Source organism: Pinus tabuliformis, chromosome 6 (assembly GCF_031772625.1).
Source record: "Pinus tabuliformis cultivar Carrire ecotype Pingquan chromosome 6, CPIR1, whole genome shotgun sequence".
Lineage (NCBI taxonomy): Eukaryota > Viridiplantae > Streptophyta > Pinopsida > Pinales > Pinaceae > Pinus > Pinus tabuliformis.
In genome coordinates, this window is record NC_142292.1 from 1529278287 (window position 1) to 1529350375 (window position 72089).

The following is a 72089-nucleotide window of genomic DNA, read 5'->3' on the forward strand; positions in this document are numbered from 1 at the left end:
TAATCGTGGAGAATCATTGTTGAATTAATAAAGATTCCAATCCCTTGCCCCATGGATGTTTACTTGACACCCTGTCAAGGTTTTACCACGTAAATCCTGTGTGCTTATTTGTGTGTTTGAATTTAGTTTTCCAGATAGTTATGAGATTTTCTTGGTCAATGTATAACTAAATGTTTAATTTCTTTCCTCATTTCCCCTATTCGAACAACAAATTATTAGTAATGTATATGATAGAATACAAACCCAAAGAAGGATGAAAAATACACCGAGAAAGGATGATGTTGCCCTACTATCTATGGTAGAACCAAAAAATTTTGCTCAAGCCAATAAGGATCCTCATTTGGTGAAAGTTATGGAAGAAGAATGTACCAAATCAAAAAGAATGAGACATGGGAACTAGTACCTCGTCCAAAGGATAAAAATACTATTGGAACCAAGTGCGTGTTTAAAAAAAAATTGTATCAAGATTGACAAATCATTAGAAATAAGGCAAGGCTAGTTTGCAAAGGATACTCACAAATTGAAGGAATCAACTTTGAATAAACTTTTGCCTTTGTAGCTCGATTGGAAGATATAAGAATGTTTTTGACATTTGCTTGTTCAAAAGGTTTCAAAGTTTATCAAATGGATGTGAAATCAACATTTCTAAATGGTGATCTAAAGGAAGAATTTTACATGGAGCAACCATAAGGTTTCGATCTAGCAGAAGGAAAATATTTTGTTTGCAAATTAAAAAGGGTGTTATATGGATTAAAACAAGCTCCTAGAGCTTGGTACGTAAGATTGGATCACTATCTACAACAAGAAGGTTTCAAAAAGGGGGTGGTTGGAAGTAACCTCTACTTGAAGATATACAAGGATAGACTATTAATCACCCTTGTATATGTGATGACCTAATTTTTGCCAACAATAATGATGAGATGAGTCATGAATTTGCTCAAAACATGTCTAGGCAATTTTAAATGTCTATTATTGGTGAATTATCTTATTTCCTTGGACTAAAGGTAACTAAAACCAAAGCAGACATGTTCATATCCCAAAAAAAATATCCTAGAGACATGCTTAAAAGATATGGGATGGAAGAATGTGTTGTTGTGAGCACACCAATGACTACAGATTGCAAATCAAGCAAAGATGATGAATCCCCTTCGGTAGACGCAACTCTTTATAGATCAATAATTGGAGATCTTTTATACTTAACTGCTTCACTACCTGATATTATGCAAGAAGTAGGAATGGTGGTAAAATTCCATTCAGCTCCTAAGGAATCCCACTTGATGGCTATTAAAAGAATTCTCATATATTTGAAAGGTAATCCTAATTTTGGCCTATGGTATGCCAAAAGCGCAACCCTTACATTGATAGCATACACTAATGCCGATTGGGCTAAAAGCATAGAGAACTGAAAAAGTACTAGCATAAATGCATTCTTCATGGGAAAATGTCTTGTATCTTAGCTCAACAAAAAGCAATAATCTATATCTCTTTCCATAGTTGAAGCCGAATACATAGCTGTTACTGATTGTTGTACTCAATATTGTGGATGAAGGAAGCTCTGAAAGATGTCAACATAGAAATTAATCAACCAGACACTATCTATTGTGACAACACCAACGCCATCAGTCTTTCAAAGAATCTGGTAATGCATTCAAAGACAAAACATATCCCAATCAAATACCATTTCCTTGCAGAACAAGTTGCAGTGAAAAATGTTGGATTGGAATATGTCCATACAAAGGAACAAATTGCAAATATTTTCACAAAGCCCCTACCACAAGAAGCATTTGAATACGTTCAGCGAAAAATGGGGATCATTTCTCTTGCATCACATTAGAGCAGCGCATTGACAAGAAAAAGAAGCACCATGACAGGGGGAGAAGCACTATGATAGAGACAACATAATATGAAGAAGTTGCCATTGATGTCAAAGGGGGAGAGAACATCAAAAGACGAAGAGTATTGCCATCAATGATAAAGGGGGAGATTATTGAATAAAGTTGTCATTGATGTCAAAACTAATGCTAAAAATAATCTTTTCCCTAATGCTTTAATGAAATCCTAAACTTTAATCCTAAGATAACCCTACCCAAACCTATCCCTAATTCCTAAATCCTAAAACCTTTCCCAAAAAAATCTCAAAACTCTTAACTTTACATTATAACAAATTTATTAATTTAACTTTATATTAAAGCAAATAGTTTAATAAAAGTTTTAAATTTATATTAAAAAAAATCATACCCAGATCATACCTACGAATTATAAACTTTGAGAGACATGACTACACATTATAAACTTACCTCATATCCCATCGGATTCGGCTCCTTTAATGTTGGGTCAAACTACCAATGATATTCACGTGAACTATGCACTACATATTCATGGCTTCGATTCTCCAAAAGGACATATGTAGATTCGGAAAGAAAAAGGACAGCTCACATCTCGTGAACTTTGAAAAGAAGGATTCAAATCTTTTTATTCGGTGGACGTATCTCAGTTAGTGACACATTCAGTACTCGAAATTTTTTGACAACAATTCTGAACATGAATATCATCTCTAAGACAACAAAAATTGTTGATCATCTTTTAAATTTGAAGGGTTGGTCGTTGGGGGTTAATAGTCTTGGTTGATATGTGCATGGTTCTAAGATTGTTGTTACAGGTATTTTGAATACAATCTAAAAAAATGGAATGTAGAGGAATGTTGAAAAACTGAAATATGTTTGACTCCTGAACTAATTCTCATCGCTGGAAATAATCTGTGTAAGATTGGGATTCGTTAGCATTTGAGTTTGACTGAGTTGTTGAACTTTGTGAAAGTTGTGCAATAACAACACATGACTGAGAACCTCAGAAGCAAGTTGTATTGAATCGATTATTGTATATATTTTGAAGATTGTATTCCATACGTATTTCTGAAAAGGTGACCGGTTCATGTGGTTACATTTATGCATGAGCCTGATTGGAGTTGCTTAATTTCTGGTGCATGCTGGAGTATGATTTGTTGAACACAAACCTAGGCTTGTGTGACAAGGTTAAAGCAGTGGTTTAAGTACTTGCTCGAGAAGCCTCATTGTGTTGACTTAAGAACCTATAGTACAACCTTGTGGAGAATAATTTGTAGACCTTGGTTTAATGCACAATGTTGAAGTTGTTTTACTATGAAACTCTTGGAAGACATTTTTGCATACATTGGATGGAAGTTTGAAGAAGTGTTGAGCATAATTTTGAAGACATTTTGAGACCTTGTTACATTGGAGCATTTGAAGACTTCATATCTTTGGACATTGAAGATCATGAAGTTCTCATTAGTGAAGACAACGAGCAATGAAGTAAGTTTTTTTTTTCTTATGAAATTTGATTAAAGGATTGGGGTCCTTAGGGTTGGAGCCCTAAAACCACTTGTGAACAAGGATTGGAGTCCTTAGTGTTGGAGCCCTAAAACTATTTGAGAACAAGGATTGGTGTCCTTGGGGTTGAAGCCCTAAAAAATTAATCTTACAAGTTGGAACTTGTAACCATTGTAAAAAGGATTGGTGTCCTCATCTATTTTTAATAAAATTCTTTTTATTTACTTTCTGGTCTTTAATTGTGAAAAATAATCTTAGTTGGCATTTAAAATAACAATTGTAAAGAAATATTGATTCACCCCCGGCCCTCCTCCCCCCTTAGTATTTCCCACAATTCTTTCATTTACGAGCTAGTTTGGTGGGCTTGTCACCAAAAGTTGAATTATTAGAACATTATTTTATTTTTAGGCCTTATGTGGGCCAAGGAGGCTAATTCAAACTCCTAATTTGTGTATAAACACAAGTGAGATCTCTTTTCTCTCTTGAGAATTCTACACGTTTTCTAGAGGATGAACTGGAGCTTTATGCATGAATTTTGATGTGTGGATATTGGTCTACTTATCTTGGAGCTTCTCTTTTGTCAATTGTGGATGGTTGGATATACTCTATTACATGTAAGTACATGCTTTTAGTGTTATTCTTGTTTTACTTTGTCACATACATTACAATGGGATTTTCGTTATTTCTAGGGCTAATTGCTACATGCGTTCACTGTTTAAAATTGTGGAATTTTGTCTCTATTATAGCACCTCTCAATGTATGGGCCATGTAATGTGAACAAAATCTCCTAGGGGAAATTCACAAGGAGATAAGCCATCTCCTTTGCACATCAAAGTATAAAAGTCGCAAGATTGCTTCTCCTTGATCTAGAAGGATAGCGAAGTGGTCTTGAGGCCTCTTTGACTGAGAATCAAGAATCCTACTCATATTTCATCATAGACTCCATTCTTTGAAGACTAAGACGCTGATCTACCAAGAGGTGGTCACCAAAAATCACACCCTTTCACCTTCTTTCAAGTCTAGCTAAGTTGGGGCACCTAGGGCATCAATTTCCCGACAAGCTAGCCCTCCAAAAAGTTCAATCTCTGAGGGTCTCCTGTGTTGGTTTTTCCTCCATGTTTCCTCCAATTTTGAAGCCATTCTGACGGTGGAGTTGGGAGAAAACCCAAGCCCTAGCTTCGGGATCAAACTTTTCCTTAGCATCCCCATGGTTAGTGCCTCATAGGATCAAATCAACACCTTCAATTGAAAATTCTTTCTTTGATCCTTTCCCCACCTTGTCTAGGGTAAGAACATAACTGGTTTCCATACTCATTCCTCCTATCCTAGATTGGGTCCACTTGGTCCCATGTGGTCCCATTCCTTTGAAAAGACAATTCTTCAAGAACCATTCAGGATACCAATTACAATAAGGATTTTAGGGATTGGGAAGTTCCTTCATAAGTCATATCCCTGAAACCTAACCCTTAAATCCTCCCTTCCTTTCCCTATAATACATTGTGCCTTGCTTAGAAAGAAAGCAATCCTTATCTTTCTAACTCTTCCAGGAAAGGGATTGTTTGGGTTGCTCCACGTCATTTCATTGACTTATCCTTCATCGGTGAATCCATAATATATCGAGTCTCCTCCCATCGGTGAATGTTCGTAAAAAGTAAGGAGCCTTTGCTCAGGTGACAATGGGCTAAGTCTCGATTGTTTCTTTTGTCCTAACAGTTGCCCCTTTAGTATCCCTGCTAGTTTGAGCTGTAACATTTTGGTGTCGTTTCTGGGGAGGAAGCAAGTCTACCTCCCTACTGAATCATTGAGGAATTGATTCATTGAAAACATTTATAAAATATTCCTCTGACGACTCCACTCATTGTCCAATCCCCTAATTTACTTGAAGGCGACAACATTCCTCCTTTAACTAGGGTTGCTGCAAAGAGGGGAAAGCGAACTTCATCACTTGTTTGAACCGCTCTTCTGCCTAAAATTAAAAAGGTTAGTGATCCATCTCCCAAAATGCCATCTAGTTCTAACACTGACCCAAAACAAGATCTACCTAAGATGACCAAGAGTGAGAGACTTGGTTAATGCCCTTGCCCCTTTGAAGTTGAGTGATGATCCCAAACCACTACCTGAAAAATATAACCAATGGTTACCCAAATTCAAAGGGGATGCTACTTGGATTGCCCATGGTTTTATTGAAGAATTCTATTCGCAAATGTCCCCTAGAATGATCTTTGATGAAGATAGGCTCATGATGCTTTTTTGCTTCATCACTTGAGGGACAAGCAAGAGATTGGTACCTTGGCCTTCCCCCTACAAGCATACAAGAGTCCAATGAATTTGAAGACCTATTCATGAAAAGGTGGTCATGCAATGCCCAAGGGACCTTCAACATTGAAAAATTCTATCAAATAACCAAGGGAAGGGAAGATGTGCGAGAGTTCATTCAAAAAATTTGATAGGGTAGTCAAAGATATACCTGATTATTTGAATCCATCTGAAGCCAACATTCTTGAAAAATCTATAAAGGCAGTGGGTGGCCACCTCACCTATGTGGTGAGGGATAAGAAACCTTCCACTTTGGCCAAGGCTAAAGAAATGGCAATGGAAGTTGAAGAAAATATATGAATCTCAAAGGTTGATATCAATGACCACCCTAGAGGTAATGTTGAAATCAAGAAGGAGAAGTCCAAAGATCAACATGAGGAAACTCCCCTTGCCATTCTCAAGAGGATGGAAAAGTTCACTGAAAAATCCAATGCATGTGAAAGGGTTATCATGAACAAAATCACCGCCTTGGAAAGGGCCCAAAAATTGATTTATATCCCTAAAGGAAAACCTTTTTCCCAAAAATCAAAGTAAAGAAGATAGGCCATGCTCTTTGGCCCCAACTAATGTCGTTGAGCTAGATTCTTCATTTGAGGATGAGGAAAGTGAGGGTGAACAAACTGATGAACAAGCCAATCTTGTGCAATCTGACATCTTCAACATTTTGTTGGGGGGGTCATACACACATCCTCCCATTAGTGAGTTGATCCTTAAGGAAGAAAAGGAACAATCCATTCTTAACTTTGATAGTGGGGAAGATTCAAAGGAGTCCAATATTCCCCAAAATGAAAAGGGAAAAGACCCCTCACCTCCTAAGGAACCACCTAAGGAAGATCCATTACCTAAGCAAGCCCCTCCTATATAATCCATCCACAAAAGCCCTCCCAAAAAGCATCCCCCAACAAAATTCAATCCGAAAAAAGGATCCTCCTAGGAAAGAAACATAAAGAAGAAGGAAAAGGGTAAGGAAATTAAACTCGACATCAACATAGGGGCTGTCATAGGAAATATGACCATACTTGTTCTTTTAAAGGAGGTTGGTAAGCTTCCCGAGCAACAACAACAACAACAACTTAAGAAGTCCCAAGGAATTCAAGAGGAAGAACTACTTGAAGAATTACAAAACATTCATAATCCTAACCGAAACCCCAACATGAACCATTCTTGCTTTTCTTTGTCTATGAATGACAATTCTTACATAATTGCATGTTAGACTCGAGTGCTTCTGCTAATATCATGCCTTTAAATGTTATGAAGCAATTGGGCCTCAACGTCACTCAATCATATAAAAGGGTGTGTGGTTTTAATTCCAAGCATGTGGAAGTTGAAGGTATCATCAAAGACCTTAAGGCCTCTTTAGCCAGGAATCCCGATATATCCCTCTTCATGGATGTTATTGTTATTGATATTCCTTATGTGTGGGGGATTTTGTTATCCGAGAAATGGGGAGCTACCGTTGGGGGGAATGTTCAAATGGACCTATCATATGCAACCATCCTGCAATCTAATGGCACCCCTTTTATCCTTTATAGGGAACCTACTTACTTACCACATGTGATCAAGCCTGGACCATACTATGAGACATGCGAGATTAAAAAACATTTCCATATTCTCCCTACCCAAGAAATCTAAATCCTCAAGTGGCCAATCTCTCAAGCAAGCAAAAAGTGGAAGCCTAATAAAGAATATAAGGTTGGGGATTTAGTCTTGGTTGATAAAGATCTCACACCTGTCAAGATTCATGGAAGGGTTGGAGATGGCTATTATTACATTGCTAAACTTAACAATGAACTTTGGCCCGAACTAGTCAAATTAAGTTGTATCACCTCCTTCCTTGAGACTTGACATTATATCATATGCATGGTAGAGTAGGATGCATTGCATGTTGATTTCTGCATTAAAAATACCATCATATGATATTTCTCATGGTAACATACTTGCATATTTTATTTTTTGTTGATTTTATGGCTTAACATATAGCATGTGCGATCATGAGACATCACATGACCTCTTGTTCGAGTAGCTTCGCCCACTTCTTCGAGAGATCACGTCCCAGTTGGAGCCAAATGTTACCCACAATTTTTTTTTCTCCAAGATGGTCCTTAGTCGGAAGTCAGCAGCCACTTACAACCACCATCTAGCTCATTGTGCCATTTCCATGTGGTCCCTCGCCCATCTGCCATGATCATATGCTTGAAGGTGGGCCTCCCAAATCTAAAGGTATGCCTTGTCATTTGGCAATTGAGTATTGTAGTTTTCTTATCATGGACACTTCTGGGCATGGATTAAAGGGGGGATTTGACTGAAATAATGGGCTAGGTATGTGCTCTTGTCCCCTAGACCCCTTTTGGGTATTAACCTTGGATTCTAGTCCCATGGGATCTCTTTTATTGACCATTTGGCTCTAGGGATGGTATTTCATGGGAAACCCCGATTTGGGTTGCGTGGTCCCACTCCCTTATTTGCTTATATTGCCCTCTTTCCACTCACTATCACCCCATTCATCACTTCTCCCACCTGTGTCCACATAGGGTTATCTTTCCCATTCCCCTTGCCCACACCTTGGGTCTTGGCCTGGAATGAAGCCCGTAGGTTGATGCAGCTAAAAAGAAAGATAAAAGCATATCCACGGGGGATTCACTCAATGAACCTATGACATAGCACATGCATTCGTGGCAAACTAAACAATACCTTTTATTGGACTACATATTGGAAAATACCTATGAAAATCACATTATTTAAACCCCTACCAATACGAACCCAATACATGTTCCCAATTTAAAAAACCCCTGCTTCACTAGATATTGTAGGTATCCTTTTTTTCGTTAACATTTTTTATACCCCTTTATATTTTCTCATTAACTTTGAGTTCAATTTTTAATACTTGCCAATATAAAAAAACCTTAACCCCCTATTATATGCTCAATATATTATGTCATTTTTCCTCAATATATATTCCCCAATATGAATGCACATGGTATAATATTGCTACCCCAGTGAAGCCCTCGTGAGCATATTTGGCCACATTCAACAGGAAAATGTACCACAAAATGCAAAAGATGGTTGAGACAAACTCATTTAGCACGTGGGCAAAATCCAATACATGAGCTCTACCCCATCATCATGGCCATCACCCTAGTTCCTACAAGTTCCATAAACCTCCTCCATCATATAGGAAACCATGATTTTCGCAACCCCTGGTGGGCAATAAACCGCCCTACCCTTAAAAGGGGGTATTCAATGCTATATGTTATGCATCATGCTCTTACCCCTTGAGCCTCGAGCAATTAATCAAAGAAAATCATTAAAAGGAAAAAGGCATATAAAGAAGGGTGGAAAAAAGTCAAGGCCAAGGCACCTCATGTAGCATGATTGCTCCCTCATATACATTATAAACCTAAGTGTGGGCTTCCCTCTTATTAGCTATCCTTGTACCCCAGCATGTGACCTAGGGCTACGCCTTCTAATCCCCTACTTCATCACCTATCTGTCACGTGCCACCACCTTTTGAAGGATGTACCTTGACTATATTATCCCCTTTGGAAGTTGAAATCACCTAATAGAATTATTGGTTAACCCCATTTGGACTTTAGGAGACAATGGCACACCCCGAAGCCCATTATGGAAGAGCAGGCCATTATGAAGTCCCCATCTGTGGTCCATGACCGATAAGCTTATTTGCTCGATTTCTCTAATGACTTGTTGTACTGGAAGGCTAGGGAATGCATTGGACCTTATCCAGGATTGTAGATGGTTTCCTTCAGAGGGCTACATTGGCACATATAGGGTGTGTATTGAGAGCCATGGGCCTCCACAACAATAGATTGCACTCCATGGATCCCCACATCCATTCAGAGATTGCTCGTGGTTCACTTATTGGATGAGGAAGATGCACCTGAACCATCATGCGCAACTGGCCCCAGATTTGCACTATACACTTGGAAGATGATCGAGGACTTGCACGATGGCGTGGCACCACTTACACCATCATCCTAGCCCTTGCAAGCGATCTACATGCATCTTTGATTTGTTTGTAGACCCATAGGACACTTGTGTACCCCCACATCTCATATGGAGCACCATAGGTTATTATAAGGGCCCAACCCCTTGTCCACTGCTTTTTAGGGTCCTACTCTTCATTGTGGCACCCATGAACCTCATTAGGCCTCTTAGAGGGCCCAACGACATGCATAGATTATTATTTGACCACTTGAGAGGCTGATTCTTTCATATATTAGCTAGTTTGGCGGACATGTCACCAAAAGTTGAATTATTAGAACATTATTTTATTTTTGGGGCTTATGTAGGCCAACGAGGCTAATTCGAACTCCTAATTTGTGTACAAATACAAGTGAGATGATCGCATTTGCTCATCATCACTTTGGATTGGATCTCTTCTCTCTCTTGAGAATTTCTAACTTTTTCTAGAGGATGGATTGGAGTTTTATGGATGAATTTTGATGTGTGGATATTGGTCTATCTTATCTTGGAGCTTCTCTTTTGTCAATTGTGGATGGTTGGATATGCTTTGTTACATGTAAGTACATGCTTTTAACTTTATTCTTGTTTTACTTTGTCATATACATTGGACTGGGATTTTCGCTATTTTCTAGGGCTAATTGTTGCATGCTTTTATTGCTTAAAATTGTGGAATTTTGTCTCTATTATAACACCTCTCATTGTATGGGCCATGTAATGTGAACGAAATCTCCTAAGGGTAATTCTATCAAAGAATTTCACCTTGATAAGACATCTCCTTTGAAAATCAAAGTATAAAAGTTGCAAGATTGCTTCTCCTTGACCTAGAAGGCTAGTGAAGTGGTCTTGAGGCCTCCTCAACTGAGAATTAAGAATCCTACTCATATTTCATCATAGGCTCCATTCTCCCAAGACTAAGGCACTGTTCTACCAAGAGGTGGTCACCAAAAATCACATCCTTTCACCTTCTTTTAGGTCTAGCCAAGTTGGGGCACCTAGGGCATCAATTTCTTGACAAGCTAGCCCTCCAAAAAGTTCGATCTCCTAGGGTCTCCTGCGTTGGTGATTCCTAAAGCTCTACTCCAAGTTTGAAGCCATTCTGATGGTGGAGTCAGGAGAAAATCCAAGCCCTAGCTCCGGGATCAAACTTTAACATCCCCAAGGCTAGTGCCTCATAGGATCAAATCAACACCTTCAAGTGAAAATTCTTTCTTTGATCCTTTCCCCACCTTGTCTAGGGTAAGAACATCATTAGTTTCCATACTCATTCCTCCTATCCTAGACCGGGTCCAGTTGGTCCCATGTGGTCCCATTCCTTTGAAAATACAATTCTTCAAGAACCATCTCTGATAGCAATTACAATAAGGATTTTAGGGATTGGGAAGTTCCTTAATAAGTCATATCCCATAAACCTAACCCTTAAATCATCCCTTCCTTTCCCTAGAATAAATTGTACCTTGCTTAGAAAGAAAGCAAGCCTATCTTTCTAACTCTTCCAGGAAAGGGATTGTTTGGGTCACTCCACATCATTTCATTGACTTATCCTTCATCAGTGAATCCATAATATACTGGGCCTCCTCCCATTGGTGAAATTTTGTAAAGAGTAGGGAGCCTTAGCTGGGGTGATAGTGGGTTGCTAAGTCTCCATTGTTGCCCTTGTCCTAGCAATTGTCCCTTAAGATTCCCTTTAGGATCCCTACTAGTTTGAGTGGTAATAATACATATGCAATAAAGTGACAAAGCCAATTCAAGAATAGTTCATTTTTCATCCATGCATGGGGATGTGCAACCATGGATGCACCTGGTTCACAATTCTATATATAGTTTTTAGTTGAGTTTTACCTTTGAATAGATAAAATCCTGCCACTGAAGAACCAATTGCATTGACACAACAAAGAATAATGATCCACTCCCTGCTCTTAGGAAAATTTTTAGCCACATTTATGCTCCCTCTCTTGGCAATTACCCACATACCATAATTCCTTCCTGCCTGTAAGCCTGTTTCATCACAGTTCCATATATGGTATGGGGCATATGAGTGTTGCTCATATGCAATAGAAAGAGTGTTATAGAACTTGGGCATAATTGCAGGGTGTATATTTAAAGCCTTGTCTTTGTATGTAACACAAGGTTTGGATGCCTTTTTTAAAACCCAATCCACCAAGATTTACCAAGAAACTGGTGTCTAAAGGGGTTTGGCCTCCCCTGACAAATTTGAGCTACTGTGGATTTAAGTTGTATAAGCGATAACCCGTGTCCCAATTGGGCATCTGCTTACACCACTCAACCACTTTGTCGTCCTCTTCAAACATAACTGTAACAGGCCCTCTATGCTTTGTATTAGTCAATCCATTTATCCAACAATGTATGTTAGAGGCAACAATACCATGTTTTTTTGTAGAGGTACGGACTGAATATCCCTTAAACTCGATGTCATCAATTGCAACTACCATGTCTTACTTTGTCTAGACTCTTATGGCACTGATTTTCTTTATTAAAATTGAACCTTGCATCGTGGTTGAAGGTGGCTCTGTGGTTGATGGTGGGATAACATGATCTGCCGCCACAGTGTCATTTTCAACGACTTTGCTGGGAGCATTGATAGTATTCACATCACCCCTCTATCCTCATCCGATGAACTAGATCGCAGTTGGGCCCCCCTCGTCCCTCGCCTCGTCCTGTTCCTTGTATGATCTACAATAGAAACTATTGGCATGGCTGCAACAACCTGCAGATTTACCATGAAATTCTAATTTTAAAAAAATGTTGATTTTTCTCAGTAGATCACCAATCATTCATGCACTGGAATTTTCTCAGTGAAAATAAGGCTTATTGCATGGAATTTGATGTATATTTTCAAGGTATACAAGCATGAAATGCATGATCCAAAAACAAAAATTGTTGATCTTGACATTGATCCAACTAGACCTCCTACTATTTTAACCAAACAACTATCCCAACTCACTACTCATTATACCCTAATTGCTACAGGCCAAAAGAACCAAAACTCACTAAGCCTCTAGTCAATTATAGGTACAAAACTCTTGCAAATAAGTATAGAATCAATAATACCATGTCAATGTAGTATTAGTAAATAATGTAATTCATTGGCCTTTGTAATCACTGAGCAACAACAATGAGTGCTTTATTATATATTGTAACTTCAATATAACATTTCCTTAATGTGAGCCTTACGGGTGACTGAATACATCTCTGATCTGAAACTCATAATTGGAAGGGTTTTCACACATAAAATTTCATATTATAAGAGGCTTGGAATAATTAAATCAAATCATATATAACTCACAAAATCCTTAATCAATTTTCTAGCTTTCTCTTGCATGGTTGTGGGATTTATTTGATTGATTTGTCTAGGCCGTGAGGATCTTCTAAGGTCTGCTACATGTTATTGATGATTGGAGTGTATTTTTTCAATAACTTGTAAGCTTACTTCTCCTCAACAATGATCTAGTGTAGACTGTTGAAAAAGATCAGGTCTGAAGCATTGCATAGAAAGGATAATCACATAACAAGCCTAAAACAATTAAAATTTATTGCATATTAATCATAGAGGTTACTGAGTGTTCTATCCTTGAATCTTGCTTAACCAATATTGTTGACAATGGACTAATATCATTGTTATAGTAGCCTGATATTGAATTGCAAGGTTAGATTTGAGGTTACAGTGGCATTGAAATTGGTTACTAAACTTGGGTATGGTTATTTGCATCTTGAGAATGATTTAAGGGTTGATCTCATCATTTAATTGATTGATATATACTTGCTAGTAAGCTACAACAGTCCATGTTTCATTGACATTGGTACATTGAAGGACTAGTACTTTCTTGAGTTAGCATATTGGCATTATCGTTGGCTTTTCTCCCTAGCCTAGTCAAGGATAGGATAGCCTTCTTGGATACTAACTACCTCATTGCATCTCTCATCAGCGTCTTACTGCTCAGTGGTCCTCTAGAGTCTCTGGATGCTATCTTTTATAGATTTTTAATCCAGCCTTAAAGCAAGTTCATAAGTAATAGATACACTGACACAAGGTTATTAGACTCTGAATGCATTGGGGTTCAAACAAACTCATTGTATTGAGTAACAACCCTGAACGAATAATAGTTACATTGGGCCCACATCGTCGAGGAAGGGATAACTCGCTTGACATAAGGAGAGCGAGGTGGGTTCAAATACAAGATCTCGAGCCTTAAAGCACATCTTGAGGCAAAAACGAAATAAATGATTCTCTGTTGCATCTCATTTTGCATAGTTGCATTGTATAAGTATCTCTCTCTTGCAAATTGCATTGCATATCTTTTATTGCATTTGACCAACTAATCTCACTGTTAGCAAATTTGTCTAATTCCTTGTAGTTCTGCTCTTGCAATCTTGTAGTTTTCTCGTCTTAATTTGATAATCTAATAATTAAAAGAGAATTTCTAATAAGCATATACAAGTGATAAAGAGACATTGGTATCATTATTCATTTAAAAGTGCTTCTCTAATAAGATCTTGTGATCTGTTTAACAAGTGATATTGGCTATAATGGCTTTAATTTACCCTTGTTTCTCAACAAAAATGATGATAAAATAATCAATATGATAACATTATTCAACAAAATTAAACCTGTATGTCTCCAACAACTGATGAATAGAATGAATGTAACATTGTGCACACACTCTGATTGTATGTCTCGAGCTAATGAATAAAATGATGTAACATTATGCACACACTTTGATTGTATGTCTCCAACAACTGATGAGTAGAATGAATGTTTCAAATGAAAATCAGTAAGGGTTGATGTTTTATAGTTTTTTGATCTAGAATTTAATTGGTAGGGAAGATTGGCATGGATTGCCATCTCCCAAATTCAAATGTGTGTTCTCATTGATTTGTACATGATCCAATGGCTGATAAACTTTCATGGTTGATCCTTGTGCTTTCCTGTGTTTAATTCCTGAATTGAAAGCGTTGGTGTGTTTAATACCTAAATTGAAAAGGTGGTGTCATTTATTGCATCCTCTGAACTAATTCCTGAATTGAATGGTGTCATTTATTGTCTTCAATAAGTTGAATGGTTAAACACACATGTAGATATGATTGACACACATTTCACCTGTTCTTGTGCATGATATACCCAACAATGGGATTGTGGTTTCAGTGGAAAAGTGGAAATCAGTGGGTGACTCTTTGATGGGATATGTGTACTCCTCGATAGAGTTCAATGGAATGTTTTGTAGTGCATTTTGACTTAATTGGTAGTTCAAAGCTGGAGGTAGTTAAGACGATATGATTTGTCAACTTGTGATGTTAAGGCCTCGCGTTTGACAACTATTAGTCCAATCAATATATAGACCCATTTTAGATATAATTTAATAACTTATATAACTTCATATAAACTATTTATGTAATTTTTTTTTTAAATTTAAGACGATTTTTTGATAAATATGTGAAACTAGTACTATAACACCTTCTGATCCGTACACAACAATAAAAACGTATCGCCTCGATGATCTACTAAAAACGCAAAATAATATTAACAAACAAAAAGGACTTAAATAGCCTATCAAAACATACTTGCATAGGTTGGATTTATTCCTTTTTTTTTAACAAAAACAAGCAAAATAGGTTGGATTTATTCCCTTTTTTTTTTTTTAACACAAACAAGCCCAAACCTACAGGCGGAAAAATGTAAAGTTAACATATTTCAAAATTTCTTTTATAGACAGCGATGTTTACACGTTAATAGAACCGGATGTTTACACGTTAAGTTCCGATTAGGGAGCTGAGTGGCGCTACTAAGGAATGCATGGACCAGAACAATTTAATTAGGTCCAAACACGTTCGTTGCGAATGCATTGAACTTTGAAACCATAATGGAGAAAGATGAACAGCTGCATAGACAAGGGCAGCAGAAAGACAGGCTAGTAATTGTAGTTCTGTGATTAGGGTAAACAAGGAGAATTCTGGTTCCCCGTTGGCTGCCATATTTATGGAATCAACGCTGTTGCTATTTTTGTCTGTGGGGTTTTGCTTCAATGCTCACTTTGCAGACCAATTTTTTTAGGACGAAGTGATTGATAAGAGGAAGCTGACAGGGTCCTCCTCTGCTCTGCTCCATGAATTGGACAATGTGCATTTTAAGGTTAAATGGGTTGTGCAGGATGTTGGCTGATCAGCTCTAATTGGGAGATGGACGAATACTGAGATATGCTGAGGCCTTCTAGAAAGGGACGTTTCCACTTAAAATTTAGATTAAGGAGCTTCAGGAGAGACTTATTTCGAGCTGAGTGGCTGTCGTGGGTGTTTTCAAGCATGCTAGGAATTAGAAAGTATATGTTTTGTTCTGTATTCAAAAAGCATTGAGAGGGACATTGAGTTAGTGACTTTGGGGTTTGACATTGTCATTAGGGCTTTCACTCTTATGTAGCTTTTAGTCTTAGTGTGTCTGAATTTGAGCTCCTTCATCACCTCCTCCATGGAGAGTTTCCAATGCTTTTACACAAAGTGTTTGTTTTTTGGCATTTCTCTTTGGACGTGTTCTGCAACCCACAAGGCTCGAATATAGGCACTTGTGAAGGCCAGTGTCTGTGAAACATGGGGCACATGATATTCTCCGTTGAAATGGTTTGGATCTGGAGGTGTATAAATGGGGGTTCAAATAGCAGAGATGGTGTCATATTCTACTTCTTGGATTGGTGACTGAGGAACTGAAGTGCTTCAAGCTCAACAACACGAATGCTGATGTTCATTATCAAGTTATCAGGACCCGTTGAGGGATAATTGTAATATGTTCAAGAGGAAATGAGCCCTTAGCTTTCTGTTTTTTTGTGATTACTTTCGGCCTAAAGTCAGCTACTGCTACACTCTTCTATGTGCATAACCTGAAGCGAGCGGAGCAGACTGTTCGCGGGTCTCTGTTCTTACTGTGGCTCTCGCAAAATAAGCTGTTTCCATTCATGCACTATTACAATGCTGTAATTTCACGGTACCATGGAAATCTGAAAATCAATCTAAAATTTTTAGTTATTGTATCCTACCACCATTTGAATATTTTTTTATCCAACTGCGCTGAATCGATTTCCTAGTTCGTATTGTTCAGGTTTATCTTGGATGTATACTGCAGGTTTCTTCTCATGTGATTATTCAACTGCTATTTGAGAGCAAGTGTCAGTATCTTTGCTGAGGACAGGTCCTCCTGGTATCTGCAGCCAAGCAGGAACTTCAGGTCATTCTTTCAAACTGCACTATTAAATGGTATTAGGAATTTTTTTAATTAATGACATGTGATGTTGTGATCCGACTGAAATCGTCTGTTTTGAGATGAGGTCACATTGCTTCCGTTGTTTTGAAATATGGAAACAATGTGCATGCTGATAATTTTGAGACGGATTCTTTTGAATTGTGCGGACAATGTAATTACTTGAAGCAGGATTGTTCACAAAACTGAAAACTGTTATTAGAATTGACTGGTCATGACACAACTCCTTATCATTTTGTTGGTGATTACAACCTAGGAATTTTGAATAATTGTTTGTGACCTTTTGTTTTAATATATTAAGATAGCACGGCAAGTCTTTTAGTGAGAGTGGATTTTTCCTCCATGCCGAAGAACTAATTGTTTGATGGTCTTTCTAGCATATCGGTGCCAACGAAGTGAGAATTTAAACATAGCAAGGCATGCTTGAATGTGGTTATTTCTAGTAATCTCCAAAATTTTAGAAAACTATCTAATTTGTTTCCTTAGTTCTGAACAAATACACATTTGTCATTAATTGTAAGAAAACTGAGAAACATTAATATTTTTTGGAATAGCTTGGAATGAATGACAAGATACGTTTATGATTAAGAAAAATTCAATGACATTTGAGGATACAAGAAGTCATTAATTGACTATGGGAGGGTTTCTTAAAAGCTAAATGATGAGAAGGAAAGGACACTCCTAAAAGCTGAAACGCTGGCAAAATCAGGAAAAAATACACAACAATAAAAGGGACTAGTAGGATCCAAATACAGTAGAGAACCCTAAGAGATGCAAGGTCCTAGTGCAACTTTAACATCAGTGTTGGAAATAATAGTTGAGGAAGAGGAAGAAGAACCATTGTCTCTTTCTATCATTGTTAAAGCGTCAATGTGGAACTTGATGATGTCCTCTAGAGGGTACCTAAAGCATAAGGGAGGCGTCTGTACAACTACAATCCTAGCTGAACTATAGAGTGAAAAGTATTCTCTCTCCTAATATATAAGGCTGAGGGGAAAAACCCTTTTGACCCTTCAATCACTACGAAGGGACTAATGTTGACCTTGATGATGTCCTCTATAGAGTACCTAGAGTGGAAGGGGCATGTTTGTGATCTTTGGTTGCTTAAGCTAATCTAGTGGGTAGTCCTTTGTATAGTACAATGCCTCTGAGATCTCGTAGAGACATGGTGTTTGGCGGCCTATGGGAGGAAGTCCATTGTCTCACTTATTTGTCACCAAGAGGGTTAAGAAGTGGATTTCAATTGACATTTATTGCATCTAGTAGTGAGTTTGTGTTGAAAGAAGTGATGAGCTTGAGGGCATAGATTGATGTTTTTACGAGTGACTCCATGGTTACTCTCAAATCTCAAAAATTTGTTCAACTAGTATTGTGAGTTTGTGCCATAGGGCACCTACCGAATTACCCTAATGACATGTAGACTATAGTTTCACACATAGGAGTGCATAAATGGACAGGACACACAAACATTTTTGTTTGACGCGTGCATGTGCCCTAAAACACTCTGATTAAAACACACCACTTCTTACCACTTCTTTGATTAACACAAACTTGGATTCACTAAGTGAAGTATCCTGTGGTCTCTCTATGGTCCTGCTACCCTAATCATTATAGTCTTGTTACTTTAAGAAAGAAAGAACAAAGATAGAACTCTTCGGATTGATTGCTTTGCTACTTACCCATTGCTTACTAGTAACACAAAGAATATCTATCTCTCTCCAGACACCAAATAGGTGTATGAGATCCCCTTGTTTGTGGGACAAGGGACCCACCTCCGCGCAACGATTTGACTGCTAAATCTACGAAGGCATACATACTCTACCCCCCTCTGGTTTTGAACCTATGACCTCTTAGGAGAAAACACATGCTCTTAACCGCTAGGCCCACTCAAGCTGTATGTATGTATATCGAAATCACAAATGAATAAGACTAGTGAGCCACAAAGGAAAAGAACAACACTGAGTGGCACATTTCTTGCCACATAAGCTTCTTTGTAGGGATAGTCGCTGTAATCAAATGGGTTGGTTCCATCCGTCCATTATAATGTATATATAGGGAGCTTCATATAATAGGTGTTAAAATTGGCAACTAGGGCCAAACTCCACGTGGGTCATCTTATTTATGACAACTAATATTTTTCTTGGATTCCTCTCTTCGAGAGGTGTAAGGTTGATCCAAAGATCATCTGATTCCGAAATGTATTTATGGAGATATGAATTTATTTGTATTATTTGACAATTTGTCAAGGTCGGCCAGCAAGCAAATTGCCCCAACTCAACCTCAACGTGGGGCATTATAAATAGAGGAGGCCTCAAGTCATTTGTTACACACATCTCACTTGATCTCTCTCTCCACATGTTTTGGGTTTGTCTTCTCTCAAGGAAGACTTTGTGGAAAGAGCCATCAAAGAGAGTCCTAGCTGCTGCTCGGTTGTGCCCTGGACGCAGTCAAGGAAGGTCTAATGCTGCCCTAGATGCAGTCAAGGAAGGTCTAATGCTGCCCTAGCCGCAGTCAAAAAGAAGGCTCCTATACGCTGTCTAGAGGAAGCCTATATCCGCGGTTGAAGAAGGCTCTAATACGTTAACAAAAAGTGCCCTAATCCGCTGTCAAAGAGGAGACCTATACGCAACTCAAAGAGGAGACCTATACGCAGTCTAAACAGGCTCCTATACCCTGTCAAGAAAAGGCCTAATATGCAGCTTAGAATGAAGCCCTAGTCGTAGTTTTGTGAAGCCCTTATTTTGCAGCAAAGGAGACACTTATTCACAGTTGATGGAGAGTCTTAGCATCTGTTAACAAAGCCTAGATTTGGTCACAGTCAAGGAGGCATCATACGAAGGCCTAATCTGCAGCTAGTAAGGGACGTTAGGGTCACTATCCATAACCAACAAGGGAACCCTAGCCGCAGCAAAGGAGGGACCTTAGCCGCAGCCAAAAGAAACCCCAACACAACAGGAAGTAGCGTAAAAGCATCATGGTCAGATTGTTGTAGGTGACAACACAATGATAGAGGTTGTTCCAGGTATGGGTTAAAGTCTGCCTTCAAGGAATGAGAGCCACAGTCATAAGTGAGGCTGTGTGTTGAAGAATGCCCTCAGACTTAGATTAGATCTATGCAGGGCTAATTTCATACGCAGATTGGGTGCTAGCATTAAGTCAAGTTCTTGCAGTCCCACAATAATACTTTGATGATGTTTGTGTAACTGTTTTGAGGACATTTACTACAGTGTTGCTATGTGCTTGGCCACATGCCATAGCACCATAGCAAGGATTTATTAGGGCTACTCTCTTAGGGCTGTTTGGAATGAAGGAAGTTTAAGTCAACTTCAGGTGCCCTTATCAGATCAACAATTCATCACAATCAAGGGAATTTAGGGCTGCATATTGTGCCCTAACTAGAATTGCTGAAGCAGCTAGCAGTCGAAGGAATGTTGCATCAAGATATGCTACAACACTCTTAATGATTGAAGGCTGTCATAATGATGTACTTTCTAATGCTTTCATAAAATCTCAGATTTGTATATTTGTACTATCTCTCTCTGCTAAACTATTGAAGAATATAAGAAGATCTGATCAAGGGTTTCCCCACATTGGGGTATGTCCCTGGCTGGTGCCACATCTTGTGTCCTCTTGTCTTGGCTTGTCTTCTACTATTTATGCTTTTGTTTTATCCGCACTTTACTATCATCCTGATGTGATTGCTAATTTGAATATTGGCATTGGGCTAATATGAAAAATTGAAGTACATTGCTCTTAGCATAGAACATACCAAAAATTAACATGGTATCAGAGTTGAGGTGAAGACAAAGCCTAAGCAAGAGTGAAATAGCAATCGCCGAAGACAGTTGGACAAGGTCAAAGGCTCAATGGGTTCCTCATCCCACTTCCCGGCTGAAGACAAGCTCCGTGAAAAGTCTGACTATCATGGATGGAAGATGTCTCTTGATATTAGAACAAGAAGTGCTGGATTATGTGAAGGGTAAAATCCCTGAGCCTCCATCAAATGCACCAGCTGCTACAAAGAACAAGTACACCAAGGGTGAAGTCAAAGCGAAGAAGATTATCAGAGATTCCATTGACAAGCGTCTGGTGGCCTACATCTTCGATCTAAACATCTCCAAGGAGATCTACGACAGATTGGTAAGCATGTTCAAGGTTAGTGATGTGTAGAAATTTCTCATTTCCCACCCCGGTATTCAGTTTCTTCTTATTTCTCCTATGTAGTTAAATGCCCTTTCCCATAACCATACATTTAACAAGCTGGAAAAAAAATAAATTTGCTGAAAACACAAATTCTGGAAATTTTACAGAATGCTAGAAATTGCAGAAATAAAAATCAGCAGTAATAAACAGCCATTAAAACACATTTAAACACTGAGATTTTTGGTCAATGTGACCCTGGAAAAACCCCCTACAACTCTTGGGGAAAAATAGTTTTAGATCTCTTCTTTATTTCTGGAAAATGCCTTTTTACAGTAAGAGAAATATTCAGCAAAAATCAGCAAGCAAACTTTTACAGCTTATCTCAGCTTTGCTGAAACTCAGCCTTGCTGAAACTCCGCCTTGCTGAAACTCCGCCCTTCTGAAACTCCACTGTACAGACTTGCTGAAACTCCGCTCTGCTGAAACTCCGCTGCTGAAATTCCGCAGCTCACTGTCCAGAAATCTCCCTTGCTCTCTTGCTCTCCTCTCAATCTGCTCATGAAAGAATGAATGACCTTTTCCTCCTTTAATATAACCCCAAGTGACTTTTGGGTGATCCCTAAATCCAATGGCTGAAATAGATTGAGATCTAAGGCTGAGATTAAATGCTCATTTAAATCTCACGTTTTATTTTTTAATTCACCCCACTTTAATAAAGACCCACTTAGTCATTTATTTCCAAAGTCACTTTTCCTTTCTAATTTTTCATTGACTTTATAAAAGTCACTTTAAAATTAGACTTAGTAACTTTATCACTTAAAGTCACTTTTAAATTAGATTTAACTTTATAAAATTATAAAGTCACTTTAGGAGAAAAATTAAATTCTTTTGGACACTTTTCCCTAGCCCAAAGATTAAAGCCTAAGGGAACCACCTGTCCTCCGGTACCAAATTTAAACACTCCCTCTTACCGAGGAAGGTGTTCCTCACCACACCCATCTTGTCTCTGAAGTAGACATGCTTGCCCCGTGGTAAGGCTTTGGTAAGAATATCTGCAACCTGCTCATCAGTGGAAATATACTCAAGCTTCACAGCTCCCTTCTGAACATAGTCTCTGATGAAATGATATCTGATCCCGATATGCTTTGAACTTTCATGAAATACTGGATTCTCCGTGAGTTTAATGCAACTCTGATTATCACAGTAAATCACTGAAGGTCTCAACGGCAGACCAAATAAGCCAAACAACATCTTGCGAAGCCAGATAGCCTCACAACTAGCTAGACTGGCTGCCATATACTCTGCTTCCGCTGAACTCAATGCTACTGACTGCTGCTTCCGGCTGAACCATGACACTACTGCTGAACCCAACCCAAAACAACGCCCCGAAGTGCTCTTCCTATCAGAAGCACAACCTGCCCAATCAGAATCAGTGTATCCTGCCAATCTCACTCCATCTCCCTGCCTGTAGTGCAGACCATAATCCACTGTCCCCTGCAAGTACCGCAAAATGTGTTTTGCAGCCACCCATTGAACCTTCCTAGGCTCACACATAAACTGATTCATCGTGTTGATTGCAAAACAGATATCTGGTCTATTGTTGACCAAATACATCAAGGAAACAATCAGCTGCCTGTACAATGTGGGATCCACCAACTCGGAATCCGAAGCATGAAGCTTCTTCCAGTTGGTGATCATCGGTGTCGACATGCGTCTACAATCCTCCATGTGGAATCTGCTAAGGATGTCCACAATATACTTCCCCTGCCCTAGGAAGAAATGCCCCTCCTCCTGCCACACCTCCAAGCCCAAAAAGTAATGCATCAAGCCGATGTCCTTCATCTCAAACTACGTCGCAAGATCTCTCTTGCAGTGCTCTATGAGTCTCTTTGCACCTGTAATGACCAAGTCATTAACATACAACACCAGAATGAGAGGCTCCTCACCAATCACAATAAAGTAAAGGTTCGGATCTGCCTCACTCTTTGTGGAACCCATCCCCTGCAAATATGTATCTATCCTGGAGTACCAAGCTCTGGGAGGTTGCTTCAGGCCATAAAGGGCCTTCTTCAGTCTGCACACATGGGACTCCTTCCCATGCACCTCAAAGCCCTGTGGCTGCTCAATGTACACCTCCTCCTGTATGAAGCCATTGAGAAATGCAGTCTTCACATCCATCTAGTGGATCTTCCAACCCATCTCTGCTGCTATCGATATAATGGAGCGGATCAAAGTATATCGAGCCACGGGAGCGAAGGTCTCCTCATAATCAACTCCCTCTACCTGGGAGAACCCTCTAGCCACAAACCTTGCTTTGAATTTCTCAATGCTGCCATCTGCAGCATGCTTTACCTTGTAAAGCCATCTGGAAGTAACCACAGATTTGCCCTCAGGCCTCGGCACCACCTCCCAAACATCATTCTTCATGATAGAAGAATATTCCTCCTGCATGGCCTCTCTCCAGACCTGCTGGCTAGCTGCCTCCTCATAGCTAGAAGGCTTAGAGTCAAGGATGCTGGTAACCATCGCCATATAGCTACAAAACCTCTCAGGTGGTCTACTCTCTCTGACCGACCTCTTCGGCTTAGCAACAGATGAGGCATCTCTCAAGGTGTCCTGAAGCCACTTGGGCCTCCTCTTCCCTGAGCGCACTTCTCCCACTGGAGAATGAAACTCCTCCTCATCATCATCAGGAGCCTGAACTCCTGACTGTCTGTCTGCTGTCCTCCTGCCTGCACCTGAACCTGTACAAGCTGAGGTACCGTGTGAACTGTCCATCAGTGGACTCCCAAGTGAACTGCTCTGCATGCTGCCCGGAGCACCACCCCTCTGGCTCGGTGAGCCACTGCTCATTGACGGACTTGACATCCTCATAGATGTACCTCATGATCCTCCTGATCCTCTTGATCCCTGCCCACTGGATCCCTGTGACTGACTCAATTGCTGCTGAGGGTCTGGCTGATCTAGATACTCTAACTCCCGTGACCTCCTAAAGGCCCTGTCCTCCTCGAACTTCACATCCCGTCTGACAACAACTCTCCTCTGTGCAGGAATGTAAATCTGAAAGGCCTTTGAGGTCTCACTGTAGCCCACAAAGACTGTGTTTAAAAACCACTCTAGGGCAGCCTGGAAAAGAGGTAGGGGGAATCCACTTTCAGCTAGTGCCACCTTCTCCAAACATGAGTTTACAAATTAGATGGAAGACCTTAAAAGTGAGGTGAGACAGACCATTGCCATGCAATTGGATACTTTTCGAATCCAACAGAAGAAAGAGGAAGCCCACTCTACAAACCAGTGCCCAACCTTACCCGGACTTAAAGCTGTGTACCAAGGGGCTGAAGGAGCCACTGAACCACTCTACTTCCTCAACCAAAGGAGGCCACATGGATCCAGACCTTACCAACAGGGGATGTAAGGGACATCCCAAACGTATTACAACCCCAACCAATCCATTCACATACCTTCTTGGGGTCCCCCTGCTCATCCTTCTTGGTCCGCACCCCCTCCTTGGTCATATCCACCTCAATACCATACTCAACCTGCTGCTCATTCGTTTCGTTCTCATGTTCAGCCACAACCTCACTGGAATACACCGCAAAAAGGGTGGAGGCCCTAGTACAACTCTCCTCCCGCCATTTTGCCTCCACCACCTGCTCAACCACAACCATTACCTCCTGCTCCTCCAAGACAACCCGAGATGCCTGCTCAACCGAACCCAAACCCCAATAACAGACAGGCCTGGCAGGTATATACTAGAGAGACAACATGCCCTACCTATGCAGTGGAGATTCAGGAGATCAACCTACGATCTGGGAAGCTCCTCTCAGATAGCCAACCTCCTCCTAAGTAGGATGAAGCAAAGGAATAGGAAAGTGAACCCAAAGCCATTCCACCCTTTCCTGAGAGACTAACTGGAAACACACAACCAAACCCAAAAGAGACTGAAATTTTGGGAGAACTTAAACAACTGTGTGTAAAAATACCACTTCTCCAGGCCAACAAAGATGTACCAATCTACAACAAATTGATCAAAGATAAGTGTTTCAGGCACCCAGGCAGGCGCAAGAGAGATGCCCCAACTATCAATGTCATAGGACAATTGTCCGACCTAATGTTGGGACAAGTAATCTGTCCAAAATATTTGGACCCTGGGAGTCTTGTAGTGGATGTCCACATCAATGGCACCATAATCCCCCACACCCTGATTGATCTAGGGGCTGCCATTAATGTGATGACCAGGGACACTATGCTCAAACTTAACCTTCAGGGTTCCCTGAGAAAGACCTCGACAGTACTGCAGTTAGCAGACTCCAACATGACTCCCGAAGGGATTGTGGAAGATGTCCTGGTCTCTGTTGATTCTTGGGAGTACCCTACGGACTTTTTGGTCCTTCAGCCAAAGGAAAAACTCACTGGATACCCCCTCATTTTGGGAAGGCCTTGGTTAGCTACTGCAGATGCTTACATCAGTTGTCGAGCTGGGAGCATGACCATTAAGAATGGGCCAATGTCCAAATAGCTAGTCCTATATCCTCTTGCCCAACCTTTGCTCGAACATGTCTTACCTCTCTGGTTGGAGGAGGAAGATGAGGATGAAGTCTACTCTGCACCAGTGTGCACCGTGGAAGCCACCAGGGGAGGTCCTCAAACCAAGGATGACTTTATTGAGAATTTAATTCAAAATCCACCTCCCAGTGTGCTGCCCTTAGAAGAGTTGGTAGGAGACACCCAAGCTAATACTTTAGTGGATCTCTGTGTAGCTGATCCGACCTCTTCTTGAGTGAAGAATGTGGAATTTGGCCCTGAAAGAACCTTGAAGATCAACTCATCCCTATCTCCCTCTCAAGAGAAGGAGCTGTGTAGCTTATTGAACTGCCATTTGGATGCTTTTGCTTGGAGCTATAAGGAGATGAAGGGAGTCCACCCTTCAGTCCGTACCCATCACATTTACATTAAAGAGGATTGTAAACCAGTCAGGCAGCCGCATAGGAGAATGAATCCAGCCCTTAAGGACATTGTCAAAGAAGAATTGCAAAAGTTGTTGGATGCAGGGTTCATCTACCCCATCACTGATAGCGAGTGGGTTTTTCCTCTGGTGCTTGTGCCCAAGAAAAACGGGAAGTGGAGAATCTGTGTATATTATCGAGAACTTAACAAAGCTATCAAGAAGGACCATTTCCCTTTGCCTTTCATAGATCAAGTGTTAGATGGCCTGGCAGGGAAGAAGTTCTTTTCCTTCCTAGATGGGTTTAGCGGGTATAATCAGATCCAAATCAGCCCAGAAGACCAAGATAAGACCAATTTCACTTGTCCATGGGGTACCTTTGCCTACCGGGTCCTTCCCTTTGGGTTATGCAACACCCCTGCCACTTTCCAGAGAGCAGTGCTGAGCATATTTGCTGAGTTGGTTCATGATTCAGTGGAAATCTATATGGATGACTTTATTCCTTATGGGTCCAATTTCCAAGAAGCAGTGACTAACCTGGGAAAAGTTTTAACCAAGTGTGTTGAAATGAACATGTCCCTCAGTCCTGAAAAATGTGAATTCCTGATGACTGAAGGGACCGTGCCAGGTCATACAATTTCTCAGCAAGGATTACAGGTGGATCCTAACAAGATTGCTATCATCCAAAGGGTTCCACCTCCTCAAAAGGTAAGGGATGTTCGGAGTTTTTTAGGCTTAGCGGGATATTATAGAAGGTTCATTAAAGATTTCAGTAAGCTAGCCTCTCCATTGTTTGGTCTTTTGGGGAAAGATGTTGAGTTTATATGGACTGACAGCTGTCAAGAGGCTCTGGATGTGTTGAAGAATAAGTTGGTAACTGCCCCAATCTTGAGAGGTCCAAACTGGGCCCTACCTTTCAACATTCACACGGATGCCTTGAACAAAGCCATAGGAGCAGCATTAGGACAAGTTGAAGAGAAGCTACCGTATGCCATATATTTTGTCAGTAAAAACCTGTCCAAGGCAAAATTAAACTATACTGTAACCGAGAAGGAGCTCCTAGCTGTAGTCCATTCCCTAAACAAGTTCAGATTTCAGTTGAATTTATTTTTATCTTTTTTTTAGAGGACAACGACTATGCTAGATGTATGTAAGCTTTTTAGGGTCGTCGAGGCCATGTTGGTCTCGCCTCTGGTTCCTTTAGATATAAATTAGAATAGGGTTGTGAGAACCCTGCCGAAATATGATGAATGTATAAATTGAGTTATCTTAAAGTTATGGAAATTTGGTTTAGTTGTCTGCCTTTCATTTGACATGACTTATGTGATGTTGGTGGTAAATTGATGTGTGAAATCTAAACATTATGTTTTTTATTTATTATTTCCACTCAAGCCACAATGAGAGGGAAAAGGTTTTAGTAAAAATAGTTCTGGAATTAAACAACACATGATTGTACATAGAGAGACTGTGTCATGGCATGGAATTTTATACTGTAATAGGTGCCAACCTCAACACATGCTATGATCTTCGCAAGAAAATGGGTATTGCTAAGTCTGCAAACTACATTAAGAATCGGTTCAATGTGGGACCTTTTGCTCAAAACAATCATCTTTGTAGAAATGAATGATGAAATCAATGTGATATATCGATGCCACAGGCTTTGGTTTCAATGGCGGCCAAAACAGGAGCGAAGAGACACATAAGGAAATGAATTTAATTAACGTGTATAACAAAAAGAAACAAAATGAAGAAGAAACCGCATGTAAAAGATTACGTGTTATTTTTGTAAATATGGTTGTTGTTGGAATTGTTTTGGAAAATTCTGTTGTTTCTGTTTATAGTTGTTTCCCAAATTAGAAGTGGATATACAAAAAGGTCGAAACCTTAAACGCTCTAGTTTCTTGTCATGGATATTTCAAGGAAACTGACCTATAAATATTCTTATATACCAGTGAGATTAAGCGCCCAACAATTAGAAAAATCAGATTCGTATAATCATGATTATTTTCTCTCTCTAATAATGGAATAAGATAATAGCAAGAGGTGGCATTCAACAGACCTCCATACAACTTTTGCTCTGGTTATCATTGACAATAGCACACCCAACACTTAATGCGGTGCTATAAAGTGTTTTAATGCTATTCTCCAGGACTTTGAAATCTGAGTATGCTCATCTTAAATTATCTTTACACTCTGTTTCAAAGGTGATAACATAAAATAAGTTAGTGGTACTGAGTAGTACCCCAATCTACCAATCAGCTTCATGAGTTGGGTGTTGTGCTTCCATGTGGTGGCAGCACAAGAACGTAAATAATAATACAAACAATTAACCTATTTATTAATATCAATAAGTTATGAATATTATCGAGTTGCTTGAGGGTTGTATCCTATATGACTTAACATGTGCTTATGATAAGCAACAAGGGAGTGCATGACCAAATTATGAGCATTTTCTCATGTCAAAAACCATAGATTTAAGACGTCGTGGAAGGGATATAGTAAAACTTGATGAATAATCGAATAGGTATTAATCCCTACAGTTATATGAAAAAATCTTACAACTAAGTTATTATTGCATGCTTAAGAGCACACAAAAACTATATGCCATAACGACAAGTGGCTTAAAATGATGATGATAGAATTTATTTAAATAAGTATGGTTATGCTATACAAATATGGCATGAAGAATTGATGATATGCTATGTTGCATATGGCTGTTAGAATTTGTTCGTGATTGGCTAAATAAAATTGTTGCCTTGATAATGATGAGATGATGCTCAAATGGTTACCAACAACTTGTATGTTTATTATTTGTGTCATGATTAGATCCCTTTAATGATTGTCAAGACATCATAGTTTAATCTTGGATTTCTTATCCAAAATCAATTACACCCCAGGTTCTCCCACATACAAGGTAATTTATTCTTTGATTTTATCATAGTTTAATTGTAAAATTTTGTAATTATTGCACATATTAAGGCACATCCATGCAACTCATTGTATCCCACAATGAGTCCTACATGCACTCGCACTTTCCAATGTACAATTCATATTCTTCTACTATGTGCATTACTTGTTAAACAGATTAATATTGTCTTAATCTGATGACCATGCTTTGCCATGACTGTCAATTATGTAATTATCTTGTTACAAGCATCTCATTTCAATCATGTCATTGTATCCACATAAGAGTGTTTATCCATAGTTTAAATTTTGTAATTTTTACCATCTATAATAACTTTTTTAATATTAATAACCATGTTATTTTCCCACCTTAGCACTGCTTCATGTAACATACCGAAGTAATTTCTAGTAACCCTATACCATATATGCTCCCCCAGAGCAACATCTTATCATCAATATAAAACCACAACCAATTTGGGGATTGGTCTATATGATGGCAGCATTAGCTTAAACAATATCTATGTTTATCATGACCACATCATGACTTCATCACATATCATCGTCATTCTCAATATCAAGGCCACAATATTATTCAGCTAACCTCGAACAAATTCTAATAGCCATATGCAATATAACATAACATCAATTCTTCATGTCATGTGTGTATATTATAACCATACTTGACCAAAATCTAACGTCATCATTTTAAGCCACTTGTTCATTATGGCATATAGCATGCAATAACAACCAACTTATAAGATTTTTTCACGTGACAACAATGATTAATATCCTTCAGTTTTCTTATCCAACCCGACTCTATCTTTTTCAAAATAACTCAATTCTATTGTTTTAAACATCATAAACATACTCATAAGTTGTTCATGCATACTTTGCCTGCTTATCATTAGCACTTTATATATATATTATATGCACACAAAGGTTAGGGTACCGGCGCTCAACCAACTCGAGAATGTTCATAACTTGTTGACAATGATAAATAGGTTAATTGTTTGTATTATTCTTCACGTTTTGCTGCCACCACATGGCAGTGCAACACCCTCCTTATGCAGTATAAGCCTCAGTTAATTAATTTGCATTAACATAGCAATATGTGCAAGGGGTATTTGTGAGGAAATGTTCTACTTTTTATTTTGAGAGTTGAGTTATCTAAATTCATCCCAATATAAGGTGATGTTTACCATGGCGGTTCGATACTTATTTGCATCACCCAAAAGAAAGGATACATCAAACACGCGATTCGCATGTATCAATGTACTAAAATGGGCACTCTGTCAAATTCATGGACTTGTTTTATCCCTCTAAAATACTTAGTTGAATCCTACTATGAGGAGTAATTTGGAGATTAACAAGGCACACAAAATATCTGTGGTAACTTATTCATATGAGTAGCTTTTATTGCAATCAAATGCTTGCCTATTATAGTCTCAAAATTGGAAAAGCTACATAAAGTCCAAACTCATCTCTATATTGACTTTAATGAATTAAAACAATTTATTGAGTCTTGGCAGCATCTGGTCAACCCGGGAGAAAAAATCAATGCATGAAGTGATATGTGCACGGAGTACGTATTAACTTGGAGCTGTCTAACTAAATTTGCAGACTTAAACAATATCCGTGTCCTTGCGAAGATTGTTAACATGTTTTGAGTATCAGCCATTTCTAATCGACATATGATTTCATTATTAACGACATTATTCATTGTGAAACAACCGGGGTGACTGAGAGGTCAAACACAAATTTTGATTTCATAGATTTTTCTCTACAAGTAACAACATGTCGTCTTGCCAAAGGAAGCTTACAATAAACTGTATATGAGAAATTTTTAGAGCAACGTGTTCTTGTATTTATAAAGATCTCGGTATTCCTGAATGTTGCATACAACAAATAATATTCTTTAGTTACATAGTCTCAAAACTATTATTTAGTTTCATAGTCTCAAATCAAGGTTACTAACTACATGATCTTTCTCTGGTGCTTTCCACCAGTTACAATAACAGAAATCATTAGTTTTTTCAAATTTATTTTACACAGATTATTCCAAAGTCACAGATGATTTCACTTAATGAAACCTTCGAATTTCATAAATTAAACATAGAAAGACTCTTCTGGGTAACACAAAACCCCCTTTTCATTTGAGATTTGCGATCTCATGGGCATTTATCTAAATTCGAAACAATAATGTTCACGCGTAATACCATCAATAGAAAAGAGGGAATATATATTCATCTGATTTAGATTCTAATAAAACATCATAATGAAATGAATAACCACCCACACACTCTATGTATTTGTCACAACCATTATCAAAAACAAATCATGGGACATCGATATCAACACCTCGATTCCCTTATCACAAACATTTGTTTTCTGCAAACTAACTAGTACAACTGTGAGGTTTCATAGTGGATTAATTCTATGAATTATGAGTGATGTCTCATCTTATCTCGCGTCAAACACAATTATTCAACGGGTAATACAGTCAACAGGAAAAATACATATATTTCCAATTTCGATACTAATAAAATTATCAGAAAAATAAAGGAAAGAATACTCATGCCATCTTCGACTCTACAAAACTGATGGAATGATCCTCCTTCTTTTACACTTACGGTTGAGGGTAAGCAGTTTCCTGCTTATAGCCTCTTAAATTCCTACAATAATTAGGCTCGACTCTCACAGCTTGAGAACAAGATAGCTCAACCAAGGATCGATTTGGCTTATTTAATGATGTGTAGCTTCTACGCATTGGAGGATAAGGCTCACGATAGAAGGTGAGGATAAACATTATCCTTTTCCTGACGATGTTTATCGCTTTGAATAAGATGGTGATTTTCCTAATTTGACTAGGGTGTGGATAATCATTATCCCAACACCTTTAACTCACCATAAACAACAGGCACAACTGAGTTTTTCATCTTTTCTTCAATCTTTCCATAGAACCCGTATTGTTGGCTTTTTTTGGCCAACTCACATACCTCCGACTCTATGATACATCAGAGACGTACAAAGGAAACCGCAGTGTTGCGGCCTTTTCTTCAGCATCTAAAAGAAAAAAAAAGGGATCGTGCCTTCCCTTCTCTTTTACTTTGGTACACACGATTGCTTTACCACAAAGCATGGGTCGAGAATCACCCAAACCGATGTGCACGTTATTTGAAAAACCTTTTAATGTCAGTCGAAGGTTAAAAAAAAATGTTGCTTTATCCCTTCAAACTTGTGATAAACGTCTATAAGGCAACATTCAAAAAAGAAGGAACAACAATATTATCCAATACTACTTTTTACCAACGTTTTAATGGATACCGTTATTATATATGTAAGCATGGAGTTGACTTTTGGGACAATACCTCTTCAGATCATTGGATGAGGTCGAGTTTTCATGGGTGTTTCGAAAGCCGTGGATAAGGTCGAACATATCTAAATCTAGATGGGTAATGGAATGAACCCCTTTCGGCGGTGTCGCCTTCTAATTTTTGCACAAGGGGTTAGCGATTACTATCATCATTGGAAAGCATATGTATGATCAACAAACAAAGGGACCACTTTTCGGTGATTCCATCCAGAAAGTAACGCTTTCAAAAAATATGACAGCGCATGAGGAACAAGAATCACACCCATGCCTCCAGCGCCAAGCCATCAGAAAAGAAGTGCCATATGTCGAGTCGCACGCCTACTCTCCTCTAGCAACGCATGAGGAACGAAAGCAGTACAACCAACTCATCAAGCAAGCAATACCTTGACAATCACACGTCTTTCTGTTGATTATAACATTTAACTCTCACGTAACCTATCCTCTTCTTCTGTCAACGGGTCGAGGAGTTTCCCATCCATCCAACATTGCATACTGAACCATTTGTAAACCGAATCGTAAATGCAAATGTAGAACATTTGTCCTCTTGTTTTGAGAGTTGAACAACTTGACCTAATTCTCGATCTAAATTGTCTACATGCAACCCTATGGCATCAACATCGCCGGGTGGAGACCTCTATTATATACAATCTCCATATGTGATTTTCGTAGATTATGGCTTCCAAGGAAACTTCGAAGAACATGGTTCAAAAGTGTTGATAAACTTCCAAAAAATGTTGGGGACAAGCACTATGATGGCCTCTTTCCCTTCGGTTTTGGATTGACCACAACAGTGGCTGGAAATCTGTGGTTATTTAAGAATTTTGACTCTTTTTAATAAAGAATAGCTCTCTTTCAATATAATGTCGTTCATATACAGTGAATTAGCAATCTTTGATTGCAATGGCATGGGTTTAAAATTGTTTTATGTTTCAAAAGTCAATGGCATACAACATCGTCATATGATATGAAATTCTTCGTGTAAAATGGTGGATATTTCTTGAGGTTAAATAATACACAAAACCTTAAGACATCTTTAATTTATACTGGTAATGAGCCAAATGGAAAAGTAAATGTTGATTCATAGTCAAATTTCAACCTTGGCCACATGCAAAGTGAAATCTCATACTACACGATGTAGTAGAACTTGAGTTCTTCCAGTGGTCCATCTCGGCAAGATGTATGAGAAAATTATACAGTCATCCAATCATACGATTTAGTAATAAAGCCATTGTCATTCGCGGAGGCATGGCTCAAATGACTCATTTTACGAGTTTGTTATCAGTGAAGGCGCACTGCTTATAGTCGAGGCTTGAAAAGATAGCAGTTAAGTTAGACCTTTAATTCTTAGGTCTTAGATTGATTTTTCTTCTAGGTCATGAGTCACTTAATGGACGAGTACTGAGACATGGGACCTTAGTGAAGACTCTGTTCACATCTTAACATGCGCATTTAATGTCTTTATATGAACCGTATGCATGAAAACCCTCATTAGTTTTAAATGCTTTAAAATACTAACATGTTATATATATTGATAATAACCATGTTAATATTTGAATTCCTCATTTAGGAATCCTATTTTCTGGGATGACAAGAACATATTCTACGTTTCAAACTTCACTTTTTGAAACTTCACATTTTGGGTTATTTTTATTATTTAGTTTTTCTTTTTGAAACATTTCCTTTCGAATGATTATGACGAGTTTGGAGGGATCGAAGAAAATCTGGGGCACTGGGTGCGTTGGTCATGTTGCTTTATTCCTCCTGCGCTACTAGAGAAAGAAGTGTTTTTCTTTCGATTGAGATTAGAAGGTTTCTCAAATAGCATGTACACCGGGTTGAGTGGTTCTGGACCCAAGAATTATGGATAAAAGCAATGATGCATGCCGATCGGGTGGCTGAACTGTCATAGCTCGTTGTTTCCTTTGTCAATTATTCACTGACATGGAAGGCGTCGGGTTGGGATAATGATTATCCTTAGTCGGATTAAGTAAAAACATCCTCATGATCAGATAAAATCTAGAACCTAGGATAACATATATCCCCACTATGTGCCTTATCCTCTAATGCGTAGAGGCTACGCATCATTAAATAAACCAACTCGATCCTGAATGAATTACCTTGCTCTATACTGTGAGTGTCGAGCCTAATTTATGCATGAGTTTAAGAGGTTATAAGCAAGAGACTTCTCATAAATGAGTGAGCAAGATCGGTCTCTATATACCTCGTTATGCTCTGCCGACAGCATGGGTAAGTATTATTTCCTTCAGTCGATTTGGTTATGGTTGAATGAGTTGACAATATTTTAAAAACTATTCTCAAAATCGTCTTTTTTTTTGTGGACATTGCTAGCTCTTCACGCTAGGAAAATTTTGGCAATGTGTGATTGATACACAAAGGTGGAATGCGTGCTAATTAGAAAACTACACGACAGTAGAATGTGTGTTAGTTGGAAACTGTACAACGTTCTCTGGTAGGGTAAGGAAGCTCGATGTCTACACCCACTTTAATGAGGCTTGGTATTTACCATTTTCATGTCAAAATTGTTGTATTGTATCTTAAGGGGATGGGCTTAGGAAGGGTAAGTAGCTTATATGGAGGTCGTCAATTAATGGTGAGGTAGGGCAATGAGAGGCAAAGGTGGTATAAAGAGATTAAAGCATGGATTAGATGGGTCTTAACCTTTATTCGAGGACGAGTAAAGCTTTGTGGTACTAATCATGATGAGTGCCTACGTGCTACATGCATGGCTTCTAAAACGTTTTCTTGGCTATATCCTCACACTGGTAAAGTAATTACATTATGTTGGTGAGGAAAAGAGAGGGTGATATCTCGAATAATTCTGATTATGCATGCTTTAGGGAAATCCAAGCTAGGGATTTTCCTGTCTAAGAATATAGCATATCCATTGTAAGGATAGATATTCCTCTGGATGTGTCTGCATATAAATATTCTGGATATGTCCCATTTAGGTATGAGGTGAGTATATCTGGATCATCTGTCCTTAGTAAATCTTTGCTTGGGCAGGTAATAGAGGCAAGAGAATTTTGCATTCTAATCAATAAGAGAGTGAAGATCCCTAGTATGGAAACCTTTAACTATCTCTTCACCCTTAAGGATCTCAGCATGCCACCGTTGTATGATTTCTTGACCTTACCAAAGTAAGGGAGATAGAGAACCTTGGCCTCCGGAGGAGACACATTTATTGCCCTAACTATCTAATGATTGCTGCAGTATAAGTAAAAGTAAGTGTTTTATGGCATGTTTGATAAGGCAAATAGGGATCGCCACTCAAAGTGAATTCAATAATATTCTTATCTCATAATTAGGGAATATATGTCGACAATAACTTGGTGGTGGGGTCTTGCTCAAGCATCTTACTTCTGTCAAATTCCTGAGAGGGATAATTTTCTTGGTGGTAGGTCTTGCTTAAGGCTCTAGCTTTTTTGATTTATAAGAAGAGGGGAAAGCTCCGTAGGACAAATCATGGTAAGGTGTACCCCTTTTGGTCATAATTTAAAAGACTAGATAGGTACATTAGGCTTTTCCCTGGGGGATCAATACAATGATAGAACTAGATTGCTTAAGTAGGAAAAGGAGGAACCGATTTGGTGAGTTCAAATAGCATAAGTTTATCAAGGATAATAAACTTCTGGATATTTAATCAATGATTTCGTTTTCAAATCCGACTATTCAATTCAATATGATTTGGGGCGAGATGATGTTGTGAAACTTGATCGTGTAGTTTTTAAACGCATTTACGAAAAACTAGGGAAACTCCCTAGAAGATCTTAGATATGATTGCTAATCACGCATTTACCAGTCTAGCTTGCAATGTTTCTCTTATGCGCAAGCATAGGCTATAGCAGTTGACCAAGATTCATAAGCAAGATCCAAAGCTAGTTGTTTAACTTGAACCAAAAGGATAAGAAGCATGAGAGGAAGAGATCGAAGCAAGAGTTTAAGGTCCCTATTCCTTTGCAAGTGACCTTGTTTACCCCAAATCCATTGTTCCACCCACTGCAGAGAAAAGGGTGGCTTGCGCTTTTCCGGTTTGTTGAAGTACGTGGTAGGCCCGAAGCCATTAGGGAACAAGCATAGAACCAAGCTAAGTCACCATGTTCATGTTCGTGTTCGTGTTCGAATTCGGCGACCTTGAAATTCGAATAAAGTTCGGCACCTAAAATTTTGCAAATAAAGTTCGACATATAGAAATTTGGAAAAAAATGTATATATATATATATAATCAATTTAAAGTCAAATTTCAAATTCCATAATGCACATTGCAAACACATTGGATTATTGCTCAAACATTTAAATCATTTCCACATATAATTTTATAAACGATGAATGCGAGTGCCAATAAAGAACCAACTTCCATACATAGTAAACAAGGTGAGAAATTCATAATAGACATTGGCACCCATATCAAATTGAACAAAACCATGGGCCATATCAGATTTCATATATTGAAAAACAATCTGATAAAAAAGTATTCAAAATATATAAACTCGAAAGTTTAAAGTAGTTGGTAGTTTTAGATATTTGTTCATGCAAAAAGTAAACTAGAAGTCTAAAACGAGAACACAAGTTTTATTCTTGATGTTCTCGTGGCCCACTTGTTATATCAAAAAGTTCTATATCGTCAAGAGCAATAGTAGCTATGAATCTGCTAGTTGCTTCAGCGTTAGATTCATCACTCAATTCCCTGCCAATGTCAATATCAATGTAAAAATCAGCTTCATCCCTTGATGCATTTGGAACAGGATTGATCCATGGAGTAGAGGAATTGGATGACTCTTTAGCCACATTTTTCAAAGCCAACTACAAGTTACTACGAACATAAATAAGATCTTCTAATCTTCCAGATAACAATCTATTTCTGTGAAAATTCCTAGATCTAACAATCTCAAGAATCCTACCACAACCAGTTGAATCTACTTCACCTAGATTGTAAATTACATTACAAACTTATTTTAGATTTCTTCTTGAAATTTTGAAGTAAATTACTGAAGCCGTCTACACCAAATTAAATATGGTTCTGAAACATAGAAATTGAGAAAGGAAATACAAACAAATAGGACACCGTTATTTTTGGACAAATGTCCCCGGAAAAACCGAATGTGGGAAAATCGGTGCAACAATTATGAGGGTTTATTATTATTATGCAGTAGCAAATTCTGAATACATCGTTGAATACCTAACAGGGTTATTCAGTGATAGAGAGAAACACTAGCAGAAGCTTAGTGAGATTACCTCACATAATCACTGAGAAAAAGTCCTTGCTGTTCCGGCTGCTGGATAAGGTGCCTCTACGCTGTCCCAACTTCAACCCTCTTAGGCGCAACGTCACCCAACTGGGAATCGATTAGTAGCCCAGAGTCACCGCACTCAGCCTCCCGGTCTCACACCTCGACTTCCGACTGCTAAAACTGACTCTCTGCTCTGATTTTCGACTTCCTCTCTCTCCCTCTACGCTTCTTCTACGTGGCCCTTCTGACCTTCTGCGTCAAGGCTACTAGATCACTCTCTGCCTCTCTCCGCTGATGATTCTCCGGCTGAGAATCCCTCTCTTCGGAAACTGCTATCCCTGCCCCTCAACTGTAAGAAATCTCCTCAATCAAATTTTCGTCCTGAGAACTTCTCACTTTAGAAATTCAACGACCTAGATTAACTCCTAATCAAAGGCTCAGATTGTTTTGGCTTGATCTCCGTCTTCTTCTGGAAGTTAAACCCATAATTAGATTAATACCCATTAATATTTTAATTTTCCTAAGTTTAGACTTATGAATCCCATTAAAAATATTAATTATTTTAATATAATCGTCTTTGGGTGGAATTTTCCAAAATGGTTTCTAGGTTCTTTGGAATGCATGTGCCCAAGCCTCCTTGCAAAATTTGAGGCTTAGAGCGCATCTGATGCTACCCCAAATCAACACTTCCTCTTAACGAGGAATGTGCTCTAGCAATATACTGTTGCTGCATACTGCTCTGACTCTGAAGCATTGTCCTCTACGCTGCTGATGTTTGACATGCTGTCCACCAACTACTGCGTTGTTGCTGTAACTTTATTGCTGCTTTTGACACTGCCACTACCAATGCTACATCTGTACTACAACTCCCTCTCAAATGCTGCATCTGCTATGCTGCTAGCATTGCCACTGCTAACACTGCATCCGTACTACAACTCAGTTGTTGAGAGAAGCAACTGAAAACATCCAAAATTACTGAACCAACTGTGTTCAGTATGATACCATGTGAATGTTGGAACTGACTGCTTCTAGTCTTTGTGTTGACCCTCTGAATCTATTGTGCTGCTACTGACCTCTACTCTGTGCCATCTGCATTGTTGCCAACTCTGCTCTGCGCTGTTCAGTCTTTGGCGCTCCTAGTCACTGCAACTGTCTCCCCGACAGTCATCGGCACCAACCGACACTAGTCCATCCTCCTACTGCAAAACTGGGCTCCCATAGCAAGGTATTGATCCAAGAGGTGGACTCCTCAAGGATCTTGCCCATTTGTAGCTCTTTCGAACTACAACTCCAAATCAACCCACCTCCCTCTTGGAGGTATCTTGACTGTCATGTAGAACTCCTCTTCTTTGATCTTCGCGGCTGCAACCTTAGGATCGTGCTTCTCATCCTTGTCCTTTTTCTTCAAAGGACACTGGGATGCATAATGGCCCATCGTGCCACAGCTGAAACACTTCAGCTTGGAGACGTCCTTCTTTCCTCAATGTTGCCCCTACTGCCCCTTTGATGCAAGGGCTACATTCTCCTCCTCCTCCTTGGGCTTCGACCCACTGCTGTTTTTGCTTCCGTCAAGTTTGAATTTGACCAGGTCTCTCCTTAGCGCTTCTTGTTTCAGAGCTACCCACATCTCATCCCAATTAGGCAATGTTGCTCTGCCTAGGATACTCTGGACAAAGACTTGCCATTCATCTGAGACAAAAGTTAGGGTCAGTCTCACTAACTCTGAATCCTGAGGTGGTTTCCCTACAGTCGACAACTCATCACGGGTCTCTTTTAGCTTTGTGAGGAATGGATTCACACGTTCTCCCTTCTGCATTTGCGCAGATCTCAACTTTTGCTTTAAGTACATCTTCTGCTGCTCGGAAGATCCCCGATACAACGTGGCCAAGGCATCCCGCATCTCCTTAGCAGTTGCTCTGCTAGCAACGTGGCATACCACATGATCCTTGACTCCAGCCAAGATCATCCTCTTGGCCATTGACATCTCAGCGTTGTACTTCTTTAGCAGATCTGCATCCGCAGGTTCAGCTACCACACTATCAACATATGTCTTGAGGGCATGCTCATTTAAAAGGAAAGACATTCTAGCCTTCCAGATGACATAGTTGGAAGCTCCGTCCAACCTATCTTGATCCCTCAAGCCACTGGTTGCCATATCCTTTGAAAACTGTCGAACAACTCCCTCTTTCTCCCTACTGCGTAGGTTCTAGGTTGGCTTACACACTCTTACGCACTCCTTGATGGAGTTGGTAAGTTTGCTGCTCCTTTGCTTCCTAACAAATGAGAAATATTGATTTCCTAGGCAAGAAATCATTGAGGAACCCTCACTATGTGATCTGCTTCCTTCTTTCGATAGATTTTCTGCCCAACACTCAGCTTGCAGAAAACTGCGTCCCTCTAGCTCTGCGCTGAGGCTCTGCGTGACTCCCTCTGCCTTGGCAAATTCTCGATCCGACAGTCTTACCTCTATGTCAACTCACTCAGAGAGAGACAACCTCGAAAATATAGCACTCCTAGCTAGAACTGCGCAATCCCTCAGGGGATTCGAACTGTTGCTTGCTGCAACAAGTTGGCCGCTTGCTTTAGTGCTAGATCTGCTCTTCCTGTGAAAATTCCTAGATCTAATAATCTCAGGAATCCTACTACAACCAGCTGAATCTACTTCACCTAGATCGTAAATTACATTACAAACTTATTTCAAATTTCTTCTTGAAATATTGAAGTAAATTACTGAAGTAACCTACACCAAATTAACTATGATCATGAAACATAGCAATTGAGCAAGGAAATACAAACACATAGGACATCGTTATTTTTTGGACAAAAGTCCTTGGAAAAACCCAATGCGGGAAAACTAGTGTAGCAATTATGAGGGTTTATTATTATTATGCAGTAGCAAATTCTAAATACATTGCTAAATACATCACAAGTTTATTCAGTTACAAAGAGAAATACTAGCAGAAGCTTAGTGAGATTACCTCACACAATCGCTGAGAAAAAGTCCCGACTGCTGGATGAAGTGCCCCTGGCAGGCTCTACGTTGCCTCTGCGCTGCCTCTACGTTGTCCCAGCGTCAACCCTCTCAGGCACAACGTCACCCAATTGGGGAATCGATTAGTAGCCCATAGTCGCTACTCTCAGCCTCCCGGTCTCACACCCCAACTTCCGACGGCTGAAACTGACTCTTTGCTCTAATTTTCAACTCTCTCTCTTCCTCCGTGCTGCTTCTACGTAGCCCTTCTGGCCCTGCGTCAGTCTTTGTGTCAAGGCTATTGGATCACTCTCTGCCTCTCTCTGCTGATGATTCTCCGGCTAAGGATCTCTCTCTTTGGAAGCTGCTATCCCTGCCCCTCAACTGCAAGAAATATCCTCAATCAAATTTTCCTCTTGAGAACTTCTCACTTCAGAAAATTGGTTTCTTGATCTGTCGATGTGTTTTCCAAATGACCCTCAAATCTCTTCTTATATCTTCCTGTTGGACAACCAACGGCCTAGATTAACTCCTAATCAAAGGCTCAGATTGTTTTGGCTTGATCTCCGGCTTCTTGTAGAAGTTATACCCGCAATTAGATTAATAACCATTAATATTCTAATTTTCCTAAGTTTAGACTTAAGAACCCCATTAAAAATATTAATTATTTTAATATAATCGTCTCTGGGTGGAATTTCCAAAAACGGTTTCTGGGTTCTTTGGAATGCATGTGCCCAAGCCTCCTTGCAAAATTTGAGGGTTCTTTCGATAGATTTTCTGCCCAACACTTAGCATGTGATTGATGCACTTGATCCTTGGCTTAAGATACGAATTGCAAAATTTTGCAATTCTGGTGCCCTTGATCTATAAAATTCCCACCATACTGCTGGATCACTTATGCTCCTATCATACTTCGCTGATTGTGTTCCAAATAACCCTTCTTCTAACCTATATGCAATTATTGGATCTGACCAAACCTGCAATTATTGGATCTGGTTTAGCTTCTCTATAACCTAGATAAGTCCATTCATGTCCAAATAACATGCTACTACATGTAATGGACTATGCATCATCTTCCATCTTTGATCAATTAAATCCCATATCTCCTGGTAATCAGCTTCCACATTATTAAAAGCATTTGCAATGGCCACTTTGCAACGATCAATGCTTTCATAAACAAAACCCATACAAGGTTTGTCACCATCAACCATGCGGAGCACATTAACAATTGGGCCATATATTTTTAAAACCTTCTTTGCATTTTCTCAAAAGCCATTATTGAGCACACTATTTGTTCCACATGTTTCATAGTTTCTTTTGAAAGGGTAGATCTCTCCCACTCAATATTGCAAAAAACAGCTCTTAGGCTTGCTTTTTTCTCAACAACTCTTTTCAAAGTAATATAAAAAGCAGCAAACCTTGTATCACAAGGCATCAACAACTCTTTTGATGCATTCTTCCTATATATGCTCAAAGTGAGACGATGGTTGATGATGAAGTTTGCAATTGTTTTGACTCTTCAAATTGTATTATTGTCTCATTAACCCAAGGAAATGTGGCTAAATCACGCAACATTAAATCCAAGCAGTGAGCTGCACAAGGGGTCCAATAAATGTGATTATACCTTTGCATAATCAGCTTCCCTGTGCCAACACAATTAGATGCATTATCTAGTAATAACATGGACCACATTTTTCTCCCCAGCCTTTTGAATTGCTTCACTTCTGATGTCTTCACTCGATCCATTGCATTTAATGCCTTCAAGAAAAGTACCCCTTCAGGACTATAAACAAGCACATTGATCAATGGGCAATGACACAAAGACCAACCATGACTCAAAATTGTGCATCCTTTATGCTTCCAAGAATCTTTAATTTGAACCAACTTTTCTGTCACCCTGTCACTTGTTTTCTTTAGCAAAGTTGTCCTTAAAGCTTCAAATCCGGGAGGAACATAGCCCTTCACAAAATCAATGGCCTTTTTAATTACATTTTTAAAATATGGACTCCTCGCCACATTAAAGGGAATTGCACATGCATAAAAGAATTCTGCAACAACATCATCAACTTCTTGTCTCTCCACAGGTTTCCAAAATTGATTTAATGTTTTGGTACCACCTGTTTTTACTTGAGTAAAACTTGATCCACCAGTGGTTGAGATTGAATTAATGGTGTTTGAGGAAGACATAGCAATCTCCCTCCCAATTTGCTGCCTCTTATTTTCCCTTTTCTCCTTTTCCATCTTTGAAGTGAAAGTCTTTCTCCACTGTGGTTTTTTGGTCGTCAGAGATCTTAGTGCAGCCTTCAACATCGCCTCCACTTCCGCTGCTAATACTGAGAAGGTGATTCACTGCTCTAGTTAAAGAGCCAGTGAAATTATGTCCATACAACTGACATAAGATTTTTCCCCTCTTTTTTGACAAAATCCATGCTACAACAGTTGATTTTGGGGGTGCTGTTGAAATTTTAAGGTTCTGATTGTTGAAGACTAAGGTGAAACCTAAAATATCTGCAGTTTTTTTTTAATTTATATTTTAATTAGTTTTATATTTTTTTGCAGAATGAAACTATAGTTTATAAAATAAATTTAAACAGTCTAGATCTCTCAAGCTGAAGCCTAAGAGTGCATACACTATTAAAAGAAACCTAAATTTTAGCTACTAAATTGTATATATTAAGTTTTAATTAATAAATAAAAAATGTGCATTTTGACTACCTAGACTGCTCACTGTCGTCCCCTGTCTAGGTCAGATTTGGCTCCTGAGTTTGTGACAGTGTCACTGTGTGGAGGAAGACTGTCTGCGGGTTGCAGTTTGCTATGACGCACTGATGCCAAGAAACAAGAGGCAACAGAGTTGCAGCTCACTGTCACGCTGAGGTTTGAGCAGGAGTCCAGTTGGTTGAAGCCTGAAGGTTCCACAGTCCACTGTGCTGAGCGAGAGGTAGAGAGACTAGTGAGAGGTAGTCCGCAGAGGGTTGGGCATAGCGGTGACGAGCGAGAGAGTGAGGCTGAGGGTCGAGGCTTGGTTTACACGGCGTCACCGATCGGACGGGAGACTGGAGACTGGACAGTGGTCGACGCCACAAGAGGAGACAGGCACAGCCGCACAGCGTAGGGAGTTGGAACTTGGTTACACGAGTGACGGGCCAACGATGTAGGCATTGGGAGTTGGGTCACGAGTGTCTGTGATTTGTGAATGGGTTGTGGGCAAAAATATAAACAAAAGGAAGCCTGGCCGCGACGAAACATAAACGACGATCGGGCGCTGATATATCTATATATATATATATATTAATTGTTAAAATTTATAAAAATGACGGCAAGCCTAACCCTAAGTTCCCAAATTCGAATTTTTTAGACCGAATCAAAGCGAAGGTAAAAAAAAATTTCGGCAAATTAAGTCGATTTTTTTTTCTTCCTGAGTTCGAGTTCAGCATTTGGGTTCGTGTTCGAGGTTGGGTTCGACGTTCATGTTCGGTGAAGAAAATCAAATTTGTTTGAATTTGCTTGAGGTTTGGCGAATTTCGAATCCCAAGGATTAAATTCACTGAACCCGGTGACTTAGAAACCAAGCCTATAACTAGATTGGAATCCCATATACATGCATATACACCTATACCCTCACCATTTACTCTATCAGAACAATAGAACCCAAAACTACTATATACCTTATAGGGAATCCACTTAAAGGTCCATTTCGAAAGCCAACATTCTTCCAGTGATAGCTTATTTAGTCCACCTTTTACAACATCTGCTATGGGCTATGGAAGCATCCAACTGGCATTGTGCTTTTGATGGATATGGCCCATGCTGTGTTTTCTCAAGATAGTCCATTAAGCAAGGGCTGTCTCCTGCTGTCTTATTACTGTCTTACAGTAGTCCATCCTCGGGTTGTCTGTCTCATAGTGTTGTTTTTCATAATTGATGTTCCAGAATGTTCTTTTGTAATTGGCTAGAGTTAGGTTGCTAGAGTTAGGTCAAATTAGAATGTAGAATGACAGAGGGTGCAGGGTTAGCCTAGCTTGATACATAGTGGTTGGAAAGACTGATACAAGTCCACTACCTACTGGATGGGCACAAAAGGAAGGAGCATAGAGATCTAGATTATCTGTGGCTGGGTCCAGATCTTTCTATGGTGCCTATGGTTCCTTATCTCGATGTGTTGCGGTTGAGGCTGGATCTAGAATGTATGCTACCTTTGTTACTTACTTTGTTATTGCCTCTGTGGGTGAGGCTTGCCAAAATGCTTTTCTTGGATGGTGAAAATGTGGGAAAAAGCTAGGAACCAGATTTACAGGTCTGTGATTTGGTAGGAGGTCTAGGTACACATATATCTTCATCATGGTGGGTAAAGATATTATCTATATTAATTACCCATCAGTTGCACTAAAATCTATATGTCATCGAGCACATCCCTAGGTAGCAAGAGTAGTTAAAATGAAGATAGATGTACGAGAAACTTCTTCTATGGTATTGGGCTTTTGAACTGTAATTACTGGTTTGAAATCTTTAACTGTAGCTCAAACTTCAACCCAAGAATATGGAAGTTTATGTGGAATAACACCTCGATTGCAGCTTTAGAATCATAAATTATATACAGGAAACTGATTGCAGCTTTAGGATCATAAACTATATATAGGGAACTGGATCAAGAACCACCACGCAAAGGAATGGCTTTTCCTCTGCTGGTGGTTAACATGCGGGTTATGCCTTTACCCTTGGTGCCTATGCTAGTAGATCAACAACAATTGGGTTTGGAGCAGAATGTAGCTACACCCAATTCATGTGCACGATCAACATGTGTTTCCTTATATGTAAACATAAATAAAGTCAATGCGGTTGCCCTGGTAACTAGCTTTTATGCTTCCATCTATGCCTCTCTATATGCTTGTTATGCTTTTTCTACTAGATCAAATGGAACTGGATCTACACATGCCCTTATTTCTGCTATCTCTACGTTCATTGTCTGTGCTACTTAAACTGATGGTAGTGCACTTGGGTCTTGATCTCAAAATGGAACTGGAAGCTATGCAACTAAATTTGTTGGCATGGGATCTAGATCTATAACTAATGGTTTAGGATCTGTCTCTAATTCTGATCTTATCTTATGCTTCCATTGGCTTTGCCTCTTCTGTTGAAGAAGCTTGTGCCCTCATTTCTATTGCCATCTTTTACTTGGGCTTTGTCTTTGGATTTCAAGTCTCGGGATCTACAATGAATGGACTTCAATCTCCTATGAATGGGGCTAGATCTCGACTACTGAATCTGGATGTGAAGCTCAATCTGTGACTACCTCCATCTCTGTTCCTTCTATCCCCTTTATAGTAGTTGTTGCCCCTAGTATGGGGAGTTCCAGTTTCCCCATCGCTACCTTGCCTAGCATCCTTTCTTGTTTGGGAGTTATTGTCTGCTGATCCAATTCCAGGTAGGGATCCATAAGCCACATTCCATAACTCCCTATTCATCACACCATTATTAATATAAGATTTAGGACATCACCATTATTAATATAAGATTTAGTTTACCATGTATCATCGTTTTTCATTTTCCCATTGAACAAAGGGTCACCGCCAACAGTAAAGGCCATCGCCATAAAATGCAAATATAACTAGTTAGAACCCACCCCAAACACATTTACATAATCCACATAGCCTAAAGACAGTAGTACAACCCACTCTGAAAGTACTCACGGTCCAGAGGCCATGGGATAAGGGGAATAAGTGTCATCCTTTAGTGGCATATAGAGATTGAGCAGATTTAGGCATGGAGACAGATCCAAATACGGATAACGATGCATAAACTAGTTGATTGCTCTATAGGTGTGTATTCATAGAATCTTTATCTATGAAGCTGGTGTACGGATGGTAATTTATCCTCCATTAAGCTGACATATTATACGGGAATTTTCTCTACACAAACCTGGAGTGGGTACTTATAGATTATCCTATAGTGATACTGGTAAATCTTACCACTCTTAGAGCCTGCCATCGAATATTACTCCGTGAATCTGGCATAGATACTGTCAAACCCTACTTTATTAATCAGGCATGGGTACTTTTCAATCTGACTCTTATAACTAGCGTATGTTATCTGGAAAATCTCTTTTATAACAAGGTGTGAGGGCATGGGAATTGACATGAACCTGGCCTACGTATTGGGATGCCTTTCTCTTAGAACCTGGCATATAGAGGCTAAAGACTATTTTGTAAAATCTTACTACTCTTAGAGGCCTGCCATCAAATATTACTCCGTGAATCTGGCATAGATACTGTCAAACCCTACTTTATTAATCAGGCTTGGGTACTTTTCAATCTGACTCTTATAACTAGCGTATGTTATCTGGAAAATCTCTTTTATAACAAGGTGTGAGGGCATGGGAATTGACATGAACCTGGCCTAGGTATTGGGATGCCTTAACTCTTAGAACCTGGCATATAGAGGCTAACGACTATTTTGTAAACCTGACGTATGTACGTGGGAATTTAGATTCTATGAACTTGGTCTTCGAGGGATAGTAATTTCTACGGCGTGAACCTTGTCTGGGTATCAGTTTGGCTTAGATGTTGAGAAATGTTTAAGCCATAGTTAATTGGAATAACAAGCATGCAACTGTCTTCAGTTTGGTGCTCTCCAGGAAAACTTAGCTTGTTTTTTCGCTCTACATTCCGTGTTGTAAAGTAGACTTTTGGTGCTAGCAATTATGGGAATCAAAGACAATTTACAATTAGATTATTATTGTTGTTCAATAATGTCTAGAGCCACCTCTATAGCACTTCATTCCCTCATATACTTTATCTATAGAAAGTTTTATGGGATCTGAGGTGGCTGTTGACTTGGAGATTTTTTTTGTGACAAGGCTTTGTCTTTTGAGCAGAGATAATTATACGTGTAGAAAAGCTTTGGGAACAAAGATAAGGATAAGGACTTTGTATAGATAAAGCATATTAGGGAGAAATTTTAGGGTGTTTTTAAAATTTAGTTGTTTTTGTGGCAGCTGTACAATCATGACTGTATCTGTATTGCATGGACAATACTGTGTATCCATACTATAATATTGTGTATCCATACTACAATATTGTGTATCCATACCACAGCCATACTTTTTACAAATACAGCCAAATATTGGTACTATTATCAGATGACCATGAATAAAGACTTAAGTAACAAGTTTACTGCAAAATTATTTGGAAAAGCAAGCATGAATCTGTCTCAATTTGGTGCTTTTGGGGAAAACTATGCTTGTTATTTCTCTCTACATTCTGTGTTATAAAGAGAACTTTTGGTCCTAGCAACTATGAATCGAAGACAATTTACAATTACAACTGGATTATTATTGTTGTTCAATAATAGCCATCTCTATAGCACTTCATTCCTTTCACTAATATACTATGTTTATATAAAGTCCTATAGCATCTGAGGTGGCTGTTGACTTGGCGATTGCCTTGGGAAACCTTTATTATCACATCTAATGCCATTCAAAATGCTTAATTCTGTATGAATTTCGTTAAATTAAACCCACCTAGCACTTCATTCGTTTCACTAATATCCTATGTTTATGTAAAGTCCTATGGCATCTGAGGTGGCTGTTGACTTGGCAATTGCCTTGGGAAATCAATATCACTATCTCCTAATGCCATTCAAAATGCTTAATTTTGTATGAATTTTGTTAAATTTGTATCTGAGGCGGTTGTTGACTTGGGGATTGCCTTGGGAAACCTTTATCACTATCTCCTAATTCCATTCAAAATGCTTAATTCTGTATGAATTTTGTTAAATCTAATAAATATTTTTAGTCCACCCAAGCCACGTTGACAATGTGGGTTTCAAAATGCTTAATTCTGTATGAATTTTGTTAAATCTAATAAATATTTTTAGTCCACCCAAGCCATGTTGACAATGTGGGTGTTAATAAAGAGGGCGATACATTTGAACCTTGAACAAATACAACCAAAAATCAAAATCTGATGTCATTAGAAACTTTTGCATAGACCAGGAAGGTCAATGCACATAGCTGGTGGCTAGCATTCAAGACTATTTGAATGGGTTGTCATTCTTTTTTCGTTGATCCTTAAGAATCTATGTAATTCAGTCTACAGTATAAAAAACTATTTGAAGGTTGTCATTCTTTTTCGTTATTCCTTAAGAATCTATGTAATTCAGTTTACAATTCAAAAGTATTAAACTTGAGTGGACCTAATGGTTAAGAGCACCTCTTTTCGCCTAAGAGGTCACATATTCAAAACCACTTACAATTCAAAAGTATTAAACTTGAGTGGACCTAATGGTTAAGAGCACCTCTTTTCTCCTAAGAGGTCACATATTCAAAACCAGAGGGGTAGATTTAGCAGTCAAATCACTGCACGGAGGTGGGTCCCTTGTCCCACAAACAAGGGGGTCTCATATACCAATGTGGTGTCTAGCTTGGCCATGACCCCTTGTCCCACAAACAAGGGAGTCTCATATACCAATGTGGTGTCTAGTTATATTTATAAGGTCTCATACCCCTTATATTAGATATGGTTATACCCTGTTCTCCGGAGAAACACACCTCTACAGGAGCACATTCAATATTTTTAACGCAAGTATAGAACTTTTGAATCAATTAAAAGCATTTAAATGGCAGTTTCATGCCTTAATGCGCTCATACCCTGTTCTCCAGAGAAGCACACCTATGGCAGTTTCATGCCTTATATTAGATGCGTTCATACCCTGTTCTCCAGAGAAGCACACCTATGGCAGTTTCATGCCTTATATTAGATGCGTTCATACCCTGTTCTCCAGAGAAGCACACCTCTAGATGAGGACATTCAATATTTTTAATGCAAAAATGTGACTTATGGCAGCTTGTGTGAAGTAGAGAACTTTTGAATCAATTTGGCTTTAATTTTTCATGATTGCAGTTCTTGTTGATATTCACCAGGTTCTAGCGTGTGCACATCCTGAATACTCGAGGTTGAAAGAGTTTCCTGTGTCATGAATGTCTAAACTAATTTAGACATTTACATTTTATGTCTTTGGGGACTCTATTGACATCATGAATACTCGAGGATTGAAAGAAGAGTTTCCCATGTCATGAATGTCTAAATTAATTTAGTCTTTACCCTTTTTGTTCCTCTGGGGACTGTATTGACATTGACATCGACATTCCACAGTGGATAACTGAATGCTGTTATTTGCTACAAGTAGAGAAATCCTTTCCAATGTCACAGGTTTTGAGGTTTTGTGAGGTAGATAACGTAACATATGGCTTACAACTGATTTCCAACTGTAACACATTGGCATCTGATTTACTCTTGTTTTTTTAATCCCTATTTTTTCCATAATTTTTCATGGTTGGGAAGTCAGTAACTAAAGAAAAGTCTCCCTCCATGGAAAAATCTCATCCCATGGACAGATGTCATTTCAATGAATAGAAGGCTTCGAAAACTAATTTAGAGGTGGAAAACATAAACGAACTTAATAATTCATTTCAAATAAAAATAAATAAATGAAATTTAGTCTTTTCCCTTTTTGTGCCTTTGGGTACTGTATTGACATTGACATTGACATTCCACAGTGGATAATTGAATGCTGTTATTTGCTACAAGTAGAGCGATCCTTTCCTATGTTACAGGTTTTGTGAGGTAGATAACAGGTTTTGTGAGGTAGATAACGTAACATATGGCTTACGGTTGATTTCCAACTGTAACATATTGGCATCTGATTTACTCTTGTTTTTTTAATCCCTAATTTTTCATGATTGGGAAGTCAGCTACTAAAGAAAAGTCTCCCTCCATGGAAAAATCTCATCCCATGGACAGATGTCATCTCAATGAACAGGAGGTTTCGAAAACTAATTTATAGGTCGAAAACATAAACGAACTTAATAATTCATTTTAAATGAAAATAAATAAATAAATGAAAATACTAGTTCTTTCCCAATAAAAAAAAGAAACTCATTCGATAAACCAAAGCAATTAATTTAAATATACCCAATTTTTAGAAACCAAACCAACTAATTTACAACCAAATAAAAAATATAAAGAAAGAGATGAATTATTGTCAAAATAGATTTGTGAAAATAACTTTCGATCATATATTTTCATACAATATTAGAAAAATAAAATATACACATTGATTATCTAAACAATGTTAAAATGAAATTATAAAAATTTAATAAGCGTAAAGTTTTATTAAAATCTAAGATTAAGTAATTTGGTTCTTTTTAGAGGTGGATATAGAGGTAGTTCGGAGTCGAGACTATGTTCATCTATACGAGTGGTTTGAGGAGTCTTATATATGTATCTTGATTATTAGGTTTTCGGGTCTCCTTATAACTGCACTTACTCGAGCACATGCGTGATACCTACATCCAGACTGCTGTGTTCCATGATACGAGTAACGAGTAAGCCTGATAAGAAGAAACAAAAAAAGACAAAAAAACATGCAATAAGAAGAAACAAAAAAAAAGACAAAAAAAAAAAGAAAGAAAAGAAAAAGAAGTAAGATGATAAAGTGTAATTAGCTAAAAACGAAGTGACAATTACATAACAGATAAAAACTGCAACAAGTTCATGGTTTCATGTCCTATTTAGCTCTCTCTCCGCCTTCTATTTAACTTAATTAATAATAAGTTAAACAAATAATTTTTATTCATTATTATATCACATGAGAAAAAATATCACATTTAAAATAATGCACACATTTATTCATGAACAAAAACCTATTACATAATATCAACAACTCAGTAAAAGCAAACTCAAATTGGGATGGGACCTAGCTATTGGGTTATTGGGCTTCGCATAAAACTGTGTGATAAAACTGTTAAACAAATAATTTTCATCCATTATTATATCAAAAGTGGAAATATCACATGGCTTCACATAAAACACTGATAAAACAGTTAAACCAATAATTTTCATCCATTATTATATCAAAAGTGGAAATATCACATTTAAAATAATGCAGACATTTATGTATGAACAAATACCTATTACATAATGTCAAAAGAAATTACATGAGTTATTAGACGTGTCAAAAGAAATTACATGAGTTATTAGACTCCACAACAACTCAGTAAAAGCAAACTCAAATTGGGACGTGTCCTAGCTATCGGGCTTCGCACAGAACTGTAAATAGCATCTGTTTCTTAATGGAAATTTTCTTCTCCCTTGTGCAAATACAAATATTTTATATTATTTCATTGAAACTTTCCAAAGAGAACCAGAAAGAACCATCTTCACTCCTAGGAACTTCATTTTTTTTTGGGACATTAAGATGATTGTTATTTATTGATTTTTCTTTATTTTGATATTACAAAACTATAGGAACTTGATTTTTTTTTGGGACATTAAGATGATTGTTATTTATTGATTTTTCTTTATTTTGATATTGCAAAACTATAAAGTAATACTTTTTCAATAATTTACAATGGGACCTTATATCAACCCTTACTTCCGTCAGAATACAGATCCCTTTCCAAACATAAAAAAAAAGTCTTTAATCAACCCTTTTACTTCCGTCAGAATACAGATCCATTTCCAAACAAGGAAAATGACAAACTTGTAATCAACACAACGAGTGTAGTTTATCTCTAAGCATTGGAAGTAGCTAAACAACAAGCTGAAATAGTAACAACTAATACATCGATCATCAGGAAAATTTGTCCTAAATAAAATGTGTTTTCTTTGTGCCAATTAAGATTCACCTAGAGTAGATTCTAAAATAATGGGAAACTGTGTGTTTCTTAACTAAGTATCATCATAGAATCCATACGTCCAAGTTATGACTGTTATGTAGAGATATGTCATTGATTTAAAACAATAAAGTTATGTTGAATTTGATATTGTTCCTGGTAATCACCTAAATTGGTTTCTAAAATGGGAACCTCAAATCTCTCACATTACTATGAATGTTTGAGTTTTTTCAAAAAGTTTAAATAAAACATAGAAAACAACACCCACAAAATCTACACAAAGGATTGGAAATGCTAAGTGAGTAGATACATAAAGTTAATGATAAGATACATAAGACTGATAGTGAAGAAATCCATCATGGAGAATATTAATCTCCGAACCATTTTAGTGCAATGACAGTTATAGAAACTGTGTTTCCCAATTAAGCTTCATCATAGAATCCATATGTCCAAGCTATGATTGTTACGTAAAGATATGTCATTAATTAAAACAATAAGGTTATGTTGAATTTCTACTTTCTGTTATGATATTGTTCCTCCTAATCACCTAAATTAGATAGATTCTAAAAATCTCAATCACACACATCACTATCAATGTTTGTTAGAGGCTTTTCAAGAAGTTTGAATAAAACATAGAAAATAACATCCACAAAATCTTCACAAAAAAATAGGAAATGCCAAGTGAGTAGGTACATAAAGTTTATGATCAGATACATAAGGCTGATAGTGAAGAAAACCATCATGGAGAATATTAATCTCCGAGCCATTTTAGTGCGTTCACAGTTATAGAAACTGTGTGTTTCTGAATTAAGCTTCATCATAGAATTCATATGTCCAAGTTAAGTTTCATCATAGAATCCATATGTCCAAGTTATGATTGTTATGTCAAGATATGTCGTTGATTTAAAACAATAAGGTTAGTTGAATTTATACTTTCTATTATGATATTGTTCCTCCTCCTAATTATCTAAATTAAATCGATTCTAAAATGGGAATATCAATCTCACATCACTATGAATGTTTGATATCAATCTCACATCACTATGAATGTTTGATAGAGGCTTTTCAAGAAGGTTAAATAAAATATAGACAACAACATCCGCAAAATCTACACAAAATATTGGAAATACCAAGTGCGTAGATACATAGAGTTAATGATCAGATACGTACGGCTGATAGCGAAGAAAGCCATCATGGAGAATATTAATCTCCTAGCCATTTTAGTGCACTCACAGTTATAAACTCATATAAAACCCAACAGAGGAAAGTTAATCATGTAAACGATTAAAAAATGCAAGTGAAATAAAGAGGTAGGTCTTTACAGAGTGGCACTGACATCTACATAATTTTTTGCTTAAAAACAATTTACTACAATGAAATGGATTGCTTAGGTGAACCGTGAAGTGCACCAAGCTCTTAGAAGCCTAGGTCTGGTGGGATCATAACATCAAATATACATCTCTTGCACAAGAAGAGATATAAGGAATAAATATTATACGACTAGGATGTTGAGGAAGGTCATCTAAATGTTGGGGAAATGACATTAAATTCTAAGAGATCCAAGGCAACCGATGTAGAATATCTGAACAAAATTGAAAGAATATGCAAATGCATGTAGGCTTCCCATTGAAGGAACGAGTTGCCCTAAATAAAATGTGTTTTCTTTGTGTCAATTAAGATTCACCTAGAGTAGATTCTAAAATAATGGGAAACTGTGTGTTTCTTAACTAAGTATCATCATAGAATCCATACGTCCAAGTTATGACTGTTATGTAGAGATATGTCATTGATTTAAAACAATAAAGTTATGTTGAATTTGATATTGTTCCTGGTAATCACCTAAATTGGTTTCTAAAATGGGAACCTCAAATCTCTCACATTACTATGAATGTTTGAGTTTTTTCAAAAAGTTTTAATAAAACATAGAAAACAACACCCACAAAATCTACACAAAGGATTGGAAATGCTAAGTGAGTAGATACATAAAGTTAATGATAAGATACATAAGGCTGATAGTGAAGAAATCCATCATGGAGAATATTAATCTCCGAACCATTTTAGTGCAATGACAGTTATAGAAACTGTGTTTCCCAATTAAGCTTCATCATAGAATCCATATGTCCAAGTTATCATTGTTACGTAAAGATATGTCATTAATTAAAACAATAAGGTTATGTTGAATTTCTACTTTCTGTTATGATATTGTTCCTCCTAATCACCTAAATTAGATAGATTCTAAAAATCTCAATCACACACATCACTATCAATGTTTGTTAGAGGCTTTTCAAGAAGTTTGAATAAAACATAGAAAATAACATTAGATAGATTCTAAAAATCTCAATCACACACATCACTATCAATGTTTGTTAGAGGCTTTTCAAGAAGTTTGAATAAAACATAGAAAATAACATTAGATAGATTCTAAAAATCTCAATCACACACATCACTATCAATGTTTGTTAGAGGCTTTTCAAGAAGTTTGAATAAAACATAGAAAATAACATTCACAAGATCTTCAGAAAAAAATAGGAAATGCCAAGTGAGTAGGTACATAAAGTTTATGATCAGATACATAAGGCTGATAGTGAAGAAAACCATCATGGAGAATATTAATCTCCGAGCCATTTTAGTGCGTTCACAGTTATAGAAAATGTGTGTTTCTGAATTAAGCTTCATCATAGAATTCATATGTCCAAGTTAAGTTTCATCATAGAATCCATATGTCCAAGTTATGATTGTTATGTAAAGATATGTCGTTGATTTAAAACAATAAGGTTAGGTTGAATTTATACTTTCTATTATCATATTGTTCCTCCTCCTAATTACCTAAATTAAATCGATTCTAAAATGGGAATATCAATCTCACATCACTATGAATGTTTGATAGAGGCTTTTCAAAAAGGTTAAATAAAATATAGACAACAACATCCACAAAATCTACACAAAGGCTTTTCAAGAAGGTTAAATAAAATATAGACAACAACAGCCACAAAATCTACACAAAATATTGGAAATGCCAAGTGCGTAGACACATAAAGTTAATGATCAGATACATAAGTTAATGATCAGATACGTACGGCTGATAGCGAAGAAAGCCATCATGAAGAATATTAATCTCCTAGCCATTTTAGTGCACTCACAGTTATAAACTCATATAAAACCCAACAACAACTACAGAATAGACTAAAAATCCAGAGGAAAGCTAACCATGTAAACGATTAAAAAATGCAAGTGAAATAAAGAGGTAGGTCTTTACAGAGTGGCATTGACATCTACATAATTTTTTGCTTGAAAACAATTTACTACAATTAAAAGGATTGCTTAGGTGAAGTGCACCAAGCTCGTTTGGTGGGATCATAACATCAAATATACATCTCTTGCACGAGAAGAGATATAAGGAACAAATATTATACGACTAGGATGTTGAGGAAGGTCATTTAAATGTTGGGGAAATGACATTAAATTCTAAGAGATCCAAGGCAACCGATGTAGAATATCTGAACAAAATTGAAAGAATATGCATTTTATCTGAACAAAAATGAAAGAATATGCAAATGCATGTAGGCTTCCCATTGAAGGAACGAGTTGCCCATGAATGTGCTTGGATGCATCCTAATTACTCAAGAGGTCATGATTGGGTATGGAATGAGACGTATTTAAATGTTTTTCCACTTCATTTTTAATTCAAGTTGGATTAAAAATTAGAGGAAAATATTATTTATCAGATTAAAAATTTATAATTTTTTCATATTATTAATGAGTAACCCTATCCCTGAGTTTTTGGACTTTCATTTCAACCAAAAAAGTTTGCATCAAAAAATGAGTATCCAAATTTCATTAATGAGTAACCCTATCCCTGAATTTTTGAACTTTCATTTCAACCAAAACATTTTGAGTGAAAAAGTTTGCAAGAAAAAATGCTCGAGTATTTGTTATTGAAGAGACTTGTGAGGTGTGTAATAAATGTGCCTCTAACGCAGCGTTAATATCTCACAATATCTCACACCGGCATACCATGAGACCTCACACCTTGTCACTCGTTCAGACACCCTTTATGGTGGAACATATGGTCTTCTCGAAGGGCAACTCCAAAAAAACCTTTTCATATTATGGTCTTCTCGAAGGGAGAGAGGGAGGATTTGGGAAACTCCGAAAAAGCGTTTCATAATTAAGAGGAGAGGGAGGATTTGGGAAACTCCGAAAAAGCGTTTTATAATTAAGAGGATTATTTGGTAAAACTTTAATATGCATAGAGGGATTATTGTGTCCGGTGGTGATCCGCTATGAGTATCCACTACGAGGGGCTAAACTGAATGCAGTACACTTCATAAGTAGGGTCAAATGGGATGGAGATTTCTGTGTGTAGAATATTTTGTAAATAAAAATAATCTGTACCGTGATTCTTGTGAACCTGGTTTAACTGAAAAACTTATCATTTAGGAGCTATTAGAGACAACATGTATGATGATTGATCAATGGATTTGGAAGAATAGATGATACAACTTTATCCGAATATAAAACTCAAACATGCTTGATATTTACGGCTGATAGTAAGCACGGGTGACTAAAGAAAATATGGAAAATTATAATGTGATGGTATGGAAGAAAAACAAGCAGAAAGAAAGATTGAAACCAGATCAAAATAATCAAAGGCACAGAGAAAAAAAACAGAAGAATTGAATTTAGCTCCAAACACGAAAATAAATGCTTTAAGAAGAGCACTAAGACAATTGTAACTAACACAAATCAGAGAAAAGGGAGGGGCTGGAAAATTTAAATTTAACTTCATCTATTCCTTTTTAAGAAAGAAAAACTAAGACAATTGTAACTAACACAAATCAGAGAAAAGGGAGGGGCTGGAAAATTTAAATTTAACTTCATCTATTCCTTTTTAAGAAAGAAAAACAAAAACTTGTAATGCCAAAAAATAAATAGATAGAGATATAAAGAAAGCATAAAGATTATAAATAGATATATCTGTTCTTCCTAAGCATTAGGAAAACTAAACTAAACTATGGGTAAGAAAACATAAAGATTATTTTATTTATAGGCATGACACTTAAAACAAGAGTCTCACTGCTCTTGACTTCTATGGGTAAGAAAACATGAAGATTATTTTATTTATAGGCATGACGCTTAAAACAAGATTATCACTGCTTTTGACTTTCTTTGTTGAAAATACACTAGGTTAGACATCAGTAAACAAACAAAATAATCAATAAAACTTTAACAGGAACACGAAGAAGAAAAATTAAACTACAGGAGGGAAAACAAACAAAATAATCAATAAAACTTTAACAGGAACACGAAGAAGAAAAATTAAACTACAGGAGGGAAAACAAACAAAATAATCAATAAAACTTTAACAGAAACATGAAGAAGAAAAATTAAACTAGAGGAGGAAAAACTTAAATTAATTTAGTAAAGAATATGTTTCTTCTTCCTCGTAATAAAAAAGAAGAAAACATAATAGTTCTTCCTCGTAATAAAAAAGAAGAAAACATAATAGCCAAGAAAATGTGGACACTTCTCAGAACAAAAAGCAAACATGAATTTCGTACCTGAAGCTGAACACCAAGGAAAATACAACAGCAATTTCAATTACTTCATCAGAAACCCTGCTCACAAGAAAAAAAGAATACAGATCAGAAATTAAAACTTATTTTCACAGCAATTTCAATTACTTCATCAGAAACCCTGCTCACAAGAAAAAAAGAATACAGATCAGAAATTAAAACTTATTTTCTTTTGAATTCCTGATGGTCAAATTGCCATCACGGTAGGACAGGAAAAGAAAAGAAACACAGATAAGTGAAACACAGATAAGTGTTTCCATTGTATTGTAATATAACAAAACCATATAATAATAGAATAAAACTACAAATCTAGCTCAATGCCCTTCCCTGAAATTGCTTAAAATTTAAAATTAAATCCAATTCACATTCACAATTACCATTATTTTTGACACACAGCTGTTGGAGATCACATCCAGGTTCCTGCGATCCACAAATTACCACGCCATCAAAGTATTTTTGGCTAGAAATTCTCTGTTTCTCTCTCTGACTCTGAACACACAAAAACATAAGACAGATATAAACAAGACTCAGAACACTCAAAAACACATAAGACAGAGATGGAAGTGCTTCAAAGACCACACCACAATCCACAAACGCACATAACGACAATATAAACAGACTCTGAACACACAAAAACATAAGACAACACAGAGACGGAGCGCTCCTAAGACCACAGCACAACAGAGAGAGAACAGAGAGCCAAGAATGCAATGTAATACTGATCTCAATTGTTTCTTATATATTGCACAGAAAAGCTATGTTCGGCTTTTAACATTATAACGTTCAAATTCTCTCCACCTTCAGATCCAAGTCACCCGTGGATCTGCTTTTAAAGCAAAAAACAATTTAAATTTATAAAAAGCAAGTGTCTTCTGAATTATTTCTATTTCAGAGCTGAATACCAGTCATCAGAAAATAATTCTCGTATCTTTTAAAAAGTTATAGTTAACGTGATAAAATGTAATTGTAATTTAATTATTTATATTAAATATTATTATATATAATTTTAAAATAAAATTTAAAATGGATCAGGTAAAAGGCATGTAAAAAGTTAAAAAGTCAATAAAGGTTATATTGCATTTTATTAAATATATATATGGAAATCTATGATTCTTTATTTTTTAAACGGAAACCTTTGGTTTTTTAGTAGATTTGTATATTTCTCGTTATCTATATTTAGATAAGCTGGAAGTAATTTTTTTTAAACGGAAATCTTTGTCATTGTTCCCTTATTTCCATTAATTTTCGTCATCTTGATTTGTATATTTCTCATTTTCTATGTTTAGATATCTTGATTTGTATATTTTTTATTTGCTATATTTAAATGAACTTCTTAAATTTTTTTAATGGAAATCTTTTTTCCATTTTCATTCATTTTTATGACCTATTGTATATATTTCATTTGCTATATTTAAATATCTTTCTAACTTTTATTATCCATTTATATAATTTTAATTTGCTATATTTAAATGAGCTTTTTAAACTTTTTAATGGAAATATTTTTGCTTTTTTCATTTGTTTATATATTTAAATTTACAAACACTTATTTAATAATATTTTATTTTATTTTATAAATAAAATAAAATAAAATATAGATAGTATATTATTAAAAATATAAAAAAATATTTAATTTAAATCTAGTAGTTACATATTAATTATCACATGTATGTTAATATGTGTTAATATATGATTTATTAATAAAATATATTTAAAATAAATTTATAACAGTAAAGTTAAAAATATGCCGCACTTTTTGTGTTGATTTTAATTTACTTTAATTAATAAATGTATTTGAAATAAATTTATAACAAGTGAAGTTGTTAAAAATGATGCTGTAGTTCGTATACTTATTTTTTAGTTAATTTAATAATTATAATAGGAAATGAATACTTAAATTATATATATATATATATATATATAAAAGAGAGATTAAATATATTAAATATATTTACAATATTTGTATATTTAATAATATTTAGTTGCCATATGTATGGAAAAGTATTAATAATATGATTTAATTAATAAAATATATTTAAAATAAATTTATAACAGTGAAGTTGTTAAAAATGATGCCACTTATACAATCTTTATTTAATTTAAATAATAAAATGTATTTAAAATAAATTTATAACAGTGAAGTTGTTAAAACTGATGACGCACTTTCTATGCTTATTTTTATTTAATTTAATAATTATATATATTAAATTAACCATAAAGGAATTTAAGGAATTAGCAATCATGGAACCATGACGAAGAGACCTAATAGCCGAAGTGAGGGAAACTGGAAAGCCTCCGTGACCAAGAGACCTAATAGCCGAAGTGAGGGAAACTGGAAAGCCTCCTGAAAAGTTTTGGAAGCAAGCGATTACAACAAAAAAACATGGGTGTAACAAGTAAAAAAACTAATGATATGTGCATGTTTGGACATCGAACTGCATAGAAGGTGATTTGGGAGCGCCACTGATCTCCCTGATTACTTGAGTCTGAGATAGCTCTTAGACTCAGAACACACAAAGCTAGAAATTTCTCTAAGACTCAGACTCCACTCTCTCCAAAACTCGGGTGCCCAAATGAGCCTTACTCTTCTCCTTATATAGGATGAGAAGGGGGCACATTTTCGACAACCCGATAGACCATACTTTTTTGTACAATAATTCCGAGATGTGGATCAAATCACACCAAAAGTCGGAGAAGTGCCCAGAGTCTCGGAATAGTACATGACAACTATACAAAGTGGAGATTTAAGAGAATCCCACGAAAACTATAATTTCTTTATACAGATATGGGAGATTTTTGTTGGGAATCTCAAGAAAGAAAACCTGGTCTCTGTCATAGTCAAGAGACAAGACTTTATTGTACACTATGGATGCTTTATATCAGGAGCCCACGTGAACCCGTGAATATTTAATTATGTCCCTAGTGCGTTTGTACCAGGGAATCTCCCAACTGCTGGATGATCATATTCTCCACAGGTGTCCCAAGCCTTTGAGTAAATTCTTCTAACAATCATTGGTTTGCCCAAGACAATTTGATGTTTGATTTTGGTTAACACAATCCATTGGAAGTGTCCACTCACAAAGGTCTTCAGTCACCAGTCATCTAAGTATGAATTTAGACCTGCTATGGTTTTACAAGGGTAGTGGAAACAACCATGAGAATTTTGAGCACATGTCATGCAATCCCTTTGAGTATAATTTTCAAAATATCTGGGATCCATAGTAGTCTTATTGACTCTGAACCACATCCACCAAGTTTTTAGCCATTCTGGTTGCCATAAAAGTTGATTTACAAATGTTGGCCCAAATTTTAAAATGGTGTAGTGGATTTCTGTTTTCTCATCTTGACATAAAAGCTCCCACCATAGATTAATATAGCCTTTGAAATTGTAGATGGTATCTGGAAATAATATTTCTGGATCTTTCTGTGGCCACATGTATTTTGAGAAATAGTTTGGGTCCGTGTTCTGTTTATAGTGTAATTTTTATGATAGACCTTTGTCCTATCACTCCCTTTAGTCCAAATTACACTTATATCTTTGAAGCTTTCATATAAAGCTTCTTCTGCAAGATTTGCTGCTAGTATAGATCTTTTGTAGATCATGTCATGAATCCATTTGCTGGATTTTGGATAGATCTTCCTTTCAGGCACTAGATGTTGTAAGTCTGTGTGGGGCTGCAAGTTGGCATCCATGACCTTGGTGTTTCTAAGTTTCCATGTTGGCTTCCATTGTTCTGTGTATACTAGCCAAGGAGTGTCATCTGAAATGTTTCAGAGTTCTTGCTGAGTGTTTGGATTCCACTCGGTTACTATAACCATCAACTGGTAATGTTGTTCCAGATATTCTTTGCTTAGGAAGTCATGCAAGTAGTTTCGTTCTCCTTTGATATGTTCAACCTCAAAATCAAAGTTAGAAAATAGTGCCTGCCATCTGGCAAACTTGGCTTCACCGAGCTTCTTTATTTCTTTATTTAGTACCTTTTTCAAGGCTGAAGCATCAGTTCTAAGCAAAAATTGTTTATGTACAAGGTGTATATCAAACTTGTCTATATAGTTCCGGGCAACTTTTATGTCTTTTTCGATAGTGGAGTAGCTTTTCTTTGCTGGGTTCCATGCACTTGAGGCAAATCGTACAATTTGTTTGGTCCCTTCTTTGACTTGCTTTAGTATTCCTCCCCATCCAAGGTTGCTAGCATCACTCTCAACAATTTTGGAGAGATCTTCATCTGCCAAATAGAGGATTGGCAATGTATGGACTTTTCGTTTGATTTTCTGGACAACTTTAGTGTGATCATCTGTCCGTGGTGATGGCTCTTTTTTCAATCTTTGATTAAGAATCTTGCGGTCTGCTGCACATCCTTTATAAAAATTACTAACATGATTCAAGCAACCGAGGAACATCTGGCACTGTGTTTTGTCTGTGATTACATCTGGAAATTTATTAGAAAAATCTAGAGCATGCTTCTGCAAAGTTATATGGCCATCTTCTATTGTATGTCCTAGAAACTTGATTTTGGTTTGGAACAATTCCATCTTCTTTTTACTTAAAACTAAACCACTTCTTTTCATAGCTTGAGCGAAAGTATGGACATGCCTGAAATGTTCATCTATGGTGTTGGAGAAAATTAACACATCATCTATGTACACGATTAGCCATTCAAAATAGGGCTTGAAAATTTGATCCATTACCTTTTGGAACTTAGATGGAGCATGCTTTAGTCCAAAAGGCATTACATTCCATTCATAGTGCCCTGCTGGAATGCTGAAAGCAGTTTTGAATCTGTCCTCTTCCTTGATAGCAACTTGCCAAAAACCAGACTTCATGTCGAATTTTGAGAATACTTTGGCTCCTGCAATTTTTGCAATTAAGCTTCCTTTATGTGGAATAGGATAAGTATCATATGCTAAAACAGAGTTTAGAGGTTTATAATTTATAACAAGTCTGGGCACTCCTCTAATCTGTTCTGAATGCTTATTTACATAAAATCCATAGCAGTTCCACGGACTGTTGGATTCTCGGATGAGTCCTCTTTGTAGAAGACTGGAGATTTCTTTTTGGTAGAGATTTCTATAGTCTCTATTCATGGGAATTTGCTCTACTCTCACAATGTTTTCCTTCATATCTTTCTTTGAAAGGCAATTCTATTGTGTGTTTCTTTCTGTCCCAAAAAGCCTTTGGGTTTTCTGAACAACACTCAATCTCTAGGTGCTTTCTTAGCTCTGTAATTTTCTGTATGATTATGGGAAGTTGGATTTGTTCTTTGATTCTGATTGAAGATTTAAAGTCTTTCAGTTCTTCAATTTTTTTCTCTGACAGGTATACTTCCTGCATTATCTGTACCATTGTGGAAACTCTGGGAGTAGAAATATATGGTAAGGTCAGTGTTTCTAGAAATCCTTTATGATTTGGGACTGAAATCAAAAATCCTTTTTTGCCATCAGGCAATCTGGCTGACCCATGGGGTTCCACTACTACTAGAAACACATTCCCCAATATGCAGTGTATGGGAATTTCTCCTACTGCAAATTTTAACTTCATACAATATTTTTCAAAACAGATGGTGGCAATAGGAAATTCATACCTGAAAGTCTGAGTTCCAACCCCAGTTACTTGTCGTGTAGCCACCTTCCAGTATTTAGCTGGGACAATCGTCTTGTTAATAACATTGATATCCATGCCTAAATCAATCAACATTCTTAAAGTGAACTTGGATATCGATGGTCAACAACACATGATGCTGCTGATATTGGATTGTCATTATTTTCATTTCTTCAAGTCGCATTCCAGAATAAGATTTGTCTTCGTAGATCTCTACATTAGCATTCTTAATAGGTTTCTTCTTGTTTTCTATCTAAGAGATTTGTGCTTTGAGGCCAACAACTTCTTTTTTGAGATGGTATATTTCCGTGCCGACTTCTCCCAAGGTTAAGGACCTTGGCTTGGTATGCTCCTTGTTTCTTTGAAAAGACCTGGTGTTCTTTTCATAGGAAGCGTCTACAAATGGGGCTTTAGCCTGATTTTTCTTTGAACTACTACTTCGCTGTTCTTTGTGCATTGTTTGTAGAAAAGCATCTAACAGAAATGCATTGTTTGTAGAAAAGCCTCTAACAACTTTTCTTTCATTTCTCCTTTCTGCCAACATTTTGATGCTAGACAGGACCTTTGATTCATCTTCTTCAATGGTGTGTGCCATACAAATTTTTTCTTTTTCCTTATTTGGCTTGAGTTCAGTCTCTTCTTCCGAACTGAGGATTGATTTTGACTCTGAATTATTGCAGTTGCAATCTTCAAATTTTGTACATTCACATCGCTATATATTTACATGCTCAATGCTGGAATCAGAATTATAGGAGGTAGTGCTTGTTGTTTCTAAAGTGTTGCAATAGTCATTTTTCATTAAATGCACTTCTTCTTTGAAGGTGATTCCAAGAGACCTCCTTGTCTCTTTCTGGAACCTTCGTGAGGCAGCTTCTTGTGATTTCTTACCTCTATTCATCTTAGATTCTTTACCTTTAGGACATTTATTCATTGTATGTCCCTTTTGGCCACATAACCAACATAATATTCCATCCTGTCTTTGTGTTTTAAGATGGATATATTTTGGTTCATAATAATGAGTTTTAGGGACATATTTGTAAGATCCTTTCTTGTGTTGGTTTGTTCTGTAAGCACGGACCTTTGAATTTTTTGTAGACTACCTTTGGGCCTTTTTGCTGCTTTTCTTACTCTTTCTTCTCTGAACAATTGGATCATCAATTTCAAGCCCATACTTACTGCAAATTGATTTGTTGTCTGGCAGTCTTGACAACTTTTGCATTGATTTGTTCACCCTCATGCTGGTGCAAAGTCCTACTAGTGCTTTGGTGATGTTGCAATAAATTTCACCCCAAGTGTATGCTTCAAAAGAATTATGGAAGACTTCTTGCCTTTGGATATACTGAACAAATTTAGAAGGTAGATCAGCAGGATAGATATGCTTCCATAATGCATTTTGTCTTTCTTTTACTTCATCAATTTGCCGTGTCCAATCACGATGAAAGTCTTCATATTGGGACTTTTTTTTACACTCGAGGTTCATCAGCACCATCTCATGCTTGTTAGCAATCTCAAATGTGGCTCCACACCAGTGCTCAAGAATGAAGGAGGTGAGGGCTCCTATCATATTGCTTTGTGGAGTACCATCTTCATTGTAGATGATATCACCTTCTTCATCCTTAACTACTTCTACTTCCATTTCTGTAATAAGTGTAGGAGATGATTCAACATCCCACCATATTTGCAATGTACCAGTAAAATATTGTATGATTATTTTATAAGCTTCGACTTCTTTTTTTCCCCGCATACACATACGTTTATATTCAGTAAACATTTGATCAATCATTTGCCTAATTTGACCAGTGCTGAGATTGTCAATGTTCCATTCTTTATAAGAGCCAGTCTGAAAGGTATAAGTTTCTGGAAGTTTACCCTTACCAACTAGGTCAGGGGCTGGATATCTGGAAAACTGGCTTGAGAGGGGCTCATAGATGGGAAGTAAATGCTTTTTAGAGGACTCAAGATGTTCGGTTTTAGTGAAAGCTTCTGAAAACAATGAGTAGGAGACTTTTGGTGAACTGTTGGGAGATTTCTCATGTAATTCTGGTTTCTCTTTTGGGAATAAAAAGGGAAATTTTTCTACTTGCTTAACAACATGTTGGATATTTACAAGGTGGCTAAAAAGCATAGAAGAAGGAATGCACTTATCTTTGGGTGCTATGGAAAGGTTTTCAAATTTCTCAGCCAATTCTCCCATAAGATTGTTAGTAGTTTTGAATTCAAAATCTACTTTCTTTTCTATGCTTTCTATTTGAACAGAGGATTCTCTAACGAATCCTTTCAAAACAGAAACAAAATAATTTACATTGTTCAGATTATTATTTACATCTTTTACAACAACATGTAAGGAATCAAAACAATCCTTATGGTCCTGAGTTTTGATCATGTTCATTTCTAATCCTTTAAGAGTAGTATTTGTCCAATTTATCTGCTCACTAGCTTTCTATATTCTTCCATCAATACCAAGTGTGGATTCATCTTTAGGGACCAAAGGAATAGCTTTTGTTGCATTACTAGACTCACCTAACAATATTCCTTTGAAAGGTGGAAAAGTGGTGGTAGTGTCTATCTTGGTGCCATCATGGTTGGTCCATGAATGTGTTTTTGCAGAAGATACCTCTGCATCTACCATGTGAACTTCTTGCCCTTCTTCCATTTCTTTCCAACTGTAAAAAGAAATCCAAGAATATGAATCTTCCATGTATTGTTTCCATTGTAAAGATAGATTTCTTTTCTCAACACCTGGTGTGCTTATATCAAATCCCTTTGAATCATGATGAGTGTATAAATCCCAATTTAACATTCTTTTCATCCATTCGGGATCAATTTTGTATTTTGGACATCCATCCATTAAAGAAAAGAACTTATACATTTATGGAATAGAAGGCTTTTTGCAGTCTTCAGGAATATGATTTTCAAATCTGGATTGTGGAATTAGACTGTCAAGTTGTTCAATATATCCCAGGCCATATCTAGGCATCCCTGGGGATGCATCTTACTGAACATTTCAGTAAGCCTTGAGTCTTCGTTTTCTAGAGTGGGAAGTTCATGGATCATCAGGATGGTGTCATGAGGAAAAGGAATGTCAGAACATTTGGGATTTGGCCATGAGTTAGCAATAGTAGTTGGTGGAGCTTCTCCTGTGGTTGTATTATGATTTTTATGGAGGACTAAATCTGCAAGTGATTTTAGGCAGACTACTGAACAAAATCTAGGACATTTAACTTCAAGGTTAGAGAAATGCAAAATTTGTGCTAGTTCAAACAAAGCGGAATGTAAACAATTAAGATATGAATTATATACAACTGTAGAAGTGGAAGGTTGAAAAAGGTTAGGACTTGATTTTGGCTTGATGAGCATGGAAAGCTTCTTTCTGTTGTGATCATGGAAGCGTTTAATGCTTCCCTCGGCCAATGGGTCACCCAGATCTGGGCCGAAGATTAAATATACTATATTTAATAATGTTTTATATAAGTTAAGAGTATATATTTTAATTTTATGTGACTGGAACATTTTAAAATAGTTAAAAATAAAATATATTTAATAAATTTAAAATATTGTTTTTAATATATATATATATATATATAATTAAAAATAATAATAATAATTTTTAAAATGTTTTAATTATTTTAATAGATTTTATTTTATTTTTAATTAATTTATTTTATATTAAATTTTTCCATAAAATGTATCTACAATTTATGTAGATTGTTCTATTAAAATATCTTAATTTAAATAAATATATATTTATTTTAAAAATAAAATTTAAGTGCTTTAATTCCAGTCTGTTTTATATATAGTTTATATCTCTATATTGATTTTTGATGAAAGTTAATTATTTTAATTTTATTTTGTGCTTTAATATCAATTTATTATATATATATATATATATATATATATATATATATATGAAATTTAAATATTTTAATTTTAATTTTGAAAGTTTTTCTTCATTAACTTATATATATTTATAAAACTAATTATTTTAAAATTTATTGCAAATTTGTCAAGAAGTAGATGTGATTGTAAAATTTGGTGTGGAGATTATGTTCATTTTTAAAGAGAGTTGGGTCAATGTGTCATTAGAGTGGTATTAGAAAAAATACTTTAAATTTGAAACCAAAGGGATGCCATAAAATATCATAAGGTGGAGAATCACTGAGGCTTAATGTGACTTTCTATATAATCTCAAAGTTGGGTATGTAACATGGATGGACTCATCCAAGTAGTCTTGAGCATATATAACTTTAGATAGAGGAGTATCTAACAATGCAAGAATACCATGAATTATGATTATCTAATACCATGAGATGACCCACCACCAACCCATTATCCCTTAACTTCTAACTCAAAAGACAATGGTTGACCATGGTTGACCATGGTTAGCCATGATTGGCTAGAGGTGTCCATGATTGAATGTAACCGTATTATGTCCATGAGTGGCATTACCAACCTAACCTAGTAATAATGGTTGAGTATGGTTGACCTTAGAAAACCATAATTGCATGCACTTCTTCATGGTTGATATTACAATAATAACCAACCACTAACACTTAACAAATAACATGGTTGAACATGGTTCACTATAGGTTACCACCATTGGATATAACCTTATTATTTCAATGGTTGATGTTACTACCCCTCTAACCTCCTAACTCACTAAAGCCATAACTTATTAATGATGCTTGATAAGGCTTGACCTTGGATAACCATGGTTCCATATGGTTGTACATGGTTGATGTTACCCCATTGAATAACTATTAACCGCTCACATAATGTCCACTAAAGAATATGGTAGACTATGGTTGGCCATCATTGACTATATGTGTACATAGTTGAATGTACCCTATCATGTAAACTATTGATGCTACTAATAAATTGATGTCCTAACATCTAACTTAGTAATGAGATTTGAGCATTATTGAACATGGTTATATGTGGTTTTCCACAATTGATGCCACTCTATTAACCTCCCAATGTATGCACAAGTGTTATCAAATATCATTAAGTATCAATGACCATGGTTGATGATAAGTGTCCATGACTAAATGTAGCCATATTATGTCAATGGTTAAAACAACTAATCCCATAATGCTAAACCTAATGAGAATTATTAACAATGCCCGATGATGGTTTCCCATGGTTGCATATGTTTTTTTTTTTGATGCTACCTCACTAATCAACTTCTAATGCCTAGTATAATGTCCACTTAAAAATATGACAAATTATGGCTTACCATGGTTGACCCTAATTGACTATATGTCTACAACTGAATGTAACTACATAACATCAAATGTTGATGCTATTCACTAACCACTTGAACCCTTAAGCTGGTAATGATGGTTTGCTATGGTCAAATATGATTATCTATGGTTGATGCTACCTCACTAACTAGCCATTAATCATTAACATAATGACCACTAATAAATATGGTTGAATTTGTTTGACCATAATTACTTAAAGGTGTTAATAGTTGAATGTAACTTATTATGCAAATGGTTGGTGCCACTAACCCAATAACATGTTGAAAATAAGTTGTCATTAATGTTAACTCATGCAGAAGCCATAAGAAGCCCCACTTTCCTCGCTCTTGTTATTGCATATGATCGTGAGAAAGCATGCTAGACCATCATCATTTGATAGTACTCATAATGTTGTTTCCAATAGCGAGTGGCACGCTTCGTAACTTGTCATGTTGAAGAGATATGCCCTCCCAAAGTTGAAGCAATGAAGTCTGGTCATAGTGCCCCAAAATGGATGATGACTTGGTCCAAGTGTTTGGCATCAAAATTTAAGAAAAATATGTTGATCCTTGAATTAATTACGTGGGTTGTGGCTGTTATAAAGTGTTGACCAAGTCAAACCTCAAAAAGGTAATTTTATATTTTGAAAATTGGTGTCAAAAAGGGAATTAAGGTCGGCCAATAAAAAAAATTGAATTTATTTTTTGCTTATAAGACAAGTCGACTCCATCTTTAAGGTGGTTTTAGGGCAAGTTGGCCCTCTCTCCAGTTCCCTTGAAATAGTATAAATAAGGCACTTGGTTCACCTCCAAAGGTATCAATTCCACTCTTATCTTTCGTGTGAATTAGCTCTGGGATTGTCTCAGGACTTGGGAAGCATTGATTATTTGAAGAAGAGGTCGAGTTTCTAAGGGTGTTTGGGCTTCATTGTTTTATCTTTGGTATGGTGTTTTTCGCTGGAGCAAGACGAGTTACATAGGTCTGATCTGAGTTCTTTCTGAGCCAAAATTTCGGCCCTTCTAAGGCCTAATCGAAAGAAATATTTGGGTCCTTTGAGGCACATTTTCGGCCTATTCTAAGGCCACTTCTGAGGGCAAGTTTGAGGTAGATCTGAGGTTGGGTTGAGGCATACATTCGCTCGAAGATCAAGTTCTTGAAGCAGAATTTGAGGCAATTCTAGACAAGTTTTAGTACAAGTCAGATCTAGTTAATCAACGATCCTGAAGATTGTGATCTAGGCATATATCAGTAGAGACTTCAGTGAAATATTATGTCATTGTAAGTGGGTCATTATCCTTGGTACGAGAACCCTTCTTCTATCTTTTATTTTCAAGGTGACAGGGTGGTGCAAGGCAGAGATGAAGTCTCCTTTAGGTTGGAGCCTGACAACACTTTATGGTGGCAGGGTGGTGCCAGGGAAGCGGATTGATGCTAGCACGGTGTTGGAACATCCTTCCAGTTAGAGCTAGTAAAGCTAGGGTGTTGGCACACCCTTTCAAGGAGATGGGACTTCCTGATAAAATTGAATGATTTTCTAACTGATTACTAGGATGTTGGTGCTTCCCTTCAGTTGGAGCTAATAAATATTGTGCTCATCAAATATATTAGAAAACATTATGTGGTTTTCTCCTGCATTGATTTTCCACATAAAATTTCTTGTGTATTGTTCATGTGATGTGATGTGATGTGATGTTGTTTATCTGATCTCATTTGTGGAAACAATATTTAATGCTCAAGAAGTGCAAAATAAATTAAAATTAAGTGAAATACTAATTCACCCCCTCTTCGTGTTTCCAACAATTGGTATTAGAGTAGGTTCCTTCACAACAATCTAACTATTGAATGGTGTTGTCATTGAAGCCAATGCTCTTAATATTCATCTATGATTTGCATTAGTTGGAAGGTTCAAATGTCAAGAAGATGAGAAACTCTTACGGTGTGGTCATGATACCCCAATTTTGATGAAAAATTTCGATGGGAAAATCAATGTTTTAGCTCTCAAGAGCATCTTAATTTCATTCTCTTCATCACGTCGATTCTAACGGCAGGTGGCATGCCTCAAAACTCCTCACGGTTGAGGAGATATGGCTCATTAAAGTTGAAGCCCCATTCTATGGTCAAGAAGCCCCAAAAGGTGTTTCTAAAGATTGACTAATAAATTGCATTTATTCTCAAAAGGTTATTAAATTGTGCTTACAAAGGAGAATTTTGTCAAAAATATATTGATTAAAAAATTCGAATTCAAGTCGACCTCTAAGGGTAAATTAGTTTGGCTCCAAAATTTTTAAAATTTTAAAATTTAGAGGGTTGGTTCCATACCTCTTGAGCATGTCGACCCCCTCCTAGTGTTATAGCACCATTTATCACCCTTGGTATTTGTGATGCTTGTTTTATGGCCTAGGGCAACCCCTCCTTCCAGACTTGGTCCAAATATATTAAAAACAATGTTTTATTCCCTGTACGCTACTTTGCCTTGAGATAAAAGCATGTACACGCGGGTTAGTCAATACCCAACCCGTGTATATGTGTTAAAACACTTAAAAAAATTAAATTTCCTTAATTATGGGCGGAGTTCACGGGTTTTACCTATTGATTACCTTCTATTGCCCGTCACCCAACTGTTTCCCAACTAAAAAACTAACTGGGAAAAGTATAAATAGACATCTATGGGAAGGCCTAAAGGAGGGAAGAGATAGAGTTATTATACTGAGATTATCCCTGACTAAGACTGATGAATCCCTGTGCCTCATGGACATCCCCAAGCTTCAGGAAACCCTTGTTTCCTTGATTATAGATATTCTCCCTCTTGCTTGAGATATCATGGGTCTTTGACTGAGTGGTTTCCCTTGTGTTCGACAACAACTTTCATTATCACACATTGGGATTCGTGCAGTGTCTTGGTTTCCATTTGACCCTATTGGTGGATTCCTCACATTTGTGTCAACTTTCATTATTGGTTGGTTCAGAGGGTTTCTATCGTGCGCTAGCTACATCTTATGTACGCCGGAAATGTGCTTTGGTTGGGTTACTACATCTTGTTCGTCCAATTCCTTCCACATTATTGGCCTACGGGTTACACTCGCGCTAGATTGATGAAGGATGCCTTAATGCCTTCTTTCTAGAGGATCTTTTCCTATCAACTACAACTCATTTGCTCTAGGACAAAGATCTAGAGTCCATTTGGCAGTACCTTGGGGTTTGTAGTCATCAGTGGTAGATTCCTTTGCTATTGACAGTGGGAAACTATCATTGTCCCCTGATTGATAGATTCTTCCAAGTGTTCGACTTCAACTCATTTATTCACACTTGCTAGATTGTACTGGGTACCTTGACTCTCATTTTCATTATCGGTGAGTAGTCTCACATTTGTTAATGGTATACATCAATGATCGGTAATCAAACGATTTCTCACATGGTCGAACTTAGATCATTTATTCCCATTGTGTAGAAATGTACCGCGATAGTCGGTGAATACCTCGGGTTGCATCAACATGCTTTGGTTCACTTGTCAGT

At 37.2% G+C, this 72089-nt stretch overlaps 1 long non-coding RNA gene across 2 annotated transcripts; it reads left to right on the forward strand.

The window, feature by feature from the left end:
- Positions 1-16082: 16082 nt before the first annotated feature.
- Positions 16083-17138, forward strand: LOC149264550 (uncharacterized). Of its 2 annotated transcripts, none has more exons than XR_016250085.1 (2): positions 16083-16632; positions 16771-17138. It is a non-coding gene; the product is annotated as an uncharacterized LOC149264550 (long non-coding RNA). The 2 variants fall into 2 exon arrangements; XR_016250087.1 differs by having other exon boundaries at positions 16083-16621.
- The last annotated feature ends 54951 nt before the right edge of the window (positions 17139-72089 follow it).